This window comes from Nuphar pumila, chromosome 4 (assembly GCF_984573655.1).
Source record: "Nuphar pumila chromosome 4, dmNupPumi1.hap1.1, whole genome shotgun sequence".
Lineage (NCBI taxonomy): Eukaryota > Viridiplantae > Streptophyta > Magnoliopsida > Nymphaeales > Nymphaeaceae > Nuphar > Nuphar pumila.
This window is the reverse complement of record NC_143252.1, coordinates 44,452,006-44,524,094: the sequence shown is the minus strand read 5'-3', so window position 1 is coordinate 44,524,094 and position 72,089 is coordinate 44,452,006. Positions and strand designations below refer to the sequence as shown.

General features: G+C 37.1%; 2 protein-coding genes and 1 non-coding gene across 3 annotated transcripts; 1 reads left to right on the top strand and 2 right to left on the bottom strand.

Moving 5' to 3' along the window:
- Positions 1-45,478: 45,478 nt before the first annotated feature.
- Positions 45,479-62,650, bottom strand: PLR1 (NAD(P)-linked oxidoreductase superfamily protein). The gene is made up of 8 exons (XM_090003052.1): positions 62,374-62,650; positions 61,101-61,323; positions 59,244-59,337; positions 58,818-58,941; positions 48,102-48,203; positions 47,840-47,991; positions 47,636-47,729; positions 45,479-45,841 (listed from the first exon to the last, which is right to left on the bottom strand). Exons 1-8 carry the CDS (start codon positions 62,500-62,502, stop codon positions 45,656-45,658), a joined length of 1,104 nt encoding a protein of 367 aa, XP_089859178.1. The 5' UTR covers positions 62,503-62,650; the 3' UTR covers positions 45,479-45,655.
- A 2,994-nt stretch (positions 62,651-65,644) lies between these two features.
- TRNAL-UAG (transfer RNA leucine (anticodon UAG)) lies at positions 65,645-65,724 on the bottom strand. The gene has a single exon. It is a non-coding gene; the product is annotated as a tRNA-Leu (tRNA).
- Positions 65,725-65,763: 39 nt separating this feature from the next.
- On the top strand, positions 65,764-71,440 carry LOC149840138 (mediator of RNA polymerase II transcription subunit 10b-like). Its single transcript, XM_090005004.1, has 4 exons — positions 65,764-66,113; positions 66,255-66,357; positions 69,060-69,149; positions 70,969-71,440. Exons 1-4 carry the CDS (start codon positions 65,764-65,766, stop codon positions 71,038-71,040), a joined length of 615 nt encoding a protein of 204 aa, XP_089861130.1. The 3' UTR covers positions 71,041-71,440.
- Positions 71,441-72,089: the final 649 nt, after the last annotated feature.

Below are 72,089 nucleotides of genomic sequence, written 5' to 3'. Positions count from 1 at the left end.
TTGTCATGGGCAATAAGCATTAATGGCACTCAAGCTATGTTCTTTAATTTATCTCATGGATTGAGATAAGGTGATTCCTTGTCACCCTTCCTCATCCTCATCGTTATTCTCTTCCATGATTGAATTAGTTATTGGGGCTCATTTGTTTTATGGTGTGGAATTGTGAGGTTTTTCAAAAAATTTCCACATTCTTTTAGTTTATGATATTATTATATTTGGTCAAGCTAGTGAAGCCAAAATCATAAACTTATGAGTTTTGCTAAGTATATTTTCTGAGCTATCCAGACTTTCAATCAGTGGCCTAAAAACATGCTTTGGTTTAATGAGGTAGGTAGGATTGGTTCGTTAATCTCCCACTTAAGTACTTTAGTTTTTTCATTCACCAAGGTGTAACAAGGGATTTTTTTTTAAGGATATTGAGGGCAAAATATTGTTAAGATTGAACTCAACCTCGCCATCATGGGAAGATTCACGCTTGTGAAGGAAGTCCTTACTGGCTATCTCTTTCACTTTGTGCAAATCTTTCACATTTAAAATAAGACTGAGAAAAAGAATCAACGGAGTCTTTCAAACATTTATTTGGTCCAACAAGGTTGAAAAAGAAAAAATGCATTTGGTCTCTTAAGAGATTATCACTCACTCTAAATAGGAGGGTGGATTGGGCATTCAAGAGGTCGGGCGATGGTACAAAGCTCTATTGTTTAAATGGCTTTGAATGACTCTCACTCTACACAAAACCATGGGTGTGTGTTTTCAAAAGTAAATATGGACTTCATGACCGGCTGTGGGAGTGGAGTGATAGTTATAAATGGGTTAGTGGACTCGGAATTTGGAAGGGGCCGGTGAAACTCATTCTCGAGTTCATTGTTGCAATCTTGGTGTCTTTTGGTGATGGTTCAAACACTCGGTTTTAAAAAAAAGCATGGTGCAAAAATGGATGCTCAAAAGATGTCTATTTTGCACTTTATTGGGCTCCGCAGGAAAAAAAAATACAACTACTTAGCAATTCATTGTCCACCATCTTTGATGAATGGATGCATTTTTGAAGGATTTGTTGTCCCTAAAGCCTAATGGCTCAATAAATATTATGCATTTGGAGCACTCTTCTAATGGCGGCTTCACCATGAAATCATGCTATTGAACGCTTGGTCCCCCAATTGTTCTTTAGATGCCTATCAAAGCCTTGTGGGACATCGCATATGCCTGTCCAGGATCTATTAATGCAAGGTTAATTCTACATGATAGGTATCTACATTGCAAGCATGTGTTTATTAAGATTTTCAAGATTTAGCCAAGGCTTAACTCAGGACCCCACTACACGTCTTATTTGGTTTGGTATTGCTATCGCACATGACTTTGAGAGTCATGATGATATGACTGAGGAACATTTTTATCAAAATATTTTTGTTTATCACTTCGGGAAGTTAGCAATAATCTTTGCTATGGACTTTTGGCAATTTGTTTCATGTGACTTGGCAAGGAAATTTTGAGTCATGGGTACAGGACCCCTTGCCTCATATCTCCAAATTCGTGGATAGAAATTCATGTTCGTTTGGCCATGTTTTATCCTTATTCTATATCAACTCATATTACTCCAACGACCCAATGGAGTGCTCATGGTCGTCAGTCACCATCACATCATCATTACTAAAGCTGCACTTCGAGAACTTATTCATTGTAGATTTAAATAGGTTGACCTGAATGTTCCATTCTTGCATGACTTGTAGTCTTCTTTGCTTTTATAACGAGTGACATCTCTTCACTCCATGTTGTAATACTTCTTATATGAAATAAAATGAAACTATATTTTTCTTTCAAAAATAAATATGGTCAGAATCCTTGTCAGCTCTGAATTGATTTTCAAAATGATTTTCAGTCAATTCAGATTCTGAACTCAATCAAAATGCACAGGCCAATTTTTAACCAGTAGATGACATGTGTCTTAATATGAAAAAAAATAATTGAAAAATTAATCATTTTTTAATACATTTATAAAAAAAGCTAATCAGCCCCGTTTTGTGTCTATTTCTGGCAGATTTGATGCGAATCGGCCAACTGACAATCGGGCCAATTTGATATAAAAGTCATCCTTCTCGGAGATGCACCATGATGGTGGTTGCATGACAACTCTCTTTCTCTATAGTCTCGGTTGGGAAATGACCTTGTGCAGTGCCTAATTTGTAGCGGGATGAAGGCTTTGCAGTTACGCTCGAAATCGCTAGGGAGTCTGAACTCTCAACCCTCTTCTTCTTTTATGCTATGATTTCTTGTGAATCTACCATACATTATTTCACTTGCATTTTATAAACTATGAAGAGGGTTCAAGCTTTGGGACGCAACCTCTGGGAGAAATCCCTTCATCCCTCAAGAGACACTTCTCATGAAATATAACTGTTGAAATGTCCTCCGACCTCAAGAGACACTTCTCTTGGAATGTGACTGTTGGAATAGCCACTCCAAGAGTCATGTATGGCCATATGTCCTTACATCTCCCACTTGGCTATAAGGGACTTCTTATGTTTATATGTTTTTTCTCAACCGGAACCTTTCATACACACTTTTTGAGTAATCTTTACTCACCCTGTATTTATATGCTTGTTCTCAATCGGAACCTTGCGTACACACTTTCTAAGTAATTTTTACTCACCCTATGTTTATATGCTTGTTCTCAACAGAAACCTTGCATAGACACTTTCTGAGTAATCTTTACTCACCTTGTGTTTATATGATTGTTCTCAACTGGAACCTTGCATAAATACTTTCTGAGTAATTTTTTTTTTACTCATTTATCACTTAGACATATCTGAGTCCCATCTGACTTACATGTCTAGTAAAAACATCCTCAATGACTGCATTAGTTAGCGGGTCTGCTACCATGTCACTTGAAGGAACATATTTCACTGTTATTTCATTTTTCATAAGCATATCATGATTATATTGATATTTAACTTCAATATGCTTACTTTTAGAGCTATCAGTTCTTGTTTGTATTAGTCTAATAGCAGCTTTATTGTCACAATATAGTTGAATTGGATCTTTTGGAATGTTCAATCTCAACTCATTTAAGAAACGATTTTCCACATACCAAATGTGGCTGCCATGTTACAGGCTATATACTCAGCTTCCTGAGTATGTTGTGCCACACACCCTTGTTTCTTGCATGACCATGCAATTGCCCCACCTCCTAATATAAATATATAACCAGAGGTGGATTTTGCTTCATCCCTATCACCAGCAAAGTTAGCATCTGAGTATCCTACAAGCTTTGAACTATATGACTGATAGCATAGCTTAAGTTTCTTAGTTCTCTTTAGATATCAAAAAAAATTCTTCACTGTTTCCCAGTGAGAGAGCCTAGGATTACTTTGATATCTACTTATTAGACTTACAGCAAAGCTTAAGTCAGGTCTAGTAAAAAGCATTGCATACATCAGACTTCCAATTGTCTAAGCATAGGAAACATTCAAATTTTCTTATCTATCCTTTGGACAGTCATTCTTACTTAGCTTTTGGCCTTTTACTACAAAAGTACATTTTGCCTTGGTACTTTTCATTCTAAATTTCTTTAGAATGTGGTTAAAATATTTTTCTTGACTCAAATATAGCAATCTTGATTTTCTATCTCTGTAGATTTTAATTCCAAGGATATATGAAGCCTCACCCATATCTTTCATTTCAAATTGAGAACTTAACCATGATTTAGTCATATTTATCATATCTATGTCATTCTCTGCAATTAATATATCATCAACATAGAGGGATAACATAGTAAACTTACTCTCACTTTTCTTGGCATATATACAGTGATCCAGACTATTTGCCTCATAACCCAATTTTGTTATAGCATTATGAAAAGTCAAATGCCACTGTCTTGGTGATTGCTTAAGTCCATACAAGGATTTATATAACGTGTATACTTTATCTTCTTGACCTTTAATTTCAAAACATTTTGTTTGCTGCATGAAAATAATTTTATTTAATTCACCATTTAAGAAGGTCATTTTTATGTCCATTTGATATAGGTCAAGATCAAAATAAGCTACCAATGCCAAAATAATACGAATAGATGCCAGTTTGGCTATATGAGAGTAAGTTTCTTCATAATCAATCCCTTCTTGTTGAGTATAGTCTTTTTCTACTAATCTGGCCTTGAATCTATCAATAGATCCATCTGCTTGAGTTTTTTTTTAGAACTCATTTGCTACCAATTGCCCTATATCTATTAGGCAAGGTAGCTAGTTCTCAAACTCCAATCTTTTTTATAGAGTCCAACTCATCTTTTATTGCTTCCTTCTAGAGTTCAGACTCATTAGAAGCAATTGCATCTTCAAAACTCAAGTTATCAAGAGTTTCATCCAAATCTATGGAATAACATAATTCCTCACCCAAGAATGTATAATAATCATTCAAATACGATAGAGGAGTTCATGTTCTTTTCTGTCCAGTTACTGGTTATGAAGTTTGTTCATTATTTACAACTGGATCGTTATGCTCTAAATCTTGAATGGGTATCCCAGGATCATTTATGATATTCAAAAAGACATCATCATCTTCAGGATCGAAAACGCTTTTTTGAGTTTTCAAGAATTCTACCTCTCTATTCTCTATAATTTTTTTTTCAAGATTATATAGTCGATATCCCTTTGGGTATCCTATGAAGATGTATTTGATAGTTTTACTATCTAACTTGTCTCTCATTTGACTAGGAATGAACACATGAGCAGGTGACTCCCACTGTCTTAAATGATTCAAGTATGGCTTTCTACCAATCCATAATTCATGGGGAGCTCTACAGCCTTAGAAGGAACCTTATTCATGATATACATGGCGGTGCAAATTACTTCTCCCCAAAATTTATTAGAAAGATTTGTATGTGTGTTATCATCGCAAAATTTTACTTTTACAAGTCAAACTGACCTTTGAAAAAGATTTTGAAAATAACTTGCCTCCGTTTTAAAATGCAGGATAATTTCAAAGAATGGGACTCGCCTGCCGGTACGAGGTTCAACCGTTCCTGGCGCCTTTACCAGGAGTAATTGAACCAAGGATCAAAAGTGTGATTAGCTTTGCTCAACTTATCTAAATTGTGTTCTATTTCCTAAATGCACAAAGAATCAGGCATGTGCTATGAATTTTCTAAAAAATCATATTTGAAAACATGATGTTTGCTTTGAATATTTGAAATACTTGGAAAAATCTTGGAAAAGATGTTACTTGGAAAATCGTGAATCATGGTGAGAGAATATTTCTGAAGAAAATGAAAATCGATTTCTGAAGAATCTAAGTATTTTAGGAAAATCGGATTTCTGAGGAATTTCAAGTAACTTTGGAAAACTGGTTTTTTTATGAATTCAATCTTTGAAATTGAATATATAACTTGAAAAAATGAATTTGGAACTTTGAAAAATACTTGAAATACCATTTAAAGGCTCGAAGTTTTGAGAAAATCATTTTCTGAGAAAGACTTGAGAAATTTTGAGAAAATTGATTTCTCTGAATTGGAATTAGAATTTGCAAATTAATGAAATGATTGAATATGGATTTGAAAGACTTGATTTTGAGAAATTGAGAAAATCCTTTTGTATTTTTGAGAAATGCAGTGCATTTTGAAGTTATCCTAAGAGTGTATGCTGAATGTGGCTAATACGAAGATCACAAATATGGGTTTCATTCGTATTCTGACTATGGCCATAAATACGAATTCCACCAAGTTTGTCAACTCCATAAGAGCTAGTGCACGTGTCATTCGTGTAGACCATGGTGGATTTATAAAAAAATATGCATGAATGATGCATTCATCAAATATTAAAATTTGCATAATTAAACTATATGCAATGCAAATCCTAATCTAAGCAGAAATTGAAATTCTTATTCCAAAGTTTACATTTAATTTACATCACTAATTAAATTTAAATACAAAAAAATAAAGTCTTCAATATCCCTGCAAAACTAAAAAACTTGTTAGTGAAAATATGTTGGCTTTTCTATCTTTATCCAGTAATATCTAGAAATTACTGGATTTTGCTAGATATAAGTTTTTTTTCATGATTCCCTGAGATAAACATAATGAAATATGAAATAAAATTGAATAACTATTAAAATGATATTTGAAAATTTGAAATTGGGGTCAAAATAACCAAAATACCCCTGATAGCAAGACTATGGCCTTGAAACTAGGGTTTTTAGAAATATATTTTGTAAAATACAACTTTTGAAATTCAAATGAGGATAAATTGAACAAAAGATGATATGATATGATTAAAAATGAGAAAACCAAAGTTTAGAATTTTGAATATGTGGTCAAATGACCAAAATGCTCCTGATAGCAAGACTATGGCCTTGAAATCAGGTTTTTTAGAAAATATTTTGGTAGAAACTTTGGATTTAGGATTTAAATAAAATCAAATGACAAGAAAATCGACCATGAAGTGTCCTAACAAGATTCTAAACATGAATAAACCCTAAAAACATGAACTTATGCATAAAAACTAAAAATATCACAAAAATCATGATTTTGACAGTGTTTCGGGATCTTGCGGGCACCCTGTTTTGTAATTTAATCCATTCAAGCATCAAATGGATTCCAAAATTCATAAAAATTGTCATATGCACTTGTTATCACCCTAAAATCAGATTTGAATCATAAAAATATACTTTTGACATTATTCTAATTCAAAAATTGCATTAAAACCCTAAAATATGTTTTTTTTACCCATGGTCACATACCAGTTTCAGTGTCAGACCCGAATCAGGAATCAAAACACCATGAAAATTCTTGAAATTTTACAAAGATAAGATAGACAAAAAAATAGCGAATCTCCTATTTACAGATCAGAAAAATCATCTCCAATGAGGGAGATATTTTTCTGGCAATCTGGACTTAAATATAACGAATATAAAATTGATTAAAACAGAAATTTCCGGTTAAAAATACAGAAATAAATAGCAAACCTCATCAAAAAATTCTGAAATTTTAGAAGTGAATAGTAGACAGAAAAATAATGAACTTTATTTTTTTACAGATCATGAATCGGATCAATGGTTGAAGATCTATGATCAGCACAAGTTGGATTAGGGTTTTAATAAATCATAACAAGTTTTAAAAGATGGATCCAATTTTATGACATAGGAAAAATACCAAACAGGAGCAAAAAATTATGAAAATTTTACAGTAAATAGCTTACATCAACATAAAGCCACTGCACTTTACGGATCTTGAATCGGATATCTGATGAAAGAAATAACACATCTGCAAGTTATGCTTGAATTTAAACAACGATTTTAATCAACAGAAATCCCGATTTGACTTTGTATTTTATTAACAGGGTTCCCTAATCTCAAAACGCCTGATTTTTTTAAAGAAACTTAATAACATGTCCGTGCATTACATATAAAAAAATCAGTAATTTCTAATGAGTATTTCAATATGAACTAACATACTTTTTACTGATCTAAGATTAAAATACACAGAAATCTAAGAAACCCTAATAAAACATGATTTAATCAATGAAAACAATAAAAAAACACTTGAACAGTAAAATAAAATCTATTTTTATGTTGTAGTACATGAAATAAACATTAATATGATGATAAAAAATAAAAAGTACAGGGAATTCACGATCATAACGGATTAGAATCCCTGGAAAAATAGTAAAACAGGGTTAGATCATCTTCTTGGACCAACCTTGAGGTTCTTGATGGTGATTCCATGGTTTAATCCATGAAAGGGAAGGCGCCAATGGTGGAATTCATGTTAAAACATGGAACAGTATTAAATAAAATATGAAAGTTTATGAAAATTTTTACCTTGAGGTTGCAGCTATAATGGAGGAAGGAGGAAAAGCTGGGGAGGAGAGAGAATCTCTAAGAAATCAAAAGGATAGAGATAGGGAGGTTGACCCCCCTATGGGCTTTTATAAAAAAAAAATAGATTTAAAATCAAGAGTTTTGAAAAAATTGGATTCTAAAGGGGGGGGGGGGGGAATTTTTAGGGGAGATTACCTAACTACCTCTAGCCTAATTAACTTAATTAACACCTAACCTAAACTCCTAACTAGCCTAAAATACCTCCAAATGTGGTGCCACTTGGCATTTTTCCACATTGGTTTTTAAAACTTTAATTTGAAACCTTTAAAAACAAATGGTTTAAAACCTAAATGAAGTGAATTTTCAAAATTGTTTTTGACTCTTATAAACCTCTAAATTAACTACGACACTGACTAGACCTAGTCTAACCCTGACTTTATCAAACGTGGCGCCACCCAGAGTGGGCCCCATTTGAATTTTCAAAAACAATTTTAAAACTTGAAATTGAGAGGTTTTTCAAAGAAGATTCAAAAGTATACTTGAGATTGAAAGCTTTGAAATGGTACAGGGTTCTGACTGGGTCAGAACTCCTCTGGATATGGTGCCAACTGAATGGGCCCCACATCAGAGTTTTAAAAAAACTTGAAACAAAGACTGAAAATGATTTTGAAAAGGGGTTAAAATCACAGTTGAAATTCAAAGTTTTGAAAATAAAGTTCTAGGCGAACTGGGACTGGGATAGAGTCCTGAAATTTTAGGACTCTGAGATTTTAGATCTTAAAAGCCAATTGAAGGAGTTTTTAAAAGATTTTATCAGAACCGGTAAAAAAAATAATAAGTCAGAAAACACAGTCAGGATTAGAGTCCTAGCTCAACCGAAACTCTGAAATAGAGTCCTGAATTTATCGGATTCTGTAAAATGATCTAAATTTTGAAAAACAAAAGAAAATGAATGAAAATAGAAGTAAAAGCAGACTTCAGAACAGACTCTTAACTAGATTAGGACTCTGGGACAGAGTCCTGATCGGACTAAAACTCTAGATTTTTGGTATTTTATGAAAAACAGATGAAAGAATTTGCAAAAACAGTGAAAACAATAACAAATATTGAAATCAAAACAGAGTCCTGATCCAACTGGGACTCTGAGGACAGAGTTCTAATTGGACTAGGACTCTTAGAATTTTGGATTTTCTAAGAAAACAGATAAGAGAATTTTGAAAAACAAGTGAAAACAAAATAGAATTGAAGTTTGGTTCAGTGTCCTGATCTGATTAGGACTCTAAGGAGGAGATCTACTTCCACTAGAATTCTGAAAATTTTTTGTTTTTTGAGAAACAAATGATGAGATTTAAACAAAGCTTTTGAAAACCAGTGAAAATGAAGTGAGAAAACAAACTTTGGATAGAGTCCTGATTCGATCAGGACTTTGGGGCAAAGTCCTGATTCTACCAGGACTCTAGGATAAAATCCCAAAATTTTGAAATTCTTTGATAAAAGTGTAATAGTTTTGATAGATGGAAAGATTTTTGAAAGATTCTCTCAAAATTGAAATCAAGGTTAGAGTCACTCTTCAAACAGAGTCCTGGTTCAACTAAAACTCTGAGTTTTTGACTTCTCTTTGAGAGATTTTGAAAGATTTGATTAAAAATAGGTAAGAATAACAATGAAAGATAGGGTCCTGATCCGACTACAACTCTGAGAAAGAGTCCTAATCCGGCTAAAACTCTAAAGTTTTGGCTAAAATATAAGATTTTGAAAATCAAATGAAAAGTTTTTAAAAACAAGTGAAGAACATAAGTAACAGACGAAATCAAGATAAAGTCCTGATTCGATTAGGACTCCGAAAAAGAGTCCTAATTTGATTGGGACTCTAAGATTTTGGCCAAAAATAAAGGATTTTGATAGGTTTTCTCAAAAACAGGTAAAAAAAGGTAGTAAAAAATAGAGTTCTGGTCCGACTAGGACTCTGGAAAGAATCTTGATCCAACTAGGATTCTAGAAAAAGAGTCCTGATTGGACTGGGATTCTGGAGTTTTGGACAAAAATGACGAGAATGGGTAAGGATATGACCACAGCTGGTTTAAAATCAGAATGGAGTTTTGAAAAGATTCAAAAAGATGAAAATACAGACTCCTGATCCAACTAGGACTCTAAAATTTTTGAGATTTTTTATAAATAAAGGAATCCAGAAGTGACACCACCTAGATGGGCCTCATTTGAGAATTGAAATCAATTGAAATTGAGTTTAAAACAAATTCAGATTGTTTTCTGAGAAAAATATTCCAAAATATAAGGTCTTGGGGGTTAGCAAATGACAGAATATTGATTAAAAACCCAGGTTTTAAAATTAATTTTAAAAGAAAAGTTTTAAAACTCGAATCTGGATTAAATATTTTGAAAACAGGAATGTTGAATCTCGAAAATGAGATGTAATGACATGCAATGTTATGCCATGCAATGAAATGGTATGTCGAATGTATGCAATGATATGCAATGATACATGAAATATATAAACATTAGATAAGAGTGAAAATTTGGGGTGTTTACAGATGCCTCTCTTTGCTACTAAGCCGATATAGGGCCAAGCTTAGTGGCAAAGAAAAACACACCAAATTTGGATTATATATAAAAAAAATGCCCCTGTTAGGAGAATCTGACCGGGTATGAAGGAAAAGGCTCGAATGATGGAAAATGGTAGATATGGAATGGAGAATAAAGAAGAAGATTCACCTCATTGGAATGAGGCTCAGGCTTAGCCCTTAACCTGGATGGAACGAAAGATACCTCGTGGAAGAACGAGATTCAGGCTTAACCCATAACCTGAAAGAGGACAATACCTCATGAAAAAACGAGGTTCAGGCTTAACCATTAACCTGAAAGAGAACGATACCTCATGGAAAAATGAGTCTCAGGCTTAACCCTTAACCTAAAAGGAGACGATACCTCATGGAAAAATGAGGTTCAGGCTTAACCCTTAACCTGAAAGGGGACGATACCTCATGGAAAAACGAGGTTCAGGCTTAACCCTTATCCTGAAAGGGGAAGATACCTCATGGAAAAATGAGTCTCAGGCTTAACCCTTAACCTGAAAGGGGACGATACCTCATGAAAAAACGAGTCTCAGGATTAACCCTTAACTTGAAAGGAGACGATAAACGGAATCCTCGAATGAAGAAACCATGATGGGACCTTCGAATTTTGCACAATAAATCCGAGAGGGGTTTGCAAAAGGAATAAAGGGGGTTTCCTAAAGCTTGAAAAGGGATTGATCTTGGACATCTCATTACTGGGGCTAGATGGCTTTTAAAACAGATAACCTTTTGCAGAAAATTCAGGTTTAACCCTTAACCTGAACGGGAACTATCTATGGTGGGACAGTGGGGAGTACAGGGAAGTATGCGAATCTGAGAGCCCAGACACTAAGATCAAAACAAGAAGGGAAGGATCTTGGACAACTCTCGTCATCTGATCCTAAAAGGGATAACAACAACGCCTGGATACATCAAAATAGACATCAAGCTCTCACTTCATGTCAGGATAACTTGAAAAGATTGCCAATAAGATAAAAATTATAGTTGATTGAAAAATGATTGAAATGTAAGTATATTTATATGAAAAATATTCTCTTTTTTATATCTGAAGTTATTACCTCCAACTGGACTTAACTTCGTAGAATAGATATTCGAATTCAAATTGCTTGCCATTGACTTTCTTTCAAGAAGGCTATCAATTTCCTTGATATGAACGGAAAAGAGAGTATTCTTGATATTATGAAAGCAATTGGTGAAAGGATATTGATAGAAGAATTTCACAAAATTAAAGAAGATTCTTGGCCGATTCGGCAGTTTGATATCCTGGAACTCTTTTCTCAAAATGGTCTTTATGCCTGTACTCTTTTTTTTCGACAAAATTATAGTTTTTTGGGTTTCTGTGAAGTTTATTACATCATCCTTCATTTTGGAGATGTCCTAGCTTTTTCTCTCTTTTTAGAAGGGTACGTCACAAACTCCTTCATCTTGGAGATGTTCGGATCCTCCTTTGCCTCAGGGATTATATTGACGATATTGGCTCATTGGTTGGTGGTTTCTTGATGATAGCTGAAATTAAATATCTTTTAGGGTTTGTCGGGAGGCTCATCGCATTCACCTTCAACTCGGCGGTGATCTGAAATTTCGCTGGAAGGATCCGTCACAAACTCTTTCATCTCGGAGATGATCCAAATCTTCTTTGGCCCCGAGGGTCTAACTCGCATAATTTGTCTTCATCTTGTCGACAATTGAGAGATCCCTTTTGCAGATATTTAATTGCAGCTTAAACGATTGAGAAAATATAGGAATTGAATGGATTTTTCTGTATCATCCAGGATATTTCGACTGCCTTATCTTTACAAGAATGATCTTTAAAAATGTGTCATTGACTGCGATCAGATCACTTATGGCTTTGCAACAACATTGAATTTTTTTCGCTGGCCATATTGAGGATTTATTCTTCATCCCTTCGGTTGATTAATAGAAAGAATTTAGATTTTGAATCCTTCTTTGCAAAAGCTTCACTCTTTTTGGAAGTAATACTGAAGGTAATCTGAGGTAATTATTTTTGGGCAATAAAAGATTTTTGAGATCAACAACTATTTTTCATGACAAATTGGCAAAATATTCTTGGAATCCTTGGTGAAAGAAATCACTTGAAGTCTAAATGACACATCCGTGGCTAGATTCTCCTCTCTTTTCCTCAAAAGAGAGACTCAGGCTTGACCCTTACCTGAACAGGTAACAAAAAGATACTCCTCTCTTCCCTAAAGAGGAGGTCTTTGCAAAACGAACTTTCGAAGAGACATAAAGTTTTCGTCAAAACTCCCTATTTCTAGGCTTCTCTTATGGAAAGGGGGCTGCTAACAAAGGTTGGAAGGATATCATAGAGGAGCGAGTCCATCACACTCTCCCTGGAAAAAGGGTCCTCGATGACAGAGGTGGCCTAACAAAAGACATTTTAGGGTTACAAGGAGAATGAGCTTTCATCGAAACTCTCCCTAAAAAAAGGGTTCCGTGTGTGACAATAAAGATTGTTTTGCAAATTGTTCATGAAGCACGAGTCCCTTCAAACTCTCCCTACAAAAAGGGGTTCAACAAACAAACTATAAAGACATGCGAAAAAAACAAACTCCCTCGAACTCTCCCTAAAAAAAGGGTCCTTCGCAAGAGAAAATGATTGATGATTGATTTTAAACTAATTGACAGACCGATTCGACATAAAGGTCGAATCTTGAAAGACTAATGATTGCAGGATACGACTCAAAGGTCAGACAAATATGATCGACATTGATAGAATTTGATAACCCAAAGGTTTGCTTGGTAAAACGGATGACCAGAGGTTTGGCAAAATTGGTGACCCAAAGGTCAGATTAACAAAATGGAGTGACCCAAAGGTCTGATAAAGATTGTTTGGTTCGCAGATCTGAAGATTAACATTGAATCTGAACCTCAATGTGAGATTTATGTTGCGATCAGTATGAAGACCGAACTTTGACAAAGTACCAGTACGAGCACTGGATTTTAAAAGATTACCAGTACGAGCACTGAATTTTTAAAAGATTACCAGTACGAGCACTGGATTTTGAAAGATTACCAGTACGAGCACTGAATTTTTAAAAGATTATCAGTACGAGCACTAGATTTTGAAAGATTACCAGTACGAGCACCGGATTTCAAAAGATTACCAGTATGAGTACTGAGTTTTAAAAGGATACCAGTACAAGCATCGGATTTTAAAAGATTACCAGTACGAGCACCGGATTTTAAAAGATTACCAATACAAGCACTGGATTTTGGAAAGATTACCAGTATGAGCACTGAATTTTTGAAAGATTATCAAAACAAATACAAGATTTGGTAAAACAACCAAGGCGATGTTGGATTTCATAAAAGGACCAATTTGAAAATTGGACTTAACCGGACCGGTGGAAAACTGGGTTCGGTCGGAAGCTTTGAATCAGAATTCAAATCTTCAAGGAAAGACTAGATGAATTGGATTTTGAAAGAGAATTTGGGTCAGAACTCGGATCTTCTAGACCAATTGCTAAATTTACAGGAAAGTTTGAGTAGAAGTTCAAACTTTTAAAGGAACACTAAGCGAATTGGTTTTGGAAGAAAATTCAAGTCGGAACTTTGGTTTTTCTAGACCAATTTTGAATTGGATTTAGAAGAAGCTTCGAATCGGAACTCGAATCTTCTAGACCAATTCTGACATTTGAAAGAATGAAATTTAGAATTAGTTCAACTAGTACGAGTACCAGATTTTAAAGGAGTACCAGTACAAGCACTGGATTTTAAAAGATTATCAGTACGAGCACTGGATTTTTTAAAACATTACGAGCACGAACACTGATTTCTAAAAGATTATCAATTGATTATGATAGAAGATTTTTTATCTTCACCCTCATGATAACTTGAACGACTGTCGGAGCCTCAGGATTTATCCCTTATCCTGAATGGGTGATAAATTTGATGTAAATTGATGCAAATGAATACTGATGTGAATGAATGCAAATGCAAGTGAATGCAAATAAATGCAAATGGTGAAAGATTTTGTTTGATCCTGCCTGCATACAGGGTATTTTTTTTTTTAAAAAGATGAGTTTTATAACAAAAATGCCCCAGTGTATTCTGGGAATGAGAAATAGAATAATTGATCATTTATTAGAAGGAATTTTGAGGAATACAAAATATAGAATAGAGATTTTCTAGGTGTAGAATTTCTTCAAATGTCGAGCATTAATGAGATCGGGTAATTCTACCCCGACTGCATTAATCAGACGATATGAATTACGTGGTAACACTTCTTTCACCACATAGGGACCTTCTCAGTTTGGTGACCATTTGCCACGTGGACGATGCTTGAGATGAGTCATTGATCTAAGGACCAGGTCATTAACTTGGAATCTTCTTTCAATGACTGACTTGGCATATTACCTTGCTATCCTATGACGATAAGACTGAGCGTGCTCTGCTTTTTTGAGTCTTTTCCCGTCAAGTAGATCCAACTATACAAATCTCTGTTGTTGATACTGATCAAGTGGTAGTTTTAGAAAAGATACAAATTTAAGAGCGGGCTTTTGAACATGAAGAGGTAACACCACCTTGGTCCCATAAACAAGTTCTGAAAGAGTTGCATTGGTCGGGGTTCGAATGGTGGTTTGATATGCTCAGAGTGCATCATGGATTTTCTCATGTTAATCACGACCTGTCTCAGCGGTTCTTTCCAAGATGCTGATCAAACTTTTATTTGTGGCTTCTACCTGACCATTCCCTTGGGGATAGTACGAAGCTGAAAAATAATGATGAATTCTGAATTTTGAACAAAAGGTATTCATTCTCTCATTCTTGAAATGAGTACCATTATCTGACACAATGTCATGTGGTATACCGAAACGATAAAGAATATTCTTATAAATAAATGAAACCATATGTCGACCTTCCACTGTACGCAAAGTAATAGCTTCAACCCACTTGGTGAAATATTCTGTTGCGGCAAGGAAATATTTATGACCATTGGAAAAGGAAGGAGTGATGGGTCCTACAACATCAAAGACCCACATAGAGAATGTCCATGGGGACACGACTGATTACAAGTACGTAGCTGGCGCATGAATGGAAGGTGTGTGTATCTGACACTGAACGCACTTCTTTACAAAGCGATAGCAATCTTGTTGCATGGTTTTTCAATAATATCCTGCTCGAATGATCTGCTTAACAAGGGTTTGGTAGCCAACATAACCACCATAAATGCCTTCATGCGCTTCTCACACTTTTTTGGCTTATTCTTCATCTAAGCACCTAGAATACTCAGAACTGAACCCACGACGATAAAGAACATTGGCAAGAATAAAATAATGGGCAGACATATGTTGAATCATTTTTTGCTCCATTTTTTATAATTTTGGTGGAAGCTCACTAGTTTCAATGAAGTTTTTAATATCTTGGTACCAAGGCTTCTTCTTCTGTTCTACCTGGTTAACTTGCTTTACCGGAATGAAGGCAGGTTGGTCAGGTCTGCCGATTTCAAAAAAATGACAGGATTCTCCGCTTCTGAAAGACATACTAGAGCCTAGGCTGGCCAAACCATCAGCTATTTGATTAAACTCTCTTTTGATATGAAAAAGCTGAAATTCATCAAAATTGTTGATGAGAGCTAGAACGATCTTTTGATAAGGAAGCAACTTCTGGTCTTTTACCTGTCATTCAGCTTTGACTGGGCTGACGATGAGCAATGAATCACCGAAAGCGTGTACTCTCTTAACATTGAAGTCTTGCAGAATTCTCATACCTTGTATTAAAGCTTCATACTCGACCATATTATGGGTGCATTGAAAATCCAATTTCAGAGAAAAGGGGATCATTTCTTTCTCTGGTGTGATCAGCAAGATTCTGATCTCTATGCCGGCCATATTCTTGGATCCATCGAAAAATAGATTCCAAACTAGAGACTGTTGAATATTGCAGATCCGCTCATCGAGAAAATCATCCTCGGCTTTAACATTTTCTGCCAAAGGAAAATATGTCAATTGGTTTACAATTGCTTGGCCTTTGATAGATTGTTGGGAGACATACTCCAGATCATATTACATCAATAGGACTTGCCACTTGGCAATTCGTCCACTGAGAAATGGTTGTTCGAGAATATACTTGAGAGGATTAACTTTTGAGAGAATCTTGACTTTTGATGCTAACAGGTAATGTCTTCTGACACATCCAAACCAGTGCTAGACATGTCTTCTCTATCTTAGAATACTTCTTTTTGTAGTCAATAAAAGTCTTACTCACATAATAAATGGCATGTTCTATCAGACTGTCTTCCTCGTATTGTGCTAAGAATCCGTCGCAAGCAACTTGGTTAACTGAAACATACAGCAAAAGAAGCTTTCCCAATTCTGGTGGCTTCAAAATGGGTGGGTTAAGAAGATACTTCTTGATACGATCAAACGATTGCCGACACTCTGGTCCCCACTCAAACTTCACTCCTTTTCTGAGTAAATGATTAAAAGGCTCACATCTCATGGTGAGATTGGATATAAATCTTCGAATTGATTGCATACATCCCTGAAGACTACGCAATTCTTTGAGAGTAGTTGGAGGTGACATATCAATGATGGCCTTTGCTTTGGCGGGATTCACTTCTATCCCTTTTTTGCTGACCAAGAAGCCTAATAACTTGCCTGATTCAACTCCGAAGACACACTTCTGAGGGTTGAGTCTTAGCTCGTAAAGAATGAGTCGTTTGAAGACCTGACTTAAGGCATCGATATGATCTTCTTCTTTCTTGGATTTGACTAAGATATCATCAACGTATGCATTCATGGTCTTGTGCATCTGATCATGGAATATGGCGGTCATTGCGCATTGATAGGTTGCCCCGGCATTCTTGAGCCCAAACGGCATGACTGTATAACAGAAAGTACCCCATGGTGTGGTGAAGGATGTCTTGGATTGGTCACGAGCAGCCAATTTGATTTGATTATATCCGGAGTATCCATCCATAAAGGAGAACATGGAATGACCAGCCGTGCTATCGACCAAGAGATCGATATTTGGGAGCGGATAGTCATCCTTTGGAGTAGCCTTATTGAGATCACGGAAGTCGATACAGATTCAAACTTTACCATTCTTCTTGGGAACTGCTACAATATTTTCCAACCAATTCGGATAATTTATTGCTCAAATGAATCCTTCTTTAAGCAAATCCTCAAGTCCTTCCTTGACCTGCTGCTCAATTCAAGGATTCATCTTCCTCAACTTCTGCTTAACTGGTTTCGCATCAGGTTTCAAAACAAGGTGATGCTCCACCAATTTAGGATCTAACACTGGCATATCCTCATAAGTCCATGCGAACACCTCTTGGTACTACTTGAGAAAATTGATGAGCCTTCCCTTCTCATCTGTGCTTAGATTGGTACCGATCTTGATAATTTTCGGACTATCCTCTGAACCAATATTGATATCCTCAGTTGGATCCTGAACTAAGGTTGATGGCTCATCTTGCTTCTGAATCACTGCAAATTCTGGCAACTCTGGAAGTAATGAGTCAAATTCTGCCACTTCTTGTGGTTGTTTTATGACCTTACTGTCCTCTGCTCTTGCCTTGATCCGATAAATCCTTGCAGGTTTCGATGTGATTGAAGAATTGATGACTAATCTCTTTATCGATTGGGAAGTCATTCTGAAATTTTGAAAATGAATAGCTTTTTAGAAAAAGTTCATTCATTATGGCATAAATTACATGAAATGAAAAAGAATAAGAACAACGAATTTTGAAGACAAATTGCAGAGGAGTAAGAGCAAGATGGCATCCAGATAGACGAGAAAATTGATGGCTTTATTGAAGACTTAAAATGAAATAATGACATTTAAAATGAACTGAAAGGGGACATTGTCCCTACAAACTGCAGAAATCAAATGAATGAAAAGGAGAAAAACAGATGGTAGAAGCTTTTAATGAATCCCCTTAATGAAGACAGTATTTTTATGAGATCTTTTGCCCATGAATCCCAATCCTGCCGTGCGCGGATGATGATCAGGGATCACTGGCTTTAGCCGGCCATCTTCGTTCTTGCCCAAGCCTTTGAAAGGCTGATAACCATGCTTCAGTAACAGGTCAAACCCTTTCTTGGTTCTTACAAACTGCAGGAAAAGTGGATGGTCATTGAAAGTATTGTAATCAAGACGAACCCCAATCTTAAAGAAATATGGCCCTTGCCATCGGACCGTCGTCGTAGTATGCTTCGCCCCTGACGCTGCCTCTAGTTTTAACATTTTTAGACTTTCGCTAAGAACGACTTCTTCACTTTCTATGATGCTAGGAATATCAACAGTATAGGTCGGTCGAGGAATCATAGGCTGAGGCAGCCTCTCTTATGGATCTTCCCCTAGGACAGTAGTTATTATGTCGCCTTTAAACCACTTAATACACTGATGTAGGGTGGATGGCACTGCATTGGCATTGTGAATCTACGTTCGCCCCAGTAGAAGATTATACGTTGGCGGCACATTGACAACGTGGAGAAGCACTGTGTGAACAGAGTAGTTGATAAATATTTCCAGGAAGATCTTGCCCTTTTTTGTCTTTCCATGATTATCAAATCCATAAATGGTGATCGGATCCGACGTGTATTCTTCTTCTTTTATACCCAGATCCTTGGCAGTCATTTCAGGGCAAATGTTGAGGCTACTGCCTCCATCTACAAGCACGTGGGGTACAGTCATTCCCCGGGTTCGCACCACAATATATAGAGCATTATTATGAAATGTGTGAGGCTTGGGCAGATCCTCATCTGAGAAAGTTATGGGAACATTGGTCATGGCCTGATTAACGATCTGGGCCATGTCTTCAGGAGTGATGTCTGGCTTAACCTTGATTTTTCGCAATAAGTCATCCAGAACTTGCTGATGCTTGGGAGAGGCGCGTGCCAACTCAAGAATTGGGATGTTGGAGAGGGCAGTGATCGGTCTTTGCACTGTATTGACCTTTTCTTCTGATGCTTTCCCTTTTCCAGAAACAGATTTGATAAAGCTTTTGGGGAACCATGACATTCTTTTGGCCACATCAGGGGCTACTCCGGCAAGCTCTTTTGAGACTTTCAGTTTACTAAGAGCTTAAATGAGGTCTATCTTCTGAGAATTGGACTGAGCCTTATGAAATACCAATACCTGATGTTGTACATTGATATTGTTGCTAGGACATGGTTGGATATGATCTTGAGGCTAGAAATGATGGTCAGATATCATTGCGGTTGAATGATGAAAGAAAGGCTGATTTAGTATTCCCATTTTCTCATCTTTGGCCCCTTCCACCAACAGGTTTTTATCAATATAATCATGAATAATGTTCTTTAGAATGAAGCAATTCTCAGTATCGTGTCCCACTGTTCGGTGGAACTTATAGAATCTTTATTTCATTTTCCCTATGACTACTGGAGGATCGGCTACCTTTGGAAGCTTAATCATGTCATTGCCAAGCATATATTCTAGCACTGTTTCGAGAGACTGGTCCAGAGGGGTAAACTTGCGATTATAACTCCACCCTTCACGCTTTGGCTTTTCTTGAGGTCTCGATCCTTGATCAAGAGTTTGTTGTGGTTGTCTGTCATACTGAGGAATTGATTTTCCTTTCTGATCATTTTTGTTGGGATTTGACCCTCCTGAACCATAATTGTGATCTTTCATATTTTCTTTATTCTGATTTTTGTTGTTATTGGCAAAGTAGGTAAAATGGGTTTTCTTTTTTTATTCATGTTGACTATTGCTTTTGGTGAACATGAAGCCTTCATAAGATCCATTTTTCATACTCAACTCAAGCCATTCGGCTCATTCTGTCAGTTCTATGAAGGTCTTTGATAGAGAGGTGGAAATTAGCCCCCTTAGGGGTTGCGAGAAGTTGCTTAGCATCAAAGATAGTGCATGTCCCTCTGATATCGGATCACGCATCTTGTTACAAGCGGATCTCCACCTATGAATGAAATCTTTGGCTTTCTCATTTTCTTTTTGCTTCAGACTGCAGAGGTGGCTGAGAGTCGGGAGCGCCTCAGCATTGAATAAAAAGCGCTTAATAAATAAATTGACCACTTTGTCAAACTCTTTCAGCTCTATAGGGTTAATATGTTCTGAATACCATTTCGCTGCAATACCCTCCAGACTGCGAGAGAAACAAAGAAATAAGGCTCGGTTATTCCTCCTGAACCTAGAACATTCTGTGAAGAATAGGGCGAGGTGTGTCTTTGGGTCACCCGAACCATCAAACTTAATAAATTTCTTGGGGAGATTATCGAGATCATCATCCCCATCCAGTCCATCATAGAAATCTTCACTTGTGAAAACCCTTTTGCCCTTGTCACGGGCCTGAAGATCTTTGACCATCTTCATCATATCTCGGAGTTGTGACTGAGTAGGGTCATTAGCAGACTGGTTTTTGGATTTATAAGTCGACCTCTGCCTTTGAGTTGACCTTCTAAATGCCTGCTGAGTTTCATATTCCTCATCAGTATCTCCCATTGATTATGCCTCATCAGAGGTTTCTTCATAATGACTCTACTTTTTGGTGATCTTCACATTCTTTTTCATTGTTCGGCCTTTGACCTTTTTCTTATTGTGGGTCTTTCCTGAGCTAGCTCATGTTTCCTCAGTCAATAACTTACCCAGCATTCTCTGGAACAATGAATACATCTGCGGGTCAATGTCATCATTAGCTTGCTGACTTCCATTTCTGGCAGATTGTGAAGAGGTCATTTCTTATACTGAAGCTGATGGGGAACTGATAAGCTGGACTGACGCAGTCTTCTTTCCGGACCTCGTCTGAACCGTGTAAGGATGCAGGTGCTCTCTGCAGGGCAAAACTGAGTGTTAGCTGCTGAAAATGGTTCTTTGAATAGGAATCATTTGCTGGATATCTGGTAGACAAATGGAAGGATGTCCCATTACTAGGGACTGAGTCATCACTGGAGTCACGACAATTGCGCTGCTATTCTTTGCAAAATAAACAACTGGAAATATGCCTTGTTAGCTAGGCGAGGTCGTCAAACCAAGATAGGATGAAAATTAAAGGAATTTTATTGAAGGAAAAACATGATTTTATTAATAATACACTTGACAAAGGGGAGGGGGACAGACAATTTTCCACCACTTCTGATAATCAGAGGACACTCAAGGACCAGGAAAAATAGTTAGAGTAACAAAAGAATCTCAGCCATGTTTGGCAAAATGGTATGCTCCGGACCACTGATCTGATGTGAGATCGAACTCTGTTAAGATCCCTGATGGTAGACAAATTTCTATGCACTTCTGTCTCTGAGAGAATTGTCTGACATGGCGCTCTGGATGGTAATATGCGTAAAAGAAGGGGCCAAGTAGCCTGAACCGATTGCCATGTGCATAAGTATATTTGGGAGGTGATTCCTGACGATCAAAGTAGTCCCATACGACTTCTTCCTCCTGAAGGTTGTCGATCAAGAACCGGTATCACGCAACTGGCAGAAGCTTTTCACTATTGTATCTGAATGAACTGGCTCGGGCTGGCACATGTTGGAGGAACCAAGATTGCAATGCATAGGTGCACCCTTCGACTAGAATTGATTCTCCGAGTGTGAAACGGGTTAACCCTCGGTATAGAAAAGCGAGTGCAGCCATGGCTATAGAGAGGCGACTGGTCTTTCGACTTTCCCATCTTCGCAAGAGCTGAACTATCCTGATATCCATGTAATTTCGTCCATCTGAAAAGAGAGTTAATCCCACAGTGCATAAGACCATCGCATGCTAGATTCTTTCTCGAGTTGTTTGAGATAAAGAACTGACTTCTACAAATATCTCATACTGTCTGTAGATTTTGAGCAGGTTCACATACTCATTTCCATTCTCCTTGATCAATGGCCAAGACTTGCGCCTGTCATGCGAGCTAAAGCGTCTAAGGGATCCAGACCCTTGACGTTGATCAAAAATTGATTCTCTAGTGGATCTTTAGGCTAACCAGTTGGTTTAGGTAATCTCATAATTTCTAAGAATTTGTTCATCAACAAAGTTATTTCCCCCTATGGGAACCAGAAGGTACCAGTACTCGGGTTTCACCGCTCTGCCAGTGTGTTGATCAAATTGTTGTTGACTATTTGTTTTCCCACTGCAGATGCCAGTTCTAACCCACAATCACTCAAATGGTCTGGAAACATACGAGAAAAGTTCTTGAGCCATGAATAGTACCACTAGGGAATGAAGGATCCGGTGCTGAGAGTTCGATGTTCTGGAAGACCTTGTCGTACCTCATGGGAGATGTGACCCTCAGGGAAGACCAAATCAAGTTGACAGCATGCCATTAGACTGGAAAACATGGAAAATTGGAATAAGACTTAGGAAAATACAAGGATTTTGAAAAAGATGCAGGCAGGATAAACATGAAGCAGAAAATTCGAGATCCTGAAGGAAGGAAGGATGGAAAATCACCTGGAGTTTTGAGGAAAACAAAGGAGAATTTGAAAAATCATCCAGGGTTTGAATAAAATAGGAATTTTAGACAGTATATGGAAACAGATGGAAAAATTGAGAATTTTTGAAAATCGTCCAGTATTTTAGAAAACTTATAGAAAAATGTAATAAACAAAACTAATATTTAATCACATCATGTACAAACAAGTATGCGCATACAGCATTCTCCAAAAGCTGACTCTAGATGCACAAGTTTTGAAATATATGTAGGACCTTAATCCTAACTCTAAGGTTCAGATCATCTGTGTTCAATCATGCTATGCCTATATACTTGAGCTGAGGCTCGATGTACGTGCATAAAATCAATTTCTCTGGTTCTAGGTTCAAGTTTTTTGACATCCTTGAGCGCTTGTTGATATACGTTGGACTATGGCCCTTGGTACTTGGCAAGGGGTGTTAGCTCAAATAAGTGGCCCAGTTGTGAGGCTTTGTCCCAAACTATGGTTCTGAAAGAAAGCCTAGCAACGTGAAGACCGGGTAAAGATAGGTGGGGTGGTTTTTTAAAACATGATCACATGCAAGCAAACATATGGCGCTAAGTCCTAAAGAGATAGAATTTCGAAATATTTAAAGAAGCAAGCATTGTTTTCATACAATTCCTACATTGAGGAGTGTTGTATTAGACCTAAGTCTATGTGAGCATGAATAATTCTCCTTAATATGGTCCTACCAAACCATGCCTAGTCTACATGTAATTCATGTCAGTTGGGTTCAAGTCTAGGCTCCTAGGTTCACATGATAACAGAAAGTAAAAGCTGACATTCCATGGAACACGATTTTGACAATTTAAACTAAGTCAAGCACATAATTGATCAGGCGAAGACAGGTCCCATCACAGGCGCCAAACCTGTTATCATCGCAAAACTTTACTTTTGCAAGTCAAACTGACCTTTGAAAAAGATTTTGAAAATAACTCGCCTCCGTTTTAAAATGCAGGATAATTCCGAAGAATGGGACTCGTCTGTCGATACGAGGTTCAACCGTTCCTGACGCCTTTACCATGGGTAATTGAACCAAGGATCAAAAGTGTGCTTAGCTTTGCTCAACTTATCTAAACAGTGTTCTATTTCCTAAATGCACAAAGAATCAGGCATGTGCTATGAATTTTCTAAAAATGCAGATTTGAAAACATGATGTTTGCTTTGAATATTTGAAATACTTGGAAAAATCTTGGAAAAGATGTTACTTGGAAAATCGTGAATCATGGTGAGAGAATATTTTTGAAGAAAATGAAAATCGATTTCTGAAGAATCTAAGTATTTTAGGAAAATCGGATTTCTGAGGAATTTCAAGTAACTTTGGAAAACTAGTTTTTTTATGAATTCAATCTTTGAAATTGAATATATAACTTGAAAAATCAAATTTTGAACTTTGAAAGATACTTGAAATACCATTTAAAGGCTCGAAGTTTTGAGAAAATCATTTTCTGAGAAAGACTTGAGAAATTTTCAGAAAATTGATTTCTCTGAATTGGAATTAGAATTTGCAAATGAATGAAACGAATGAATATGGATTTGAAAGACTTGATTTTGAGGAATTGAGAAAATCCTTTTTTATTTTTGAGAAATGCAGTGCATTTTGAAGTTAGCCTAAGAGTGTATGTTGAATGTGGCTAACACGAAGATCACAAATCTGGGTTTCATTCGTATTCTGACTATGGCCATAAATAAGAATTCCACCGAGTTTGTCAACTTCATAAGAGCTAGTGCACATGCCATTTGTGTAGACCATGGTGGATTTATAAAAAAATATGCATGAATGATGCATTCATCAGATATTAAAATTTGCAGATGCAATGCAAATCCTAATCTAAGCAGAAATTGAAATTCTTATTCCAAAGTTTACATTTAATTTACATCACTAATTAAATTTAAATACAAAAAAATAAAGTCTTCAATATCCCTGCAAAACTAAAAAACTTGTTAGTGAAAATATGTTGGCTTTTCTAGCTTTATCTAGTAATATCTAGAAATTACTGGATTTTGCTAGATATAAGCTTTTTTCATGATTCCCTAAGATAAACATAATGAAATATGAAATAAAATTGAAGAAATATGAAAATGATATTTGAAAATTCGAAATTAGGGTCAAAGTGACCAAAATACCCCTGATAGCAAGACTATGGCCTTGAAACTAGGGTATTCAGAAAGATATTTTGTAAAATACAACTTTTGAAATTCAAATGAGGATAAATTGAACCAAAGATGATATGATATGATTAAAAATGAGAAACCCAAAGTTTGGAATTTTGAAATTGAGGTCAAATGACCAAAATGCCCTTGATAGCAAGACTATGGTCTTGAAATCAGGGTTTTCAGAAAATATTTTGGTAGAAACTTTGGGTTTAGGATTTAAATAAAATCAAATAACAAGAAAATCAATCATGAAGTGTCCTAACATGGTTCTAAACATGAATAAACCTTAAAAACATGAACTTATGCATAAAAAACTAAAAATATCACAAAAATCATGATTTTGGCAGTGTTTCGGGATCTTGCGGGCACCCTGTTTTGCAATTTAATCCATTCAAGCATCAAATAGATTCCAAAATTCATAAAAATCGGCATGTGCACTTGTTATCACCCTAAAGTCAGATCTGAATTATTTAAATATACTTTTGACATTATTCCAATTCGAAAATTGCATTAAAACCCTAAAATATGTTATTTTTACCCATGGTCACATACCAGTTTCAGTGTCAGACCCGAATCAGGGATCAAAACACCATGAAAATTCCTGAAATTTTACAGATATAAGCTAGACAAAAAACAGAGAATCTTCTATTTACAGATCGAAAAAATCATCTTCGATGAGGAAGATATTCTTCTGACAATCTAGACTTAAATATAACGAATATAAAATTGATTAAAACAGATACTTCCGGTTACAAATACAAAAATAAATAGCAGACCTAATCAAAAACTTCTAAAATTTTATCAGTGAACAGTAGATAAAAAAGAATGAACTTTATTTTTTACAAATCATGAATCAGATCTACGGTTGAAGATCTATGATCAGCACAAGTCGGATTAGGGTTTTAATAAATCATAACAAGTTTTAAAAGATGGATCCAATTTTCTGACAGACAAAAAATACCAAACAGAGGCAAAAAATTATAACAAATTTACAGTAAATAACCTACATTGGCACAAAGCCACTTCACTTTACGGATCTTGAATCGGATATTGGATGAAAAAAATAACACATCTGCAAGTTATGCTTGAATTTAAACAACGATTTTAATCAACAGAAATTTCGATTAGACTTTGTATTTTATTAACAGAGTTCCCTAATTCCAAAACGTTTGATTTTTTTACAAAAACTTAATAACATATCTGTGCATCACATATAAAAAAATCAGTAATTTCTAATAAGTATTTCAATATGAACTAACATACTTTCTACTGATCTAAGATTAAAATACACAAAAATCTAAGAAACCCTAATAAAACATGATTTAATCAATGAAAACAATAAAAAAATACTTGAACAGTAAAACAAAATCTATTTTGATGTTGTAGTACATAAAATAAACATTAATATGATAATAAAAAATAAAAAGTACAGGCAATCCACTGTTAGAATTGATTTTGCATTTGAAAGTACGAATTTAACCCATTTAACATGTAAATCGTGTATCTCATTGACTAAGAACACAAAAAACGTGTTTCTAAATGATTATAACGGATTAAAATCCCTGAAAAACAGTAAAACAGGGTTAGATCATCTTCTTGGACCAACCTTGAGGTTCTTGATGGTGATTCCATGGTTTAATCCATGAAAGGGAAGGCGGCAATGGTGGAATTCATGTTAAAACATGGAAAAGTATTAAATAAAATATGAAAGTTTATGAAAAAATTTACCTTGAGGTTGCAGCTGCAATGGAGGAAGGAGGAAGGGATGGAGAGGAGAGAGAAGCTCCAAGAAATCAAAAGGAGAGAGATAGGGAGGTCGACCCCCCTATGGGCTTTTATAAAAAAAAATTAGGTTTAAAATCAAGAGTTTTGAAAAAAATGGATTCTAAAGGGAGGGGGGGCGATTTTTAGGAGAGATTACCTAACTACCCCTAGCCTAATTAACTTAATTAACACCTAACCTAAACTCCTAACTAGCCTAAAATACCTCCAAATGTGGCGCCACTTGGCATTTTCCCACATTGGTTTTTAAAACTTTAATTTGAAACCTTTAAAAACAAATGGTTTAAAACCTAAATGAAGTGAATTTTCAAAATTGTTTTTGACTCTTATAAACCTTTAAACTAACTACGACCCTGACTAGCCCTAGTCTAACCCTCACTTTATCAAACGTGGCGCCACCCAGAGTGGGCCCCATTTGAATTTTCAAAAACGATTTTAAAACTTGAAATTGAGAGGTTTTTCAAAAGAGATTCAAAAGTAGACTTGAGATTGAAAGCTTTGAAATGGTATAGAGTTCTGACTGGGTCAGAACTCCTCTGGATATGGCTCCAACTGGATGGGCCCCACATCAGAGTTTGAAAAAACTTGAAACAAAGACTGAAAATGATTTTGAAAAGGGGTTAAAATCACAGTTGAAATTCAAAGTTTTGAAAATAAAGTTCCAGGCGAACTGGGACTCTGGGCTAGAGTCCTGAAATTTTAGGACTCTGAGATTTTAGATTTTAAAAGTCAATTGAAGGAGTTTTTGAATGATTTTATCAGAACCGGTAAAAAAAAAGTCAGAAAACACAGTCAGGATCAGAGTCCTAGCTCAACCGAAACTCTGAAATAGAGTCCTGAATTAACCGGACTCTGTAAAATGATCTAAATTTTGAAAAACAAATGAAAATGAATAAAAATAAAAGTAAAAAAAGACTTCAGAACAGACTCCTAACTGGATTAGGACTCTGGGGCAGAGTCCTGATCGGACTAAAACTCTAGATTTTTTTTGATATTTTATAAAAAACAGATGAAAGAATTTGCAAAAACAGTGAAAACAATAACAAACATTGAAATCAAAACAGAGTCCTGATCCAACTGGGACTCTGGGAACAGAGTCCTGATTGGACTAGGACTCTCAGAATTTTGGATTTTCTGAGAAAACAAATAAGAGAAATTTGAAAAACAAGTAAAAACAAGATAGAATTGAAGTTTGGTTCAGAGTCCTGATCTGATTAGGACTCTAAGGAGGAGTCCTGCTTCGACTAGAATTCTAAAAAATTTTGGTTTTCTGAAAAACAAATGATAAGATTTAAACAAAGCTTTTGAAAACCAGTGAAAATAAAGTGAGAAAACAAACTTTGGATAGAGTTCTGATTCGATCAGGACTCTGGGGCAAAGTCCTGATTCTACTAGGACTCTAGGATAAAATCCCAGAATTTTGAAATTCTTTGATAAAAGTGTAATAGTTTTGATAGATGTAAAGATTTTTGAAAGATTCTCTCAAAATTGAAATCAGAGTTAGAGTCCTAATCCAACTAGGACTCTTCAAACAGAGTCCTGGTTCAACTAAAACTCTGAGTTTTTTACTTCTCTTTGAGAGATTTTGAAAGATTTGATTAAAAACAGGTAAGAATAACGATGAAGGATAGGGTTCTGATTCTACTGCAACTCTGAGGAAGAGTCCTAATCTGACTAAAACTCTAAAGTTTTGGCTAAAATATAAGATTTTGAAAATCAGATGAAAAGATTTTAAAAACAAGTGAAGAACAAAAGTAACAGACGAAATCAGGATAGAGTCCTGATTCGATTAGGACTCCGAGAAAGAGTCCCAATTCTACTGGGACTATAGGATTTTGGCCAAAAACAAAGGATTTTGATAAGTTTTCTCAAAAACAGGTAAAAAAAGGTAGTAAAGAATAGAGTTCTGATCTGACTAGGACTCTGGAAAAAGAGTCTTGATCCAACTAGGATTCTGGAAAAAGAGTCCTGATTGGACTGGGATTTTAGAGTTTTGGACAAAAATAACAAGCATGGGTAAGGATATGACCACAGCTGGTTTAAAATCAGAATGGAGTTTTGAAAAGATTCAAAAAGATGAAAATACAGAGTCCTGATCCAACTAGGACTCTAAAATTTTTGAGATTTTTTATAAATAAAGGAATCCAGAAGTGACACCACCTAGATGGGCCTCATTTGAGAATTGAAATTGAGTTTAAAACGAATCCATATTGTTTCTGCAATTTTAGAAAAGTCAAATGAGTTTTTCTATTTTTTAAGAAAAGTAACCCCTTTTCCAAATTTGCAATAAATTTAAGGTTTAATCTGAAATTTTGTTTTTTTTAATATAAAAGGGTTATATGTTATAACGAAAAAGGGAAAATCAGATTAAGGTTTCCCCTTTTCGTTTTCTCTTAACTTGCTTTGAGAAAACCATCGTTGGGCAGCGCTGAGCGACGTCAATTTTTCGGCGACCTCCTCCAGCCTATCTAGAGACGCCCTGGTAAGCAGACCCTTTCTCCTTCCTCTTTTTTTTTATTTTTATTTTTTTTGCCGCTGCTGACAGACCAAGACGTTGGTCAGGTGGCAGCTCACAGCGTCCGCCTCCAACGACTGCACAAGGCACCAGGATTCTTGTTGATGCCGGAGTGGATGTTACTTGCAAGGTGATGATCCAACAGAGTAGCATGTACCAGCGTTGAACCGGTGTTCTTTTGCCAGCCATGAAGTTTTGGGTTTTTTGGCAGTGACCCTACAGAATGGAGGAAACCACTAAAACCCGATTTTTCAACACAAGCCAGAGTCTGTCCGACGATAAAATTTTGTTTCACTAATCAAACACTCTGGGCCTGTGTTACCGAATACGGCTCCACTGATTTTTTGTGACGGGTCTTAACAATCACCATTTAGATAAATTGGGTTTTCTCAAACAGAAAATTTTCACTGACCTTAATCGCTTATTTTTTCTGTTTGAATTGTTTGTTTTTCTTTTCTCGACGATGCCAAAGATACCAGCGTGCGCACTTTCACCGATAGGGATATGTCAAACCCGCACAACCTGACTTTGATACCAATGTTGAGAAACGATCTTGTACGGAACCGAATTTGCAGCGGGATGAAGGCTTCGCAGTTACGCTCGAAAACGTTAGGGTGTTCAAACTCTCAACCCTCTTCTTATTTTATGCTATGATTTCTTGTGTATCTATCATACATTATTTCACTTGTATTTTATAGACTATGAAGAGGGTTTAAGCTCTGGGACACAACTCTGAAAGAAACTCTTTCATTCATCAAGAGACACTGTTGAAATGGCCTTCAACCTCAATAGACACTTCTCTTAAAATGTGACCGACGTAAGTCACTCCAACAATTACTTATATATGGTCATATGTCCTTGCAGTCTCTTCTTCATAGTCATGGTAGAGATGAGTAAATTTGCTTTCATTGTAAAACCAGACCTAATCTCTTAGACTGCCTTTCAATGTCATGAAGAAGCATGACCGATTTAATTAGGAAGGGTGTCAAACAGACTAGAGAGCAACATCTCTTTGAAAGGCTTCAATCTTTCAGTGGGCACTCTCTTTTGGTGTCAGCTCTGAGTAGCCATCAAAGTCTACTAGCATGTGGCCTATTATACCACGTACAATGCATTAAAGGATCACGTGAAAGGGAAAGGGATAGAGGTATCCATTTTACATGAAAAATGGCATTTGAAGCCTCAAAAATCTACAACAAATGATAAACAACCGTGTTTGTTCTCTACCAATCGAGTTTTTCATCAAACGGACTATACATATTGGGTTTTAATCATTCAGTTAGTGAGCAACATGTTTTTGAATTATGAATTTTCAATGTTTAGACGTGTTTTTGAAAAGCTAAAAATCAGCAGCCTACATTACTTTGTATTGTAAAGTTTTAAATGTATCATGAGTTGTCAATTTTTCACGTTTCCAAAAACATACTTATATGTAAAGTGTTGTGTCAAGGATGATTCTTACTAAATAAATTAGAAAGAACAAATATATGAGGTCCGATCAATGAGATCAACAAGCATTGGAGAAGGGGAGTCATCCGATCATTGTTGTTGGTTGTAGATTTTTTACCTTCAGTTTGTTAGACAGTATCTTCCTTCCATATTTATTTATTTATTTATTTATTTATTTATTTATATATATATGGCTGATGGGTTGATTGATTTTACTTTTGGAAAAACCTTGCCGTAGAGATATCGCATAGGACATAAACTTGATTAATTGATTACCCTATAGACTCCTCGGCGTAGTGACCAATACCGGTGTTCCTTTGGGAAAACAAAAGGTTGAAAAAAGACAACTATATTTTATAAATCAGCAGAATCTATTTTTCATATTTTTCTGTAAAACTTGTTTTCATTTTTAATGAATTCTATTATTTGCTGATAAAAAAACATAAGAAAAATAAAATTTTCCAATTTCTCACAAAACATAGATTGACATTTTGTTGGTTTGAACTTTTATTATTATGCTCATCGGTGAGGTCCAATGTTGTTAAATTCTGTCCACTAAGTGAACTTGTTCTTTAAAAATAGAAACCCATAAAATCATGCCGAATCATATTGCTTTTTAATCAAGCCACCTCAACAATCGTTTTTTAACATGTGGCGAATTGATTCAGGACAGAATCAGGCCAATTCCGCTGATTCGGTCAAAAAATTGGCCGACTTTTGAGAATGGCCGAACTGGCCTCTGTTTCATTTCGTTAAGAGACCGATTTCTCTCTAATCGATTTTGATAACAATGGTGAGGACTCCACCTTTGGATGATCTGTAAATATCATTTTGTACACAACTTTTTTTTATTAGAAATACACTGGTAGTGGTAGGGGCCGGGGTAACCCAAGCAAAAGAAAATAATAACCACAACAACAACCAATGGGAGACCTCCGCGTGGTTGCAGGTTCAAAACTCAGTGGTACATTGAATAATAACTGGTGGGGTCTACCGAACCCCAGCTTGCATTTAAAAAAGAAAAAAAAAACGACATTGGTTAGCAATGAGGTTCTAAGTGAGTATAATGTATGGCAATAGTTCCCCCACTGGTTTGAAAGGGCTTGAGTTTCTGATATGCAGCACAATGTATGCCAAGAAATGTGAACATCAAGTACATGAAAGAGAAACGTGTCTGCCGTGCTGCGCCCACAGATTTCTCCAACAGAAATGCCGACAGTCACGTACAAACCAAAGCAGTGGTGTGGCGAGAACAGATGGGGTCAGAGTGCAACTCTAATGGTAATCAGTGCTCAAATACAAGATCTTTGGTTTATTTTCAGTTGTTCACTCTTAGGGCACTTTTGGAAGCAAGAAATACTCTTATATGAAAAGAAAGTTTTGCCTATGAGAAGTTTTTCAAAAGAAAATTTTTGGCTTGTTTGTGTAGCATGAGAAAATTAAAGTGCGAAAATATGAAAAATTTTTACAGAGGTGAGATGGATGGTGGTGATAGTGGTGGGTGGTGGTGAGTGTAAAAATAAATTTTCTCATGGTAGGAAATATTCTTCCACCCCCATGGAGAGGAATGTCTCCTCTCAAAAAGTTTGCTTTTTAGAAAAACTCTCTCAGCCAAAAAGTCTTTCTTTCTTGTTTGGAAGGGTCCATCTATTTTGCATCAATTTTCTTACATCTTTCTCTCTTCCAAATGAGCCCTTAGATACACTAGATTCCCTTCATCTAGAGCATCAATGATCCTGAAAACTTTGTAGTACCCATTTAAGGTACAAGCACTGCAGTCATCTGGAAGGTCATTCATCTCACGGATGAGCAGTAGCAGAGGGACCTCTGACGGATTACTCTGACCTGACCCGCTCTCGTGGTAGGAGGGTAATTGTCCTAGCACAGCAGTTTCATGTGCTATGAGTTCTGTTCAGAGCCACACAATGACCATAGACATGGACATCGTGCACAGTTAATAAACAAAAGAAACTTGAGTTCATGGGACTTGCGTGTATCTAATCTCATCCATCCCATGTGGTCTAATTGATTTTTTATCTTTTGAAAATCCTGTCACTGACCACCACACATTAACTGGCCTCAGGCTGTTTAAACCCTTGAGGTCCCACGGCCTACATGGGTGACAATTCACAAGTCACCCCTAATGAACAGAGCCCCTTGTGAACCCATGTAGTCTAATCGTTAATTTGACTTGCCAACAAAATTGAAACACACACAGTAACAAAATATAATTACCTAATCAAACGCAGACTAGTGAAAAAACCTTCATCTAAGGAATCAAATCTTTACCATCGACCAACGTTCTCTTGTGCAAAGAAACATCCGAATTGATTGTGATCCACTCTGTTCATGGATTGTGCGTGAAACCATGTTTGTTCAGACTTATAGCTATTGATTTTTTAACTGCCAACAAATCATCAACAAGACGATGGCAATTCAGAAGCCAATCTTTACTAAATGGACCATTAAATCACATTTATGGGGGTAAGCCCACAGAGTGGCAGAGCGTGGCTAGGTCTCTATCCCGAGGGTGGTTTCTCCATATAAATGAAAAAAAAAAACTGAGAGCGGTTTCTCCGTATAAATGAAAAAAAAATATCACATTTATGGGGACAAATTTTATCAAAACAACTTGCAATGCAGTTTTGAGTGGGGATACGAAGACAGGGATATCTTTTTCGGGTCCCCCAGTTCAAAAACATTCTTAACATAAGGCATGTGGTGTAACTTTTATGAAAGCAATTTTTGAAATGGTTTTTCGATAAAACTTTTGTATAAACTGTACACCAAATGATAAAAATAAACCAGCTTACACGAGTGGTAAGATCGGATCGAACTCAGAAAACGAAATAAGGCAACAAGCAATTCACTTGAAATATTCACTTTATTAATATATCAAAATTGAAAGAGTTACAATATGTATGTTAACCTGTAAAAACAATGTTAGTTTCTAATTCAGATAAACACTAAAGCAACAATTTAATACACTTAAGCTAATTCTAAACTAATGAAAATCGTAACTATTCTAAAAATGCTAATGAATCAACCAATTAAATAATTATCTAAATAATTAACTAAACTAACTAATCTAATTAAATTAACATCTACAAAGCAACAACATATAATCTAACAATTAATCAAAAATTAACAGAAATAAAAATTAAAATTTTATTCTAATGCAAATTACTAAATTACCCTAACTACTAGTTAAGCAAGAAAGACAAGGGCAGACTTTGGGAAATTGAGGTTTTGAAAAGGTAAATGGGGTCTGAATGCTGTAAAATTTTGCAGAGATATTTTAGAAACACTCAGAAATCATACCAACTTTACAGAGTTTAAAAATTTCACCAAATCTAGAAAAAATGATTTTTCAATTGATAAAAATGCCCCTCAACAACAAACAAAAAATTCTGCAGAACCGGTTTTTAAAATCGGTTTAATTGTCCAACTAAATCAGCATGAAAATTTATGAAATTTTACAGAGGCATAGCAGACATGTTGAAGAAGTCAAGATAAAATTTTTAGGTCTAAATTGGTTAAAAATACACCTAAAATGATGACCCAAAGTTGACTAAAATTCAGCTTCTGCAGAAATTCAATTTTCACTAGCTTGACAAATTAACTCACTAAAAATATAAATACTAAAAATAATAATTAAATAAAACTTAATTACTGCTAGAAAAATAAAGAATTCACACATTTAAACCTAATCTAGAACAGAGAATTAAACAAATTAATAAATAAACAACTAAAAAATTAACATGACACAACTACTTAACTAGCTAAACTACTACTACAGTAACAACTAAGCATTAATACATGAATTCTAACTAACTAAATGACTTCCATAAATTCGTGCAAGAGGTAAATGCTACAAAATATAGTCGCTAAAGAATGTAAATGCCATAAAATTAAAATTTAACTACACTACTCTAAGCATAGACTAACTCTACTTACCTAATTAATTAATCACTAACACATGTAACTAATTAACATTAAGCAATGCACTACATTGAAACAATGCAAGTAGCTAACCTAATACACTTAACCAAAACTACAGCTACGTTGACATGAAATTCAAAAAGGAATTTAAGGATAAGCTAACCTACTTAAAGCAATTTAAAGCTAAATTAAGTTATCTAACCCTAATTAGGGCACCAAGGGCAGATTATGATTTGAATTAAGATATTGCACGCCCCCCCCCCCGTGGACCCCCTCTAAGAACTAAATACACTTGACAAAAATAAAAATTTTGCTTAAACAAATAAGTAAAGAAAGCCAAGAAATAATTTGTTAAGAATAAATTACCAAAAAGAATTCAATAAACAAGCAAGGCAATAATTGAATGGGATATTGAAAACGTCTACCCTAAGACTCTTTTTCTTTAATTACTTACCAAAATAAAAAAAATTATGCTTACACACAAAGAAATAAAATTTGGACATTAACCTAAGAATTTAAAATAGGAAAGCACTTAAAACTTGAATAAATTAATTAGCTAACTTACCTAAATTAAGGACAGAAAATAAATTAATTACCTTACTTTAAACCAAATCAAACGACTATAAAAACTATCCAAAAAGAATTAAAATCAGCATCTAACCTAAGGCTAAAAAATTGGAAAGCAAATTAAAACTTATAAAAATACTACTTACGTACTTGACTTACACTAGCTGATTTCTACAAGAGACACCCTAATTACTAATTACTAATTACTAATTTCAGCCTAACAAAAATTCAATGCTTACCAAAGTTAGTACTAGCTGATTTGTATGAAATCCAAACTAAAATTCTAATTACTACCAACAATTGATACTTGCCAAGAATTAAAATAGAGAATAAAAATCTGACAATTCAAAATGCAAAGTTTGCCTACAGCTAAGGAAACAATCAATTGAATTGCCTAATATAACATGGCACACGTTTTTGGAATAAACCCCTACGTAAAAGTCAAAGCCTACTAAAAAATGATACGCTAGCCTAAGTAATAATTCCCTAATTACCATATAGTACCTTACACCTTAGTTAACCTAAACTAACCGAATTTGCTCAAATACAATTGAATAACACAATAATAATATAAAAAAAGTAAGACAAACTATACTACTTGAGTTATTAAAAATATCGATTTAAGCTAACCTAACCTACTAACTATATGTAATCTAATTATTTCAATCACATAAGACCTAATTTTAATGTCGACCTACTGTTAACAACCAGAATTAATGAAATTAAAAATTAACTTGATGACTAACTATGAAATTAACGCTACCTGTCCTGCTTATTATCCCTAAACAATTAACCTTAAGTTAGTTGGCTAACACTAAGCCACCAAATAAGAATGGTCGGATCTAGCTGCATCTAGATCATGACCAACCCGTCAAGACTATACAAAAAAATAGAGAATTAAAAATAAAGTACATAAAAGAATTAAAGTTATGTGCAATAAATACACTATTCAATCGATTTCTATGACAGCTTTGAATTTGCAATGCAATCGGCTGAATAGATGATCCAAGAATTAGATCGGTTCTTGCTCATGCAAAAACTTGATTAAAAGAAGATTTTTGGCTGAGAATGAAATGGGTTTTGGACTGACAAAACTAACCTAAAGACTAAATCACAACTAAACGAAAACACGACTCTAGACTCGATACTAACTAGAAGAAAGAGGGGAAGAAGACGTACCTCACGGTTTGTCTGATGAATCGGGGGAGAACACGAGTGGTTCTTGGAGTTGGTCTGCATGCCATTCATGTTTCGACTGCTGTAAGTTTTCTTCAAGTTGTTGTACTCTATAGGGGAGCCGAAATGCGGAAGGGGAGGCTGATGCGGGAAGCAAAGAGAAGGACCGATTGAAGAGGGTTCATGGTCGGATCCTTTGTGATGGTAGTCGGTATTCCAACTTCGAGATGGAAGCTCTCACAAAAGGTACAAACAAACAACAACAACAACAACTATGCCTTCAACCCAAAACAATTGGGGTCGGCGATATGAACCAAAAAAAGAAAATCATTCTGGGCCTTCCACATAAATCCTTCTCCTCCAATTATTTCTATCCAATGTCATGTCCTCGGTGAGGTTCAAAGCATTCATATTATTTTCTATCATCTCCATCCAAGTCTTTTTAGGCCTACCCCAACCTCTTTTAACTAATATATTTTCCCATTTCTCCATCCTTCTAACTGGAGCATCATTAGGCCTTCGCCGAATATGTCCAAACCACCATAAACGATTCTCTCTCATCTTATTTTCAATGGATGCAACGCTTACCTTCTTACGTATCTCCTCATTTCAAATCTTATCTTTTATTGTATTTCCACACATCCATCTAAGCATACGCATCTCAGCTACACTCATTTTTTGAATATGATGTCTCTTGACAGCCCAACATTACGTACCATATAGTAAAGCGGGCCTAATTGTCGCCTTATAAAACTTTTCCTTCAATCGCAATGGCATTCTACGATCACACAACACTACAGTTGCACTTTTTCATTTCATTCACCCAACCTTTATCCTATGATTTACATCTCCGTCAATTTCTCCATATTTTTGAATGATAAATTCCAAATATTTGAAACAGCCATCCACCGGTATTTCTTGCTCACCAAGCTTCACTACACTCTCATCACTGCTTCATTGCTTACTAAACCGACATTCCATATATTTTGTCTTACTCTTACTCAACTTAAAACCTCTTGCTTCCAATGTTTGTCACCATAATTCTAACTTAGCACTAACCCCAGCTCTAGACTCATCAATCAAAACAATATCATCAGCAAACAACATACACCATGGCACATTTTCTTGAATTGATCTTGTAAACTCATCAATCACTATAGCAAATAGGAAAGGGCTTAATGCATATCCTTGATGTAACCCAACTGTTATAGGAAAATTGGTTGTCACCCCTCCACAAGTGCAGACATTCGCTACTAGTCCTTCGTAAATATCTTTAATTATACTAATGTACTTGAGAGAAACACCTTTCTTCATCATTGTCCACAAGAGAATATCCCTAGGTACTCTATGGTATGCCTTCTCCAAATCAATAAAAACCATATGCAAATCTTTGTTCATCTCTCTATATCTCTTAATAAGTTGTCTAAGAAGATGTATAGCCTTTATAGTTGATCTTCCAAGCATAAAACCAAAATGATTCTTCAATATCATGACCACCTTCCTCAACCTATACTCAATCACCCTCTCCCAAAGTTTCATAGTATGACTCATGAGTTTTATACCACGATAGTTTGTGCAATCGTGTATATCACTCTTATTCTTATATAGAGGCATCAAAGTACTCTTCCTCCACTCATTAGGCATCTTATTTTTCCGCCAAATCTTGTTAAAAAGATTTGTCAATCATTCTAAACCTTTCTCACCCAAGCATTTCCAAGCCTCGATAGGTATACCATCTGAGCCAACTGCTCTTCTTGATTTTATTTTCTTCAAAGCCTCTGCAATTTCTTTCTTTTGGATCTTGTGCATGAAGTGATGATTCATCTCATGAAAAGGAATGGAGAAGTCTCCAAGATCCTGAGCATGACTTCCATTAAATAGCTTATCAAAATAATCTTTCCATCTCTCCTTAATCTCCTCATCTTTGACTAAAACCCTTTGTGTTTCATCTTTGATACATCTAACCATACCCAGATCCCTGGATTTCCTATCTCTTATCTTTGCAAGCCTATAAATATCCTTCTCTCCCTCTTTGGTATCCAACTTGTCATAAACTTTATTATATACCTTATCCCTCGCATTTTGAGCTATTTTTTTAGCTTCCTTCTTTGCTATCATATACTTCTCCAAATTCTCATTATCACAACTCTTACCTAGATTTCTATAACACTCTCTTTTAACTTTAATAGCTAATTTGACATCCTCGTTCCACCATGGTGTATCCTTACCTAGCGGTACACCGCCTTTAGACTCACCCAATACCTCCTTAGTCATCTTTCTCATGTCACCCGCTATCTTATTCCACGTTGATTCTAAATCCTCCTCGAGACACCAATCAGCTTCCTTAACTACCTGCTCTACAAACATTCCATGTTTAGCTCCTTTCAGTGCCCACCACTTAATTCTAGGATCTATCCTATGTCTATCCTTTTTGTACAGCACCTGCAAGAAAAAAATAGCATACCAAAGAAAATACAAGGAGGAAGAGAGGAAGAAATAAGATGAATAATAAAAAGAGGGCACAGTTTGTGAAGAAGAGAAGAAGAATAAGAAATGGTAGAAGGGGAGAGAGAGAGAGTGAGTGGCGGCTTCTCAAAACCAAAGAACGTCAGCTCCTAAAATTCTAACTTATTTAAATCCCTAAAGTATGTCTTAATTCTAAAACCTACCTGTAAGACCCATAATTTTTCAGGCAACTTCTGAATAAAATTCATGAGGCATTTCCAGGTGAAAATAGCATCTATACTCAAAATGTGAATTGAACCGATTTCTGCGAGCCAGATATACTTAGTGTATTCATATCTTCATGAATATATGCTCAAACCATCAGGGAGTCATAACTTCCTCCCTGTATAAAATCAAGAGATTTGTACGAACCAACTTTCTTAGTTACGTGAATACGAAGAGAATGGTGTACTCAGAATTTTTTGGAAAAAAATCACTGAAAACCTAAAATTTTTGCGGGATCCACAGAAATATTTTTCAGAAAATATCTGGTGAGACCCACAAAATATCACATGGAATTCCCATGTGGGCCCCACACCCAGAAGGAACCTCTTGAAATTTCTCAGAAAGAAAGAGCAAGAAGGGGAAAGAAAGCCTTAGATTTTTCTAGAAAAAACTAGAAAAATCTAGAAAGAGGGGCTTGCTTAGGGGCTAAGCAAGCTTGGCTATAAATAGCCTTGCCCCCCTTTAGAAAAAATTGCCAACCCCCTCCCCCCCTTTGCCTTCTCTCTCTCTCCTAAACCTCTCCTACCTAGCCTAGCCTGCTTGAGTGGGTCTGAGCCTGCCTGATATGGTCCTAGCTAGCCTGACCTGGTCCAAACCCAGTTGACTTGACTTAAACTTATTTAGGTTTGAAGTCAAAGTCAAAGTCCTTTTTAATCCCAAACATTGGTTTGATTTTCTGAACCCAGACCCAACCATCTTGGGCTAAGTCTGAACCTGCTGAACCCAGTTGACTTGGATCGAACCCAGTTTGGTTCAAACCACTTAGGTTTAGCAGCTTGACCTGCTCTTTCTCTTTCTCTTTCTCTTTCTCTTTCTCTTTCTCTTTCGCTTTCTCTTTCTCTTTCTCAACTAGGTCAACCTCATCTGACCTAGTCTGACCTCTCGAAGGAAGGCTTAAACCCCGTTTAAAGCAATCGGGGCATTTTGGAGCTGTTTCTTCCACGATTTGAAGTAAGTTTGCTTCATTGATTCATCTCTCTCAAGTGTTTGCTTGTTTGTATATAGCATATACTTTCTGAAGTAGTATCTCATCATAGTCCTTGGTTGAGCTCTCTAAGACACTTCGGTGTTCACGCACTCACTTTGTGACTATCATAGGATATGTATGTTTGAATGCACAGTATATCCGTTCTTAAAAATAGTATCTCATCCTAGTTCTTGGTTGAGCCCTCTAGAACAATTCAGTGTCCACACGCTTGCCTCGTAACTATCGTTAGATATCGATCTTGGTCTATATCGTCTGGAAATGACTGTCGCGTCTTTAATCGACAAGGCTTGTGTAATTTACCTTTGTCATCGCGTCGTATGATGTCAAGGCTCCCTGCTTTTTGCAATTTCTGATTATGCTTTTAAATTACGCATTTTGTCTTGACGTCGCATTTAACGATGCCAAAGCTTCTTTGCTTTCTGCAAATATATATGTAGAATATTTCATTCAGTTACACACCCCGAACAATAAGTATATGCATTTCCTTTACGCCGCCACTATATAAAGCACAGGCTTCTACTTATACTAAATATATGGCGTGTAAGTGAGCGTTTAAATGAAGATCAACTCTAAATCGGCAATGTGATTCCACTACCGCTCCTCAATCAAGATTGTGCTTGACAAATGAAGCCCCTATTGGAAAGGCTTCGCTTTTGTGCAAAATTGATTTTTCGTAAAGACTAAGTCATTTGCGTATGATCTGGCTATGGCCCAAGGTTCCAATCAACCTTAATAGATGCAAAGTATGCACAACGGTTCACATCCATTCTCGAGTTAAAGCGTAGCGATTTTCTCATCAAAGAGGGGAAGTGCTGCTGAAAATTCTTAAAAGATGCTCACCGAGCTTAAAGAAAATGCATGCTTCCTCAGTTAAAGAGAAGAAGTGCTACAAAATTTTCTGAAGAAGCTCGATCAAGCTCAGAAAGAGCAGAGCATGTTACTCCATCATACAGAGGAGGTGTTGCCCATATGCCCTCAATACTTTCTACAACGTAGAAAGGTTCATCGCACTTCTGCCATTGAAGCAGAGGAAGTGCTGGCAAAATAGTTCGTAGAAGAGCTGCCACAACCAATTGAATGGCACGAAGATGCCCTGTTGTTGAAACGATGCCAGAATGGCTTGTCTCCCTATTGCCTGTAAGAGCACCTCACTCGTAAGGGCCGCTGCCCCAGAGTAGAGGTTGTGCCTTGACAAGGCTAAGTACTCGTTGCGATGATATACGCTGAGCAGACGATCAATTGAGATCATGTCATATGCATGCTCATTGAGAGATTGATATACAACTAGACTCGTAAGGGTCGCAGAGTCAGAGTACGTTGTCCACCCGGAAGAGGTGAGATGCCCGTGATGGCCGCAGTGCCGAGAGCAGAGTCAAGCATGCATATGAATAAAATGAAAAGACTCCGCAATTGATGATTGTGTTAGGGGCACACTGAATGGGGTCAGGTACATCTTCTCAACGACTGCCCTATAGGCATGCATTAAATAGCTTGTCAAACTGGCAAACCCCTTCAGAATTTCTCACTGAGGAAGACGGTGATGGTGCAGCCTTGAGTGACATATATTACCCCCGAACCTGATAGAGTTCATGATGGCCTCTTTCACTCAGAGCTATAGAGGTCGTAGTTATCCTTAAATATCTAAGGATTGAACCCAACTACTGCAATAACATGATACATCTAATACCTAGTAGGGACTTCTTGTGGTATGGAATGTACCGTCCCACTAGGGGGATGGAGTCAACAGGCCTCTGGGGTATCTAAAAATACATAGAATAATCAACCCCCAGATCATCGTATTGATGCTCAGATATACCTTCCTTAAGCCTAGAGAGAGGGGTTAAATATCGAAATAAAGCATTAGCTTAGGTTCAGCGATGCTTGAATGTATGAGTAAATGGACGTTGTTGTGTCAAGTCTTGTATAACCTTTGTGAAGGTGTCATAATCGGTATACTACTGGACCGACTGAGCAAAGACTCGTGTTGTATCTGCACGACTAAGTGAAGCTCGAGGAGTTGTCCTTAGATTCATAGGATATGAATGTGTCAAGTATAAAGATTTGAGCTAGACATCCCTTCGAGACCCGACAGAGGTAAATGCTAAGTCATGGAGACTTAAGTGAGATATTCAAATCACAACCCTGAAGAGGCTTGTGCTAAGTCATGAAGACTTGCGCGAGATGTTCAACTCATAGCCCCAAAAAGGCTCTTGCGATATACGCTAAGTTATAGAAACTTGAGTGTCGTTATTGTGAATTGTGACCTTGTGTGGTCAACGTATTTACTTGAGTTGAATGGATGTGTGATTGTTTGCTTACCAGACCATGAGTGGTTTTGACCCCGTTTAATGAAGATTTCATGTGTTGAACCTGCGTTGCGATATGCGGAATAAGGCAGCATCGAGTTCCAGGGTTTCTCTAGACAGAGTTGTACTGCTTCCTTTTATTGAACCTATACTGTTTTTTCAAGCAGTAATGTTTGTAATAAACAATTGGTTTTTGATAAATGGAACACCTTGGTGGTCAAAGGGTGCTTGGCCACATACCTGTAATGTGCCCAGAGTTTTATAAAACTGATGACTCATTATCGTCTAATTCCGTTGTTAAAAGTTTTTCTAAGTTCCGCTGCAAAGAAAAAAAAATAAAATTCATAAAAAATTTAACTTAGCTTTGTTTTGGAAATTCGGGGCGTTACACTACCTAAAGATAAAATAAATTCTAACTAAAGTTAATACTAGCTATTATTTACAAATGACTACCTAAATGCATTAAAAAGATGGAGGGTTTAGCAAAAGTTTATGGATTGTACTTTGAATCAATGAGTTTATGGATATTTAGGGTTTGGATCCAGTTCCTGAACCAATCTTTCAACTTTGGATTGAGTCTGGATCCGATCTACCTTGACATTCGCTTCAATTACCCTGAAAATGATCCAATTTCTACATTTTAGCTTAGATTCAAGTAAAATTTGAGTCATAGCTTTTTCGCACCTAATTACGCAAATTCATGAGTTTTTATTCTTCAAACTACATAAAAATGCATGAATATTATATGAAAATGATGTGCATTTCATGCATCATCAGCATGTGAAATAAAGTGCCCCTCTGTCGATCTGAAATGGAGTACTCCTTTTTCTTATTAGAGTTTGGATGTTCGAAGTGTCACATTGACCATGGACCAAAGTTGATCTTATCAGTGCAAAACTCCATGGAGTTGAGTACCCCTCTGTCGATCTGAAATAGTTTTATATATTGGCTTAGGCTTTGCAGGAAAGGATGTGCACCCTGGGTAAACCTCAACCTCTTTCAACTTAAAGCCTTAAGCCAACCTACCTAGCCAACTTTGTGGAGCCTTTGTGAGCAAATCACGTTTAGACTACAGTTTATATACTCCCCCAAAAAAAGTTTCTTATTCTTATTCTTTTTCTTTTTAATGTGCTTTTTCAATAACTTAACTTGCATGATTTTGGAAATTTTGAGAGACCCCACAAATCCTTTTAGATGATGACGGCTCAGAGAGTGGCAATTCGTGCCATGATCATATCGTTGGTATCCTCTACTGGTTAAGATCAGTTTGTTTGGACATGATCCCATTGCAGTCATACATCTCTCTCTCTCTCTCTCTCTCTCTCTCTCTCTCTCTCTCTCTCTCTCTCTCTCTTATATATATATATATATATATAGGTGTGTGTGTGCGACAGCTGAGAAAAATAGCAATTTGGGCCATGATCACATCGAGATCACTTTGTTGGGGCATGATCCAATTGCTATCATACATGAGAAAATGGCAACTCGGGCCATGATTACATCTTTGACATCTTCTATTGGTTAAGATCAGTTAGTTTGGATATGATCCAATTGCAATCATGCATCTCTCTCTCGTGTGTAAAAAATTGCTACTAATGAAGGTAAGTATCTACCCCGTTAGAAATCATAGGTGCAAGTTATGTCAACTAAATCTAACCACACATACTTGTTCAACACGATTTGTTTGCCAAAGATAAAGGCTTGGATCGTGCTTTTTTGACATAAAAATGGGATGTTTTGGGTTATGAAATTTTGGCACATTGTGGACTCTTGAATTTTCAACCCCTTTAAAAACCTAATTAATTGTCATAATCACATTATTCAAAATAAGTTTCCTACTGGACAAACCATGTAAATCGCAATTGGAACATTTGATTTACAAAAAATTGTAAATTTTTGAAGAGTGGTTTCTACTCAATAGTTTTGTACCTTCATTAGTACCTAATATATATATATATATATATATATATATATATATATATATATATATATATATATATATATATATATATATATATATATATATATATATATATATATATATATATATAATTGCAGGTACAACTGACCACGCTTTTCATCTTTTGACCCTTCACATAAATCAAAACATATAGAAGTGATCTAAATGGTTCTTTTAGTGGAGATTAGCATTTGAATTGCTCAATTGAAGCCCCGTGAAGAGGTTTTTCCAGAAATTCAAAATTCGACAGTTGTAAATGCACCAAATGTTTTAATTTGAAAAACGTGATCCAAGAGTTGGCCAAGTTGAACACATCTATGATGTCAGTTGAATAAAAACAACCTGCACTATGAGATCCCAATAGCAAAAACCATGTTTATTTGAAAAATACTTTACAAAAAATTTCTTATATTGATACAATTTTTTTGGGTCTTTAAGTTTGAATCATGTTGGGCCTTGGATCCTAATCCTGTGGTACCTATAACCTGACATGACTTTCGAGAGAATTTCTCATATATACATCAGTTTTTTTACCTTGTTTTATCAAATTAAAACTGAATTAGACTTGCATGTGGTATTTGCTGATTTTTAACTCGTCTTTTGTGTCTTCTTTATGTGTCTTTTTCAATGCAGAACATCTCGTGTCATGTATTCATTCTGTAGCAAATCTTTGCCAAGGCCTTTAAGATGTTTTCCAAGAGAAAAGCTGTCAAACATAGGGATTCATTTGTCATGCTTATACCGGACCATTGTGCTTGGACTGAGATGGGGAATTCCAAGGAAAATGAGTTCCAGTTCAAGTTGGGATTTCAAGGAAAACAAGTCCAAGTCGAGTCCAGTGCCGGCCCAACCTTTTTTTCTTCTTTAGAATCCAAACACAGGATTGAAGTGGGTGCGCGCCAACCAAGGTGACAACATCCATGTAACAGGTCCACTGCTCAGAGTCCAAAACTGGTTGGATTTGAAGTATAATCTTCTAATCAAGCCCAAAATTAGGGATCCAAATTCCTCAGAATCAAGAAACCTTATGGGTTTCACCATCAAAAGAAGAGCAAGCATACTCTATTTGGTATGAACAAGAAAACCAAAAAGAACCAGGTCCAACAAAAATAAGGCCATGATAAAATTTTCCATATATATGGAACCCAAAAACAAAAATGGAGTGAAGCAAAATCATGATGCCATGACAATTTTGAGATGCTCTGAATCTCTGATGCTGAAACGGAAACATCAGTAAACAAATATGATACAAAAAATTATTCTCATCATCTCAAGCTATACATCACCTAGTCTGGAAAATGTTCTGGATCATCTTACGTGGTGACTCCCGTGCTGCAGCTTCCAACTGAAAAATCTCATCTGATGAGAGACGCCAACCAAGAGCACCAAGATTATCTTCCGCTTGACTCACTGATTTCACCCCTGGTATAGGAACAGTGTCTTTGCAGATGCACCAATTTATAGCAACCTGCAAGCATGAGCAGCAAAGGCTATGTCACACGGACTCGGCTAAGGAGGCGCCGCACCCGAGTCGACACGCCCCGACACGGGTGCGGACACGGGTGCGGCTTCGGACTCGGTCAACGAGTCGAAGCTGAGTCCGTCCACTTTTTGGACTCGGTCAACTTTGACCGAGTCTATTTTTGTCCATTTTTTAGAACAAAAAATGTATAAAAACTAAAAAAATTATCTTTTATATATTTTTTTAAAAATATATATACTTTTAGAACCCAGACTGTGCTGAGCACAGTCTTCACCAGACAGTCTTTACCAAGACTGACTTTACAGTGCTGAGCACAGTCTTTACCAAGACTGTGCTGAGCACACTTGCACAGTCTTTACCAAGACTGTGCTCAGTACAGTCTTTACCAGACTGTGCTAAGTACAGTCTTGGTCTTAGATATATTTTTTTTAAATATATATATATATATATATATATATATAGATAGATAGATAGATATATTTTTTTAAATATATATATATACATATACCCGTGTCCCCGTGTCCAAATTTTTTGAAATTGAGCCGCACCCGTGTCGCACCCGCACCCATGTGACATGGAGCAAAGGACTTAGCTTCGTAACCTGATTATCAGGTTCTGCTAGAACTAAGCAAGATTGAATGAGACGGCTGGATGGTTAGGTCACAGCGACACTATAATAACAGAGGGATCTTGGGTTCGAATCCCATGAAAACCAGCTTGAAAATCAAAAAAGAATAAAAGAAAAAGTAAAAACCAAGTGCCCTGCTATGCACTCTGGATCCGAACCAGAATGGTAAAGCACCACAAGTCACTATTTACTGTTGCATTCTTGAACTGTGTAGAAAAAAGGATACTTCACATTTTGAAACTCTATGCCTTGGAGATGACATCACATTTGTTCTCTTTTGTTGCCATATATTCCACGAGTTTTGCTTTCTATGCCTTGGAGATGGTATCATATTTTATGTCTTTTGCCATAGATTGCACACGAGTGTTTCTGTCATTTGCTTAGCAGCCATGTTCAAAGTTTAATCAACATCAACCAGGAGTAACTTCTAACCAACTCATGTGACTCAGACCAGGAAACGATGAACCATTCTTAACAAGCTTAGTAAATATGAAATGCATGGCAAGATAAGAGTCAAAATAAGCAGTTTAAGTGTCTGCCAACAGGAACAATAAATACCAAAACAATTTGCAGTCAAAACGCCACTGGGTGTTGAATGTGATTGCCATTAAATGTTACACCCTAGTTGTGCTGCAAGCTACTAAGCTTCTGGACAAGGGGAAGAATAGGAAAAGAGCAAAACTATAGTTGCCCGATAAAGCTCAGACTGTACAATAGGAGAGAGATGATAAGGTTAAGAATGATAGATAGATTATTTACTTTGTCTAGACAATTGTGGGTAATGTTATTATGTCTTGATAAGCCAATTATATCTAATGACTGCGATGCATAGGCTAACCATTCTGATCCAGCTGATTCTACTTTTGCCAAACACCAATATCATGATAACAGTAACCATCCAAGTGGTCAGGGTCCTCAGGGAGCAAGTTTCACAAAATTTTAGAAAAGAAAAAGTTCTAAACATCTTATGGTCACATTGAAAATTTTATAGTAATTTATAGATATAGGCAAGCTTTATGTAAATTACCCAAATATTAAAAAAATATTGTAAAACTAACCGCTTCATGAAAACACAAATGCATCCAATGCTTTGTTAAGTGTCCAAATAACAGGCAAAGATTCTAGCAAGAGGAAGCTGAAACAAACATTACCTGGGGTATGGTTCTACCCCTCTTCTGGGCAATTTCTTCTAGTGCACTAAGCAAAGGCCTCAATCCTGGAAGAATCTGCCTGAAAAGTAAAGCCCTGTGGGGAGTAGGCTGATGAGTATCTCCTTGGACAGGGTTTTGGTTCTTGTCTAGAGTGTGCTACAGAATCACCCAATGAGGATAAACAAAATGAGAACCATGCATTACCTTGGTCCAGCAGGAAGCTTTGATGCTGTATACTTCCCAGTAAGCATTCCCAGCCCAAGAGGACTATATGAAATCAAGCGGATGCCAAGAGAATCACATATGTCTTTCAGTTCCATTTGACTATCTCCCATGCTCAATAAAGAAAACTGCACCTAAAAGTCGAGTTTGCACAACTATAAGATGCATAACCTAGTGTAAACAGCAGTATTTTTTCTCACAAAATCAAATTGATGATAAGTTTTCTTTCAACACCTGAAAGTACCTGAGCTGAGCATAGTGGAACACCACGGACCTTCAGATAGTCATGAATCTTAAGGAGTTGCTTTGGGCCATAATTGCTCACGCCAACTGCACGTACTAAGCCCTGCTTGATATATCATAGTACAATCTTAGATTTTCATCCTATAACTTAGTTGCTTAACAGCATCAAACATATTACAAGATTCCCACTGAAAATTTCTGCAACGAAAAACAGGTTAATGAATATATTAAAGATTGGAGCATGAACTGACGGTTTATGATGAAAATGGTTTGTTCTGTCATACAGCGTCAAGTAACATCTATTAGAAATAGGTAAAGGCTTTAAATTGTTATTGGTTACTGAAATGAAATGGGGATCTTCGAAACACGAGCTTAGATTCACAAGGGCAAGTGTCAAGAATGACACTAAAGCATAACCCTTAAAAAGGGTATAACTGGAAACAAAATAAAAATAAAAATGTATTCTTTATTGATATGAAAAACCAATTGCTTAAGAAGCATTGGAATTGAAATACAAGAGGGGCTGCACCCCTTTATATACACAGCTGAAAGAGGACTCAATAGAGCTGTTGGACACAGTCCAACAACTCTATTTAGAGTTGTTGGAATGTGTCAGTCCAACAGCTCTATTAAGAGAATAGAGCTGTTAGACTGTGTCACAGCTCTATTGCTAGTCAAGTCACAGAGTCCAGACTTGACTAGCAACAGTCATTCTAGTTCAAACTGAACTAGATGACATAAAGACAAAAAAATAAAAAATAAAAAAATTACAGAAAAGAAAGAAATGAAAAATGTATATATATATATATATAATATTATTATATATATGTTCAGTTTTACATTTTAACACTCCCTCTCAAACTTACGGTACAATGAGCGAAAGTTTGTCTAAGAAAAAGTGAAATCGGGAAGCAGCGAGAGGCTTTATAAAGAAGTCTGCTAACTGATATTCTGAAGTGACATATGGCAGATCAATTATCCCGTATAGATATTCCTCTCTGACGTAGTGACAATCCATTTCGATGTGTTTGGTGCGTTCGTACAATGTTCTGTTACTGACAAGGCTCTGTATTCAGCTTCAGTGGATGAGAGAGATACCTTCGGCTGCTTTTTACACCTCTACGAGATCAATTATTCTCCTAAAAAGACACAAAAGCCAGTGGTTGAGTGTTTGTTATTGGGATCACCTCCCCAATCAGCATCAGTATATGCAATTAAATCAAGAAAAGAGGAGGAAGGTAAGAAAAGTCCTCGTGAAAAAGAGGACTTGATGTATCTGATAATACGCATGACTGCTCCCATATGAACAGAAGTAGGAGCATGTTGAAATTGACCTGTTGTGTGAACAGCATGTGCTATATCTGGTCTGGCAATGGATAGATAGGAAAGTGTCCCGACAAGTTGTCTGTAAGGAGTAGGGTCTGCAAGAAGTTTTTCATCATCAATCTTCATTTTAACATTAACAACTTCTGGAGTGTCAACTTTCTTATCATCAGTAATACCAGACCTGAAAACAATATCAAAAGCAAATTTAGTCTGAGATAATAAATATCTTTTAGGAGAATAAGCAACTTCAATACCTAAAAAATATCTCAACAAGCCCAAATCAGTTATTTCAAAATAAGATTTAAGAAGTGTTTTGATTGTTTCAACTCTTTGTTTATCGCTTCCGGTGATAATCATATCATCCACATAGAGAAGAAGCACAATGATTCCTGCATCAGAATTCTTAATAAACAAAGCAGTGTCAGTTAAACAGAATTGAAAACCAATATCAATCATAACACGACTAAACCTATCATACCAAGCTTTTGGTGCTTTTTTAAGTCCATAAAGAGCTTTTTCTAAGCGAAGGATTTTACCCTTAGGAATACTTAGACCAAGAGGGGGTTCCATGTATACTTCTTCAACTAGCTTTTCATTTAAAAAAGCATTTTTGACATCCATTTGAAAAATAAATCATTTTTTGATAGAAGCTAAGGCAATTAAGGTTCGGACAGTTGTCATACGAGCCACCGGAGAAAAGGTTTCTTCATAAGCAATCCCATATTTTTGGGCATACCCTTTCGCTACTAAATAGGCTTTATATCTTTCAAGAGTACCATCACTCTTGGTTTTAATTTTATAAACCCATCGACATCTTATAGTTTTCTTCCCTGGAGGAAGATCTTGAATATTCCATGTAGAAGCCTTTTCAAGTGCATCTAATTCAGCTTTCATGGCTTCTATCCATTTGATATCATTTTTTGCTTAAAAATGTGGATGGTTCTTCTTATGAGTGAATTAATGCAATAACTGCCATATATGTGGGTGAGAAAGACTCGTATGATGCAAACTTTTCTGGAGGCCTCGAGACTAGGGATGATTGTCTAGTTGGAATGTTAGAATATTTTTCAAGTGCACATGGAGGATTAGACTCTTGTTGCCTGGAATATTGAATACTAGTATCTCTATGAACTTCTTCATTTTCAACATTAAGATCAATAATTCTTTGATCATCATCAAAGTTACAATCAAGGGCATATTCATCAGATGTTGATGTTAGATCTAGCAAAAAGGAGTACTCAGTGACGTCTTTTAATTTTCTAAAATCAAAGAAGCTCTCCTTTTCAAGAAAGGAAACATTTCTAGACACATATAGTTTATTATTTTTGAAGTCAAAACATCTATAACCTTTCTGGTTTTCAGCATATCCTAAAAAAGCACAGGGAATCGCATGAAGAGAAAGTTTGTCATTTTTGTCAGTAAATATGAAACATTTGCACCCAAATATTCTTAGTCTAGAGTAGTATGGAGAAATGTTCATAAGTTTTTCAATGGGAGTGATATTTTGTAACGAAAAAGATGGCATCCTATTAATGAAATAGGTGGCAGTTAAGGCAGCTTCTGCCCAAAAGTCTTTCGGAACTTGATTTGCTATTAATAAAGTCCTAGTGGTTTCTATAATATGGCGATGTTTTCGTTCTGCCAGTCTATTTTGTTGAGGTGTATAAGGACAAGATCTTTGATGTGTGATGTCATGCAATTTAAGATAATTTTGAAAATCTGTGGATAAAAACTCTCCCCCTGAATCTGTGCGAAAAATAGTAATATCATTTTGAAACTTGTTTTTAACCATATTATGAAAAGTTTGAAAGTATGAAAATACTTCAGACTTATGTTTGAGAAAGTACATCCACGTATGTCGGGAGAAATCATCGACAAAAATAACATAGTAAACAAATTCTCTATAAATTACTAGTGGAGGACCCCAAACATCCGAGTGTATTAATTCAAGTGGTCTTGAAGAGAAAAAGGTTCTGTTCTGAAATGGTAATCTTTTCATTTTGCCGAGAATACAATCTTTACAATCAAATGATTCAGAGTTACAAAATTTCCCTAGATTTGGAAAATGTTGGATTTTGGCTATATATGGGTGACCAAGTCTCTTATGCCGCAGTTTCAACTCTATTTTTTGAATATTATAACAAAAAACTTTCTCCAACATTTCCAAAAAATCCATGTAATAGAGTCCTCCTTCTCTATGGCCTTCCCCAATCAGCTTGCCTTACTGGCGATCTTGTACCCAACAACCATGAGAAGAAAAAGAAATATTACACCTATAATCATAAATTTGAGATACAGATAAAAGATTTAAATTTAATTTGGGAACATGTCTAATTTCTGGATAGAAAATTTATTTGTTTTATAATTTTTTTCAAAATTTCTTATTCCTTCTATTTCAAGAGAAGTCCCATCAACAGTAAAGACCTTTGACACACTTGTTTTATTTTTAACACATTTGGATAAACTTTGATTATTTGGGGTCATATGAAAAGATGCACCAGAGTCAAGGAGCCAAGAAATTTTACCTAGATCAGAAAAAGATGAGGCTGCTACGCCGGTTGAAGCTTCAGATGAGGAAGATGCACCTTTGATGAGAGGCTGAAGAATCTCCATTAGTTGGGCCAGGGAAACTGGTGCATCCTGATCTTTAGGCTCCGGTCTAGCAATTGCAGCTCTTTTTTCTCTCAGCTCCTTAAGTTTGGGACATTGAGGCCTGTAGTGTCCCGGTTCATAACAGTGATGACAAATAACTTTCTTCTTATCATAGTCACCATTTTGTCGGTTAAAGTGAGGAGGCCTATATGATCGAACATGATTCTCTGGTCTAGACACGGCTAAAACGAAATCATCTTCAATTTTTAAAGAACCTTTCTGGAGACGATTTTCTTCCATTATTAACTCTTCAATAGTTTCAACAATAGAAGGAATTTTTCCCCGATGAAGTAGGGTCGATTTAGTGGTTTCAAATTCCGGCCTTAATTCAGTGATAAACTGGTAAAAATGTCCAGCATCGAGTTGTTTCTGACGAAGCTCGATGTCTTCGACACAATGCCACTTTGGTTCTAAAAGAGAAAGTTCTTCCCAAAGTTCGGACAACCCATTGTAATATTCACGAATAGTTTTGTCTCCTTGTGTCATCATTCGAACTTTTTCTTGGAGGTTGCACACGTGTGCAATATCTTTAAGGGAATACATATTCTTAAGATATTCTCATGCCTTATCGGCACGATCAAATTTGGCAAGACTTGAGCATTTTTTAATGTCAATGCTATTGATAAGTCATGACAATATCTTCGCATGAGATATTCTCCATTCTTTCCATTTCTTCTCGTATGAGGCAATAGCCTTGATTTTCTCTTCTTCCGATAGAGGGATATCTTTATCTCCCTCCTTTTTAGTAAGAGATAGCTTAGGTTCCGAATCGGAACCATCCACAATCCCCCACAGGCCTTTTCCCCATATATGGTGCTTCATGATTGAAGCCCATGTTACATAGTTCGTATCGCTTAATTTCATAGGCATGATGGTGACTTTATCATTATCATCCATCGATTACAAGGAGAGAAAGAATAGGGATAGAAGAGAAACAAGAAGGAAAATGAAAAAGAAAGAAGAAAAAAAACAATACAACAAGATGTGAAATCTTCCCCAATGAAGTGATAAAACACTTCTCTTCAAGTGGCGAACACTTTTGCAATGGGCACGGAAACCGAGGCAGCTCTTCCTCAAGATTTAGTACTTCCGCGGCTCTGATACCATGAAATGAAATGGGGATCTTCGAAACACGAGCTTAGATTCACAAGGGCAAGTGTCAAGAATGACACTAAAGCATAACCCTTAAAAAGGGTATAACTGGAAACAAAATAAAAATAAAAATAAAAATGTATTCTTTATTGATATGAAAAACCAATTGCTTAAGAAGCATTGGAATTGAAATACAAGAGGGGCTGCACCCCTTTATATACACAGCTGAAAGAGGACTCAAGCTGTTGGACACAGTCCGACAGCTCTATTAAGAGCTGTTGGACTGTGTCAGTCCAACAACTCTATTGCTAGTCAAGTCTGGACAGGAGTCCAGACGTCATTCTAGTTCAAACTGAACTAGATGACATAAAGACAAAAAAATAAAAATAAAGAAAAAAAATTACAGAAAAGAAAGAAATGAAAAATGTATTTATATATATATAATAATATAATATTATTATATATATATATGTACAGTTTTACATTTTAACAGTTACTGTGTGACCTGAAAGGATTAATGTTATAACTTATAAGGAAATTGACAGGATAACTAAAATCTGATATGACAGCTAGGCTATGTCACACGGACTCGGCTAAAGGGTTGCCGCACCGGCGTCGACACGCACGGACTCGGGTGCGGCTTTGGACTCGGCTCGGACTCGGTCAACTCCGAGTCGGACTCGGTCAACGAGTCCGGGCCGAGTCCGACCACATTTTGGACTCGGTCAACTTTGACCGAGTCCAAAATTGTCCAGTTCGAGTTTTAAATTTTGTTTTGGATCCGGGTCGGGTCGGGTCCAAACCCGACCCAGATCCAAATTTTTTTTGGCAGCCGAACCCTAAAAGGGGTTTATCGACAGGGAGAGGGGCTTACCCTCTCGATTTTGCCTCTCCCCCTCAGCCCCTGCAGCTTTCTCCTGCAACCACGCCGGCGATCCGAACTCCGGCGACAGGCAGCCACCGGTTCCCCCTCCGTCAGGTATGTCGACCCTGCTCGTAGCCTCCCTCCCTGCACCCTCTGCTCGCAAAGGAGGGGCTCGACCCCCCTTCCTGCACCCTCTGCTCGCAGAGGAGGGGCTCGGCCCCTCCCTGCACCCTCTGCTCGCAGGGGAGGGGCTCGGCCCCTCCCTGCACCCTCTGCTCGCAGAGGAGGGGCTCGGCCCCCCTCCCTGCACCCTTTGCACGCAGAAGAGGGGCTCGGCCCCCCTCTCTGCACCCTTTGCACGCAGAGGAGGGGCTCGGCCTCCCTCCCTGCACCCTCGGCTCGCAGGGGAGGGGCTCGGCCCCTCCCTGCACCCTCTGCTCGCAGGGGAGGGGCTCGGCCCCCCTCCCTGCACCCTCTGCTCGCAGGGGAGGGGCTCGGCCCCTCCCTGCACCCTCTGCTCGCAGGGGAGGGGCTCGACCCCTCCCTGCACCATCTGCTCGCAGAGGAGGGGCTCGGCCCCCCTCCCTGCACCCTTTGCACGCAGAAGAGGGGCTCGGCCCCCCTCCCTGCACCCTCTGCTCGCAGGGGAGGGGCTCGACCCCTCCCTGCACCCTCTGCTCGCAGAGGAGGGGCTCGGTCCCCCTCCCTGCACCCTCTGCTCGCAGAAGAGGGGCTCGGCCCCTCCAATATTCCCTGTTTTATTAACTTTATTTTATTTACTTATTTAATTATTTTCTTTTCAGTTTTCACTTTTCAGATATAATGGCGAGTTCTAGCGGTAGTGTCAATACATTTGGTTCAAGTTCTAACCCTGAATTAGATGTTTCTCAACCACTTTGGAGGCTTGTGACAAAAGGGATAAAAGCTAGTAGTGGTGGTGGTGGGAATGTGCAGTTTCATTGTAATCTATGTAAGACTGTTTTCACAGGTTCTTATACGCATGTGAAAGCACATCTTTTGCATATTCGTGGTCAAGGAATTAGGGCATGTTCTAGGGTTGACAAAGACATGTTAAAGCAATTAAAAAAAGAACAAGAGGAAGCTGAAAAGAAGAAAATTGCAGAGATGAAAAGCGATTCGATTAATTTGTCTTTTCCTACTGCTAGTGATACACAAGAAGAGCTTTTAAAGAAAAGAAAGATGGAAAGCAATAAAACAATACAAGCATCATTCAAAAACATGGCAAGAGCAGAAATTGATAAAAAGATTGGTCGATTCTTTTACTCAAGCTCAATTCCTTTTAATGTAGCTAGAAGTCCATACTGGAAAGATATGATTACATCTTTGGCTAATTGCAATTTGAGTGGTTATGTGCCTCCTAGTTCAGAAAAACTAAGAACAGTCCTTCTTGCAGAGGAAAAAAATAGAATTGAAGACTTGCTAGAGACCCAAAAATTTGCATGGAAACGACATGGAGTGTCGATTGTTTCTGATGGGTGGACTGATATACAAAGGCGACCACTGATAAACTTCATTGCTTACTCACTAAATGGGCCAATCTTTTTGAAGACTGTTGATGCATCTGGAGAGTATAAAGATGTTGAATATTTAAAGAGATTATTTGTTGAAGTGATAAAAGAAGTGGGTGAAGAAAGTGCGGTGCAAATCATTACTGACAATGCTCCAGTTTGCAGTCGTGCAGGAATGAATTTGGCAAGTGAAGATACATATTCACATATTTTTTGGACTCCTTGTGCAGCACACAGTTTAAATTTGGCACTTAAGAGTATATGCAATCCATCAAAAGATGATGCACATGCACATGAAATGTGCTTATGGATTGAGGAAATAGAGCATGATGTTCGAAATATTAGAAATTTTGTTGTAAACCATCATCATGCCCTTTCTATATTTAATAGGCATTCTGATCTCAAGTTACTAAAAGTTGCTGAAACTCGTTTTGCTTCTCTAATTGTTATGATAAAAAGAATTAAGCAACTCAAGAATGCATTGATGATGATGGTGGCTGATCAAGATTGGGATTTTTATCGTACTGAAGATGATGTCAAGGCTCAAGCTATCAAAAAATGCATCTGTGATGATTTTTGGTGGGATAAAATTACATATTTTGTTGAATTTACAGAGCCTATTTGGGAAATGCTGAGAGAAGTTGACAGAGATGTACCCATGCTTCATAGAATTTATGAAATGTGGGACAATATGATTGAAAAAGTTCAAAGTATCATTTTTAAACATGAGAAGAAAGATATTGCACTTGATGATTCAGAATTTTACAATCATGTACATTCAGTTTTAGTGAGAAGATGGGATAAAAGCAATACACCTTTGCATTGCATGGCACACTCTCTCAATCCAAAATACTATGCAAAAAAATGGTTGACAGCAGGTGTTGGTCGTGTTTCTCCAAATGAAGATCCTGAGATATCAAGAAATAGAATGATATATTTGGGAAGAGTTTTTAATGATCCTCACATGTTTAAGGTTGTAAATAGTGAGTTTGGCAAGTTTTCTACTGGAAGATTTGATTCTTTAGCAGCACTTGTGGCAAGGGACGAGGAAGATCCCCTTAATTGGTGGGCAACATATGGATCAGAGACACCAAATCTGCAACGTCTTGCAATGAAGTTGTTATCCCAACCTGCTACATCATCTTGTTGTGAAAGAAATTGGAGTACATATGCTCAAATTCACAACATTAAAAGAAACAAACTCACTAGTAAAAGAGCAGAGGATTTGGTATATGTTCACTCAAATCTACGATTAATTTCTCGCCGCACCAAAGAAGAGTATAGGTACTTTTTTTTCTTTGTATTTAAAGTTTGTATTTAAATATTTCATATTTGTATTCAAAGTTTTAAGTTAGATACTAATATAGTGATTTTTTGATGCAGTTGTGGACCATCCAAGAATTGGGATGTAAATCCAGAAGATTTTGACTTGGAGGGAGAACATAATTTACATACTCTCAACATGGACTACCTCGATCCTGTTCTTCCTTCTAATTCAGACGATGAGGCAGATTTATGATAAGTTTTGTTGTTTATCACACTCACAAGCTTCTTTATGTGTTATATTTTGGTAAGTTTGTGTTGTTAAGAATTGCTTTTTTTTGCTTTAAAATTTACAATCTTTATGTGTTAATTTATTGTTATATATATAATTATAATATTTAAAATATATATATATATATAATATATATTTTTTAATATATATATATATAGTCGAGTCCCCGTGTCCAAATTTTTTGGAATTGCGCCGCACCCATGTCGCACCCACACCCGCACCCGCACCCATGTGACATAGCAGCTAGGCCATTGCATCATTGACACAGGTCCATACACCTAATCAATTCAATGGTTGTCCCAGCTTTGGAAAGAATTTGGATATTATCTTCATATTCTCCATTTTAGAACCACAGCTTCTTGATGTGTGGAGTAACCTACTATTCTTATATCATGATGCTCCTTTTGTTTCATAGTCTCTTAGTTCTCAACATGATGCTTTTCTTATGGCTTTCCATTCCCGAGATAAGCCACATATGATAAGGCATCTCAACATCCAGTCTAGAAATAGATCATCTCCAAAAAAATATCTTCTTTCCATAATATGTATAGTCAGGACATGTTTCTTACAAGAAGGTAAGACTGCTATTAGTTGTGAATGGATCTTCAACATAAAGATTAAGCTGGATGATAGCATCACCTGGGTATAAATCCCTAAGAATTGTCAATGATGTAATGTGGATACTTCTAACACGGCAATCACCCACATTGATGCGGGTGTGACACTTGGACACGGCTTCCTTTGTGTCAGGTGAAGTCAACCGCATTGAGGTCCATTTCTGTCCGAAAGTGGATTCAATTGACCTCAACCAAGCCCCACTTCATATATATATAAATGCATGCACACATGTATATATATATAATATAATATAATATGTATTTGCACCCCGGCACACAAGCTTTTTGAAATTGCTTTGTCTCACCCTCCGCACCCACACCTATGTGACATAGATTGCCAATAATATAGCAAATTCAATTATTATGGTTTATCTCATTGATACACTTGCAAATACTAATGTTATCATTGTCCCTGGTCCATACTCGTGGTTGGACTTCAAATTACATGAATAAAGATAATACATTTAACATGAAAATGTGGATAAAGGTTTACATGAAACCTCCTCTAAAATCTTCTCTCTCCCAAGCAATCCACAAAATTTTGTATGTTATGAAGTATGAACACATCTATGTTCATAGAATAGGAAAATTAAGTTACTGAAATACATACGAGTGTAAAAACAATTGTGAGAAGGTGAAAACCAGATAGGAAATATGTAATATATGGCACATATTTCAGAAAAGAGAAACTTGGCATTTTAAAATGCTGCCAGTCCTTTTAAGCATTATAACTATCCAAGCGAACATACTCATGCATTGCCAAACTAAAGATTACAATTATACTTTGGCACTCAAATGACGCCATGAACCGCTTGAATGTACAACACAGTGAATGATGAAACCAATATCTGCAACTTTGGTTGAAATATGCAACTTGATGTTTTCTCAGATGCATGCATAACTCAGGTGCCTATGCAAGCTAACATCTTGTAGACATACATGATAAAAGAGAAGGCTTGGACAAAATTTAAAGTCAAACCATAGCATAAAGACTTTTGCAATGTTGAGATAATCACCACTTTAAGAAACATTCAACCGAAAACAGTTCAGAGCCTAAATGAATAGAAATAGGGACAGTAACCTTCTCATACATTGCTACTAGACCATCCCAAAGAGCTAACTCTTGGAAAGGAGCATAGTTTGCAGTTGACCAATGCAATTGCCCTATTCCAATCTGCTCAATTTGCAGTCGTTCTAAAGAAGACCTGTGCAGCCATTGCATATGTCAATCAATAACATGAAAGTCCTGCACAAAGAATATCTTGAATATGTAGTATGTATCTCAAAAAATTTAGAAATTCTTTGGAATTGGAACCTATTATGAAACAATGCATGATAATTAAATAGGAAGATAATCATAAAAATACGCTCAAGATGAATATTTTATGCACACCAAATTACATAGAAAACCTGCTTAAGTCCAAAACTCTTGAATTGTGAAAAATGGTAATGAAATACAAAGATACAAACATAAGGGCATTAAAAAAGGAAAAGGGAAATTGCATACTTGCAAGCATCCACAAATTGCCCTGCAGTAAGCCGCCAAGGATATGCAGCAAATTTAGAAGCAACAACAATATTTTCCTTTGCGCCCTTTGGTCCTGGGTCACACAAGACACTAAATTGAGCAATGAATGTAGAGCAAGAAAAAAAAATAACAACTTTGTTTTCTCTTTTTTATCATGTACCATCGGCAATTTTTTTCCGGTTAGGTTTCAATACTCATCCATATTTTATTTACCTTAATCGAGACTAAGCTTTACCAAAGAAAGACCATGATTGTTGTAGCATGATCCCATTGGTTGCCTTTATTCCCTTTTAGGAGCCTGTAGTTTGTGTCTTTATGGGGGTAGATAGGGGATTTTAAAAAATTGTGTATGGTCAATTTTATATCCAAGACATCAAAGCCAAACTAAGTTTTCTAGTCATTTTAGAGAGCTGGAAAAACGTGTGTCCAATTCCCTTGCCATTACCATGTCATTATGGAGTGAGTTCTTCTCAAGTGATTGTTAATCATGGTTTCCTGAGAAGTTTGAGAAATTGTGCCTATATGGTTAGCAGTACAACATTACCATGCACCTCCTTTGTATTCGCCTGAATTGAAGATGAGCATATTATTGTGGTATCAATGCATGAGCTTTATTTATTCAGATGGGCTGCATTTTCAGGCTCACTCACAAAGTCAATTTACACACATGAGCAAGCTCATGACTAGCAGTTTTCTAAGGTTGTTCAATCTTATCTTGGTGGTGCGAACACCCATTAATCACCAAATTTGCTATAAATTCTAGATGTACCCTCACAATTTTCAAGAACTACTTACTCAAACATGACCTAATGAGCAGGATGTGTTAGTCAGCTATTGATTGGCATTTGGCAGCTTTGAAATATCTATCCAGTAAACTCTATTTCTTTATCCTTTTTCATTATTAGCAATCTCTAACTTCATGGCCTTGCTCTTCCATATAATTTCAGTGGAACCAAGCATCTCACCACCCCCCACCACCCTCTCCCTTGCCCCTTTTAATTCCATAAGGAAAATTAGGGTTCATGCCCAAGTCTCTTTGCTCCCCTTCCAATTTGATTCCTTGGTCATGTTTTCTCAAGTTGCTGCACACATACTGAAGGAGTCTAAGGGGAACCTGCTACGGACATAGAGGTAATTTAGTTTGAGTAGTCATATTCCAGAATAAGCCTATATTTATTTAGTATAAAAGTCAGGATATAGGACACGGCAGAAGGAGAAAAGATAGTTCAGGAAATTGTTTAATCTCAAGATTTGGAAAAAGGTTTTTGTTTCCAATGAAAAACAGTAAAATTAACCAAGTGTTTTTGAAATTTAGCTTATATGGACTAATTTCCATATATAACTTCAAGCTTTTATTATGTTCCCATCAAAATCTGGAAAAGCACATTTTGCTTTTTCATCATGTTTCTTGCTGTAAAATCACGAACAATCTGTTATTGATGAAATCAGTTGCAGCAGCAGTGATAGCAACCTCAGCTCCAGTAACAGGCAAGTAAATGGCACAAGCACAGGAATACAACATAAGTGGAGATTATTAGACACATTGTTAAGCCAAAGAGTAATATGCTTTCATCTTTTAACCTAAAGAAACAATAATCTAAAGTGGAGAAATCAAAACACAGATAGACGTGATTACACCATTGCTATTTCAGTATATTTGAACTTGCAAATAGCACAATAGCCAATCCGGCAATGCCTAAGCACTTGCCGCATTGCATGACAAAACCAAAAAAATGACTCAAGCAATCCTTACTTGAACCACAGTTAAATACCGCGCTTCATAAGCCGGAAAATGTAAAGGTTGAAAAATATACAAAAATGAGTTTGGTGACTGACCTTCTTTAATAAATCTACCAAGAAGCTTTTCACTTTGCCCATTAAGCTGGCCAGTTCCATAAGAATCCGCTGTGTCAAAAAGATTTATTCCTTTACCAATAGCCAAATCAAACGTATCTTGTAGTCCCCGGTCCATTGCTTCTTGATAACCCCAAAGAAGCTGGTTACCCCACGCCCAAGTTCCAAATCCCATAGGAGAAACAGACAATGGACCAATTTTTACCTGAAAATGAAAAAACAAGCCTGTTATGGAAAACCACAATCAAAACTAAGCAAACCACAAGATAAAGAGAAGAAATAGGAGAAGACACAATATTTGTGTGGTTCGGCACTCAGGCCTACATCCAGCAGGAGCAAAAATCCACTAGCAAGACATGAGGAAATATAATGACAAGATACAAAGCTCTCACAACCTCAATCACCAATACACCCTAAACTCTCATACCCAACTCTCAAAAGGAGGTGACTATATATATATGACAAAGGGCATAAAACCCTAGTAGGTACAAAAGGAAAAACTACAAAACTAGACAGGAGCCCCAAACCCTCAGAGAGGTTTGTGATGGCTCCAATCTCAAGTCAAACGGCCCGGTCCCTCCGCTACCACCACAAACCTCATTGAAAATTCTCATTGTACGGACACCAAACTATTTTCTGAGTGGGTCCAAAATTCAAGATACCCACAACACCCTAATATGATTCGGGTAGGAACACCAAAATGAACAATGGAGAAGCTTATCAAGCAACCAACAAATGCTGCGTTTGAATCAACGCATTCATAGGAGCAAGAACTGCAAACCAAATTGCGAATATGCAGATACCCAATTCAGAAAATCCAAAAAAGCACACAGAATCGCCAACATAACTAAGAATTACATCATAGAGTGGAATTTGTTTCAAATAAGAGTGCAAATATGGATGTTTTTCTACCTACCCATCTAGAAAAAAGTGATGTTTTATATAATGCACGGCGATTGCAAGAGAGGGAGAGAAGGGATGTGAGAGAAGAAACAGTGGGTGGGGGCATAGAAGCAAGAACTACAAACCAAATTGAGAATAAGCAGGTACCCAATTCAGAAAATCTCAAAAAACACATAGAACACCAAGATAACTTACAATTACATCATAGAGTAGATTTTTTTTCAAATAAGAGTGTGAATAGTTTTCCACCTACCCATCTAGAAAAAAGTGCTGTGTTAGATAATGCACGGCGATTGGAAGAGAAGGAGAGAAGGGATGCGAGAGAAGAAACAGTGGGTGGGGGCAAAAGTACCTTTTCCCATGGCCAAAACGGGGGAAGTAGGGAGGGAAGACGACATCTGAAGTTGGGGGCTTGCAGGGAGCTCTCCTTCGACCCTCTGCACGTTAAGCGAGAGGAAGGGATGGCCATTGCCCATGTCATCTTCTTCTCTGCTGCAAAATTGGCGCCAATGGGAAGGCAGGTGCGAGAGCTCCTGTGTGATTTGGATGAGCCACTCGTCTGGACCGTTGGATGTTTTTGACGATTGGATAAGTTTTTTTTTTTTTTTGAGTAATTTGCGAGAAGCCCCTAACTTGTTAGCTATTTTGGAAAAAATAGGCTTATCAAAAAGAGTGTTACTTTTAGCCCCCCTCTTTTGTATTGTTTCAAAAGTAAGTTTGCTCTTAAAATTTGCATTATTGTCAATTGGTTTATTAATCGAATCGGGTTTTTCACAAAAAAATTTGCATCCGTCCAAATTAAGGGTATCAATGGATCGGGTTTGATCAGGACTCGAACAATACCAAACCCTATAAGATCAGGGTTTGGTGATAAATAAGAAGGTTCAACTAAGATCGACAATGTTTCAATGTAAAAAGGATAAGAAATATAAATTTAACTGGTATGTAATCCTTACAGGATCTGGGTATGGTTTCTCTTATGGTAGGTCCAACCAGAATGTAGAGCTGATACCAGCATCTCAAATCAAGTCTGAGTTTGGTTCCACCTGAGTCCAAGACAAACCGGACCCATTGACCCATTGACACCACTAGTTCAAATCAAATGAAAGCAAATGCTCTTGTGATCTACTTAATCAAATGATCTTTTAAATTCAAACAATTTTTAAAATTAATATATATATAGTAACATTACAGTGCCTGCTAGTACTTAGGGGTGGCAATCGGGTCGGGTTGGTGGGTCATGTCGGCGGGTTGGCGGGTCAGCATACCTCAACACGAACCTGACCCATTTATTAAATGGGTCGGCTGTGGCAAACACGAACCCGACCCATTTATTAAACGGGTAACCCGACCCGGTTAACCCGACCCGGTTAACCCGTTTAATAAACAGGTTGGGTTGGGTAAACGGGTTGGTGGGTTAGCGGGCGGGTTGGCGGGTGGCAGGTCGGGGTCGGGTAAATGGGTTGGTGGGCGGGTTGGAGGGTTGGCTTCGGGTAAACGGGTTGACCCCCTGCCTAACCCGTTTATTAAATGCCGGGTTGGCGGGTTGGCATACCCCTAACACGAACCCGACCTGTTTAATAAACGGGTTAGGTGGGTCAACCCGTTTATGACATGAACCCGTTTAAGCCAAACTCGAACCCGCTTAAAAGGCGGGTTGGCGAGTCATGTCAGGTTTTGCCACCCCTACGAGTACTTACTTTCACATAAGAGAAATCATGGTTGTAGGTTGTATCTTCTTAATCTTATGGATGTAGTCAACATAGTTTATTTGATAGGATCATGCTTTCGATCATGTTTTATGAACATAAAAATAGGATTTTTTAAATCATGAAATTTTAATACATTGTGCGTCTTTGATTTTTAAAAGTCTCTCTCTCTCTCTCTCTCTCTCTATATATATATATATATATATATATATATATATATATATATATATATATATATATATATATATATATATATATGCAATTAGTACATGACAAAAATCAGTAACATTATAGAGATGTGATCAGTTTTTAATTCAAAAGGAGGGATTGGCCCTGAGATGGACTATATCTGAGTAATCCAACCCCATATGTACCCGGCCTGATTTCTTCCCAAGCATGTTAACCCGTATCAGTCAACCAATTTCAGGCATATGCAACCCTGAACCAGGACCGGAGCTAAATTGGTTGGGTTTGGGTCTTAGTTTTAGGCCCCAAAAGGACAGGTTTATTTAAGGCCGAAACCGTTTATGGCCAACCTGATTTATATGCGTGCCCACCAATAGGGTATATTTCACACGGCAACTTCACATATGATTTCCTTGTATTACTACAATTAAGGGTTTCAATGGGTCAGGTTTGACCCAGACCCGACCCATACCAAACCTATAGGGTGAGGGTTTGGTAATAAATAAGAATTCCTGATCAAAATTCGGGTTGGACCCAAAGGGTCCAATTAATATATGGATTCAGGTATGGTTTGTTAAATTTCTTACCAGACCCAGGCCCGACCCGAGATTCGATTAAGATCTGCAAATTTTCATTGTAAAAATGTTTAAAATATATAGTTTTACCGAGTATGGTCCGGTCTGATTCATGTAATCCTTATAGGATTCTGGTACGGTTTCTCTTATAGTAGGTCTGATTAGACCCAGGTTCAAATCTGGTACCACATAAGTCCGAACCAAAGCAGACCCGCTAACACCCCCTACCTACACTTGATTGTTTCACAAGAACAACGTACCCATGTCCCACACTAACAATTTTTCAACTAAACTCTCCCAATATCATGTAAACCAAAGGTCAAAGGTCTATTTCATAAGACAACTTTACAAGAATCAAAAATTTTTTTTTCATATAGGAATGGGAAAACTACCCCAGAGGGGTGTAAACCCTGGGCGAATCCCTTGACCTCAAGGAGCTACCCATATCCCACTCTTTCCTGTCGATGGGCCCTGCCTAGTAGACTACTTACCTAAGATGTCAAACAAAAGAAACTGTATTAAAAGTATGGGTGTCAATGGGTTGGGTTTGGACCCTGGTAAAACCAGATTTTTGGGTATAGTATCGGGTTTGAATCCGGGTCTAATCGGGTTCACTATAAAAAAACCATTTACAAATCCGATAAGAACTATATGAACCAAACCTGGACCATATCTGGTAAAACCATATTTTATATCAATTTTACATTGAAAATTTGTGGGTCTTACGTTGGGTATAAAATTTCACAAACTATACTCAGGTCCATGTATTAATCAGATCTTCGGGTTCGGACCCGGGTCTTCTTATTAATCACCATACCGGACCTTATAGGGTTTGGTTTGGGTTGGGTGTCCGTAAACCAGGCCGGTTGACACCCCTAATTAAAAGGTTAAAAAAAAGGAGGTCCAATGAATTAGAATTTAGCTTGAGCTTTACTTAACCGAGCTCGTTTATGCGTCTTAAACAACAACAACAAAAAAAAGTTTATGTAAAATTGACAGCTGTGAGATTATGGACCAGAGCCTAAATCTTGCGCCTTAGTCAACTCGGCCAAACTGTCACGTTGTTGATCGTTCTCGATCCAGTACTTAACCGAGCTTGTTTGTAAGCCGCCATGCGTCTTAAACGACAAATAAAAAAAATTTGATGGAAAAATGACAGCTGTGGGATTTGAACCCACGCCCTTTCGGACCAGAGCCTAAATCTGGCGCCTTAGACCACTCGGCCAAACTGTCCCATTGTTGATCGTTCTCGATCTATTTATTATAATAGAGATGCAAAACTTCAACGCCTCCGCACGGCAATCGTTACAAGAGATCGGGAAGCTGTGGAATTACGCGCCCATCGCCATGGATTCGCAGAGCTCGTCTGCAACGCCGACGACGGGCAATGGGTCGATGGCGTCGGACGCGGAAGAGCAGCAGAAGCAGAACGTGAACCAGGTGCTCAACTCGATCCAGAAGACGCTCGGCCTCCTCCACCAGCTCCACCTCACCGTCTCCTCCTTCAACATGGCCTCCCAGCTCCCCCTCCTCCAGCGCCTCAACGCCCTCGTCTCCGAGCTCGACTCCCTCCAACGCCTCGCCGACTCCTGCAACATCCACGTTCCCATGGAGGTCGTCAAGTGGGTCACCTCCTCGTTTCGTTTTTCTCTCTCCCCCTTTCTTCCTTTCACATACCAACCATCACTTTCATTTTTTTTATGATTTGTGGTGGTGGGGAACTCCTTTTCTGTTGTTTGATTGGTTTGGCGTTGTTGAGTCAGCCTGATCGATGACGGGAAGAACCCCGACGAGTTCACGCGGGACGTCATCAACAGCTGCATCGCCAGGAATCAGGTCACCAAGGGCAAGACCGACGCCTTCAAGGTGCAAAGCAACGATGTTTTTTGATTCTCTGTTCTTCGCGGTCTCCGATTCTTAATCCGGTCTTTGCTGATTTGGGGTTTTTTGTTTTCTCTTTCTCTCCGAATTACGAATCGGTAATCGATGTTTTCGTCGGTTGTTTGAGGCAAATGTTGTGAATTACGAAGGGAAATCTTTTTTGTGGTGATTGCGTTTGTTCTACGTGTTGAATAGAATCGGGGGACCTCGGTTCTGTTGGTTTTGATCATTGTTTCTTCCCTTTGCTTTTGTCGCTTTACGTTTGATTGCGGCGTTTCGGAATCGGGGATCTTGCTACGATTGGTGAGGTTTAGGGAGGATTGTGCAAGTTGGGAATTGGAGGGCATTGCTTGTTTCCGATATCAGATTGAATTATACAGCATGCAGGATTAGAGACTATAATTTGTTTTGGGACTTGGAGGCGATGCCATTGAACGGTGGACGACTGAGGGTTTCATTTTTGAAGAAGCGTTACAGTGGTTTCATGGTCGGGAACATTCTTGGATACCAGAGTTGAGTTGGGGAGCTCGGTTAAGATTATGGGATGTTGAGAATTAATGATTTTGAGAAGAATGGCTTCCTTGCTGTGGAATTTTTGCCTTCTTCGGATGAAGGTTGGTAGATTTACAAGGATATGGTATGGTATTTGTTGCCTGTATGGCGGAAGAGGGCGGATCAGGTGCAATCACATTGCACACTTTCAGTGTGCCGCTGCACCGGACATTCCTCCATCTCTGGTGTACAACCTGTTAGCTGTGGGGTCCAACACAAGTTCGAGGGCAGATCAGGTGCAGCGGCACACTAAAGTGTGCAATGTGATAGCACCTGATCTGTCATCATGGGGGAAGGGCAAAACAATATTGGGGTGTTTTGGCCATGACTGTGAACTCATTGAATCCTACTCCTCTGTTTTAATGCTCCCGAACTTGTTTCTCCTCCTTGAGAGATTGGTGACTTCTTACAATAATACTTTGGCACTCGGATACTTTTTAGTTAGTTGCTTCTTTGGTGTTGTTCTGGGTTTGCAACCTAAGCCGTGATGCATAAATTTTATGATGTAACCAGGAACTCCTCCCAGTAGTGAATAGTCTTTCTGTAAAACTCGTGTTAGTTTTGGAGGTTGTTTGTCTTCCAAGAATTATTTTGGCACTTAATCTCTTCTTAATGGGGAGGAAAAAAAATACCTGCACCCTAGAAGTACAATCTGGTAATCTAGATTTACTGAAGCATTATGGAGGAATCATAAAGCCACTTTTTAACACTTGTTCCTAGATTCTAATTTCTAAACATTTCCAATGTTTTCGTGCCATAATTAAAGATATCAGCCATCTTGAGTAGGGCAAGTGGAGTAGCTAGGTCTGGGTCTGTATCTGCACATTCTTATCTTGACTATCATCAGCCTGGGTGCTGTCAATCTCTTTATATGATGGAGTATTGTATGCAATATGTGCGTTCATGAGTACCTCTCCACAACTGAAAGTTACACACCTTAGAAGCATATTGAATTTAAAATTAGCATTAAAAAATTATGCATGTAAAGTTGTAAACTTTATCATTACCTATATTTAACAACAAAAATTGATGCATAGTCACATACGTATGCATATTAATTAGATGATATCCTTCACTAGTTTATATATGTGTATGTTATCAGCTTTCTTGCTTGAACAAATGTAGGTAACCCATTTACAGTCAGCTACATTAGGGGGAGGGGGAAAGAGGAGTTCCGGCCTAGAATGATTGGTTCCTTTTGTCCTATGCTACTACCGTCTTTTAATAAACAATATATCTTGAGTTTAAAACTTCCTACCCTGATGAGAACGGATTCAGTGATTGACCATTTACTTTCCAAATCTCGTTTAAGAGCTTAGGATTGGTTTCCTACGAAGATATGTGATGCATCATCTGAAGAATGTTAAATTAAATATGTTTATAGAGGATTTATTATGATCAGGTTGTGATTTCTAACCAATTTCAAGTTTTGATCAATCCAGACACTTTGTTTCATTAGCAATATGGAATCAAGATATTATTATCTACTGGTGTACTGATGCTTCCTAGCCAAATCTTCATCTTTATTTTGTTGCCCCCCATGCATTCCTCTTGGTGACGAAGTGTCATAGATTGCCCTTCATTGCTTATTGTCTGTAGGCAAGTTCTCATTCCTAGCTTCAATTATACATGGATATGGCATGGTGATAAGCAATCTTGAGCTAACATTGATGTCTAACAAAGACAAATGATTAGGGTGCATTGATGGATGAAATAAAAGTGTTTCCTACTGTTTGGAAAATGTGTCTCTTAAATTCGGTATAATAAACTAGCATAACATGTTCTATATCATGTATAATAGTATAAAGGTGTAACATGTCTGTTTCGTTCATAATTTAACATGTTTTGTATCATCATGCATAATGGCATCAATTTGCATCATGTCTATTTCATCATATAATTCAAGACATCTCAATGATGTTTTAGTGTCCGTTGTAAAATGGAGAGAATTGGAATAGTTTCTTGAATGAACTATTATGAGGGTGCATGTGATTTGGCAAATCTGCAGCCGAAGATGAATTTTGTGATTGTTGAGATCATGCTGCTTTTTGTTGCATGGTTTTGTTGATGAATCTTTTATAGCCATCAATTTTGCAAATGGCATCTCACTTTTTTCTTTTTCTTTTTGGTTTTAGAGCCTCCGTAAGCACCTGTTGGAGGAACTAGAGCAGGCCTTTCCTGAAGAAGTGGAAGGTTATAGGGAGATACGTGCAACTTCTGCTGCTGTAAGTTTTGGGCAACCCCCCTATCCGGGAACATTTGCATATAATTAGATTGCTGTATTGATAATCATGTTGATCTAATATTGTTCTTTGTTCAATGCATTGATTATTTTGATGTAGAAGTAGGTTGATCGACCAATCTCAGTAGTGCACTGCGCACCTCACTTCTTGTCTTTGCAGTTTCATGTTGTTCTACTTCCTTTTGTGCTGATTAGAAATTGAAGTTTTGGATGAGTGACGTATGTGGAATTCATGATTGATTAGAAGAATTGAAGGGCACAATTGTGATTTAAATGGTCATATGCTTGCTCTCTCTTTGTTTATCTTCTTTAAATCACCTTGAGCTGTTGAGCATACTTTTCCTAAGGTTTATCTGTCCTGCATGCCAACCCAGTTCCTCTTTAATGTGGAAAATGTTCATTGAGTCAACCATAAAATATTGTTGGTGCTTAAATCAATCGAAGCCTCCAGTTTTACTAGTTTTTGTCTTTTCCGTAATTGTATGCGTTCCATTCTCATTTTTCTCTTAGATTTCCATTCTTTCTCAAGTTTTTTGCAATTGTAAATAAACTTCTCTGAAAAATGGAAAAGAAGCAAAAGACGATCAACTTTTTGAAGTCTTATGTAGGCCTAAGGCTTGTACACGAGGGTGGTCATGTCTCCCTTCGAGGCTAAAGGTTTTGGTTAAATTGTATAATCTAAGCTTTGGTGGGAGCACATGCATCAGTCTGGCAGGGTTTTCCTGTTGAGAGCATCAAGCTCTAAATGTTTGAAGTGGCTTAGGGTGCTGTAATTCCGTGTCTCAGAATTGGCACATCTACTAGTTGAATCTTGATTGATGACGTAAAGGCTTCTATTGGTGGCTCGTGGCCTTAAACCAAAAGGAAAAGAGAAATTGTATGATATAGTGGCTTGTAAGATTTGACTTGAGACAATGGATAAACTCAAGTCAAGCGGCAGACGTGAACTAGGTTGGTGGCAGTCGGAGATCGAAAGCATAAGGTTTCCTCAGAGCTGCTGAATAAAACAGGCCCTGCCTTTGATCTTACTGGGCTTCTGCCTTTCCCCAATAGTGAGGCAAATACATGCAATCAGGCCAATTGAAGTAATTCTACACTCAGGCCCACGTCCACCCCAATTACTTTTGGTCTAGCAATCTCATCCCTGGCTGGGGACGCAGCCCATCAGGAAGAGTGGATGGTAACTCCACCCTCTCTTAAGATGGATACACTTGCCTCATCTCATATTAGGATATTCAATTCTTTTGCACATGTTCAGCAGATTGATACTGGTCTGCAACGGCAATCTGAAAATAGAATATGTTTGTAGATTTCGCTGCTGTATCCTCTCTTTTTTTAATAGGCAAGCTGGGGGATAACCCCCTTGGAATTCGAACTTGAGACCCCTCGGTTATGATAGTCAACTTCACTGTCCAGCTACCTTATTTGATCCCGAGTTCAGTGCTGTATCTTGATGCCCATTGTTGTTACGTTGGTTGCTCATCTTTGCACCTATTTCTAGTTTTAGTCACGTTCTACATTGTGTTATCAACTCTGCAGTCAGTTTGGTAATTTTATTGTACTTGCTAACAGGTAATATAGTTGCTGTTGTCCAATGCGAATTTGTATTTATATGGTGTATTTTTCTAAATTCCGTCTTGAGTCCCCTTGTAATGTTTGGCTTGATGTGGAGATTGATACTGTTTCTGTGAGCACTTCTTTGTTCTGATAATGGAATTCACCTCTCTCTCTCTCTCTCTCTCTCTCTCTCTCTCTCTCTCTCCTGTTTTTAAGTTTATTTGCTGAGCCAAGTTTCAATGCAGGAATCGAAAAGATTAGCACAGTCACAGAGCATTTTACCAAATGGCGATATGAAGGTCAAGACAGAGCATTGATTGATGCAAAGATGTTGGTCTCTCTGTAACTTTGATATTTCATATGCACTCAAAGCAGTTGGCAGACTCCATATACTCGGCCGTTTCTGTTACTGTTATGCTGCTGGTTGATCATCGTTTTATGTTTGTTTCGAACTTGCAGATGCTTAGACGAGAATTTGGCCACTTCAAATGGGATGTACCGTTCAACAGGACTAACAATTTATTTTCTCACTTCAGATTAGTTTTTTCCTTTGTTACTTTCTGAATTGATATGTTAGGTTATCTACGACTGTTAATTGTTACAGCTTGTTACATAAATGGTTCTTGCCTTGATGAGCTTTGTACTACTTTCGAGTAAATTACGAGAAACTGTCCAACTCATTGGATAATTAAGGAAAGCGAGTCAAGTTTTCTGTTATTACTTTTATCCATTTTTTTCAGTGACATGTTTGGTCCTAATTTCTAAAATCTCCCAATGGACATGTCCTCGTTTTTTTATTAAACAATATTGAGATGGGACGCAATTGTTCTGATGGAGACGAATTTGTCCTTGACGGACAGAACAAATTCGTTCTGCCTGAAACCTAATAACACCCAGACATGACCCAGCTCAAATAGGAATCTTGCGCGGTCTCGGATCTTGGTGAAATATTTTTCCCAACGGGGCTAAGCTATATTTTTGTTTCATTAATAAAAAATAGTCTTCTGTCAATTTAGCTGGGGTTATCATTAATTCAAAGTTTAATTAATAGGATAAAATTATTGATTTATCCTCAAAACAATAATTTTTAAAAAATTCAAAAACACTTAAAATTTAGGCAATAATAAAAAAAATACCGATGGCGATTGCAGCACACATTTGACAGGAACTTTAAAGAATGTAAACTCTGGGTTTTTTTTATTAACCAAGAAAAAGTTGTGTTTTTTTAACAATATTGAAAATTTAGGTCTATTTTTTATTTTTGCCCAAAATTTAGGGGTGTTTTGACATTTTTACTAAAAGAGAAAACTCTGTGCACGAGTGGCTACATGATCTCCTGGTGTGGGCGAGGGGTAAGCCCTCCGAG

What these genes read in the sequence shown, in the direction of transcription:
- PLR1 (XM_090003052.1), bottom strand. Translation starts at nt 62,502, where the DNA reads ATGACATGGGCAATGGCCATCCCTTCCTCTCGCTTAACGTGCAGAGGG. An exon ending in TGGTAGATTTATTAAAGAAG is followed by an intron (nt 59,338 to 61,100) that starts GTCAGTCACCAA and finishes TGTGTGACCCAG; the next exon opens with GACCAAAGGGCGCAAAGGAA. An exon ending in AAGCTTCCTGCTGGACCAAG is followed by an intron (nt 47,730 to 47,839) that starts GTAATGCATGGT and finishes TACTCCCCACAG; the next exon opens with GGCTTTACTTTTCAGGCAGA.
- LOC149840138 (XM_090005004.1), top strand. Translation starts at nt 65,764, where the DNA reads ATGCAAAACTTCAACGCCTCCGCACGGCAATCGTTACAAGAGATCGGG. An exon ending in GTTCCCATGGAGGTCGTCAA is followed by an intron (nt 66,114 to 66,254) that starts GTGGGTCACCTC and finishes TTGTTGAGTCAG; the next exon opens with CCTGATCGATGACGGGAAGA. An exon ending in GCAAGACCGACGCCTTCAAG is followed by an intron (nt 66,358 to 69,059) that starts GTGCAAAGCAAC and finishes TTTTGGTTTTAG; the next exon opens with AGCCTCCGTAAGCACCTGTT.